General features: G+C 35.6%; 1 protein-coding gene across 1 annotated transcript; it reads left to right on the top strand.

Moving 5' to 3' along the window:
• Positions 1-33743: 33743 nt before the first annotated feature.
• On the top strand, positions 33744-34581 carry LOC131855942 (uncharacterized). Its single transcript, XM_059213756.1, has 2 exons — positions 33744-34111; positions 34206-34581. The coding sequence occupies exons 1-2, from the start codon at positions 33847-33849 to the stop codon at positions 34385-34387; spliced, it is 447 nt and encodes a 148-aa protein (XP_059069739.1). The 5' UTR covers positions 33744-33846; the 3' UTR covers positions 34388-34581.
• Positions 34582-72089: the final 37508 nt, after the last annotated feature.

Below are 72089 nucleotides of genomic sequence, written 5' to 3' on the forward strand. Positions count from 1 at the left end.
TAGGCATCACATTCGAATCCACAATGTGTGCAATACCACGCAAAATATCAATTCCATTCTTATCACTTTGAACCATACGTTTTAGACCCTCAATTAATGAAAGAGCTTGACTATCGGGATACTCTTGAGACATCCACTGCTGAAAATCATCAAATTGGTTATCCAATTTTGAAAGTTGTTCTACAGAAACCTCATGGAGAGCTTCTTCATCATTAGGAGGATTAAAGGAATTACCCATGTCCTCATTAAAAAGGCCATTCAAATTAGGTTCCATCTCCTCGGTAATTAAACCTTGGAGAGACTTAATTCTAATGCTTCGTCTAACGGGAATAGTGTAAGTAGGGCTTATTGTTGTAAAACTCATGCACTAGAGAGGGAGAGAAGATTTTGAATTTAGAGGTAGAAAATTTCAATAAAATCAGCCAATCTCTTAGATTTAAGCTTTTAAATACAATCAGGACAATCTCCCAAAATTTCAGAAAAAATGTCCGAGACTGTGGCGAACGGAGTGCACATGGTCCTCGCAACTTTTCTCGAAATTTTCAGGGATGAAAGTTATGATGATTTTAAAGCTAACCTAAAAAAATTGAGTGATTTTATGATCTGTGGATAGGCCAAATTAAAGTTGTAATCTCAAAATTGAACCCTACCAAGATTGTTGGAAAATGCAAAATTTGAATTTTGAAAAAGAGATGGAAACTGAAACTTTGAATTTTATGATTTTAGAGGGAATACTAAGAGAAATGCAAGCTTTCAAATTTAAAAGTTGACTCAATTTCACGCAAAATTCAATTTTGAAAGTGGAAATCAAGGTTGGTATAATTAAACACTTAATTTCAAAAGTCACAAATTGCATGAATTTGAATAAAGCACTGAAATTTCGAATGAATGCCAACACACTTTTCAGATTTAGGATAGTAAGAACACAATTTCGACACAACATTTCAATTTCAATAATTTTTGAATGATTAGAAGCCTTAATCCAAGCAATCACTAGACCAACTTTGACTTTAATTTTGAAAGTGTTAGAATTGATAAAATCAGCCAAAATTCTAGATTTTAGCAGAAAAATACAGTAAGATCTAACTCCCGAAATTTCAAAAAAAATGTCGGGGACGATGGTGCTCGGGATGCACACGGTCCTCGCAACTTTTTTCCAAATTTTAAGGGATGAGAGATATTATGATTTTGTTGCGGAATCCAAAGTTACAGCCGATTTGGAGGTGTTTTGATCAGTGAAATTGTCAGTCAAAGGTTGAATCAAGAGGGTTTTAAAAATTAGGGTTTTGACACTTCACCACTTAATTTTTAGAATTAAAGCACAAATATGAATTGATAGTTTGCAATAGAAGGGTAGATCTGAAACAAGCATTAACAATTAGACATTTCAAAAGCTTAATTACTAAAAAGAAAATTTAGGATTTTTATGCAATTAACCTCTAAAATTTGCAAAAGATCAAACATGGAAATGTAATCAAGGCATCCAATTTTAAGATCTAACCATGAATAATCAGAAAGAATGTTCACATCGGGTTCACCAAAATGTAAAGCAGAAAATCGAGATCGAACCCTAAGTGTTCCCCCCACCACTCCAAGGAGAGAGAAAGGGGGTCACTAGGGTTGACGGTTTTCACTTAGGGGAGACTTTACATTCAAAAGAGGGGTTGAAACCCACAAGATCCAATCCCACACAATGCAAGATTTGATTCTAAATGAGTTTCAAGGGTTGTGACAACAAAGCTACCCTCTTTTGTAAAGAATGTAGATAGAAGGATTAAGCTAGGAATGCATAGAAAGTGAGAAAGATTCACTTATAAACAGAGATAGGAATATGGGATGAAGCTGCGGACCTGGAATTAGCAGTAAAATGTCAAGACAGAGCTGTCTTGCAAATTTGAGCAAAAGTTGATGGGACGATGGCGCCCGGCGTGCACACGGTCCTCCAAAAAATCCGCGAAACGAAGGGGGATCTGTTCGTCTCTGCACAAGGATTCCAGATCTTCAATTACAGCCACATACCTGCAACCTACACACAGAAAAGAGAGGACAATTGGGGGGTTAGGGATTAGGGGTTTGCCCTTAGGTCAAACCCCAGTTTTGGAATTAACCAAGAAATGAGAATGCTGTAAATGTAAATGATTGTAATGTAATAAAGTACCAATACCTTGTTGTAAGAATGTTTGTATTCTTACATGCGAAGGTGTAAATGTTGTTGTATGTTGTATGTTGTATGTGATCTCCTCTTCAATGGTTGAATCCTTGTCTTGAATGCAACACTTAGCCTTGAATGGAGACTTAGAATGCTCAATTGCTTGAAGGAATGCTTGGATGCTTGAATGCTTGAATGCTTGAGTATCGTTTCTGTCTTTTTTCCATCTACCAAAATGGGAGAGGAAAGTGTAGTTTATATAATTGTCAATAAGGGTTCAAAGACTGATTTTTCTGACCTTGGGCTGACATAGCAAAATTATTTTCCAATTTGCAAACTAAAAGACCCGAAGCCCCATAAGAGATCGGGCCCAAAATAGGGCCAGGGACCAGGGCACTGGGCGCCATGGTCCTGGGGGACTAGGGCGCTGGGCACCATGGTCCCACCTCCAGGGACAGCAGGGTACAAGGAGGATCAGGCCAGGGTGCTGAAAAATGCAGTTTTTGGTGTCATGAACAAGTTTTGGGGTCTCCATTCAGGTTCTGTGTTGCATCGCCATCGTGAAGACCCAAATGCAGTCGAAATTGCAAGTGTCACAATTTTAGGATGCTACAGATTTGATTGCACAAAATTTGAATTTATTGAGGGGGATTACAGAAGTATATCGTAGGATCCCTCGTCTAAACCCAATGTTTGATCCTCTCACATCGATCATAAAGAGTATGGAAACCATGATTGAGGAGCACAATACCACCCTTTTGTGGTGAGATTCTATGAGGGAAAAATATGCATATGGCTTGTCGTATAAGGATATCAAGGATCTCGAGATATCCAAAGTCGTTATCACCTCATTGTTTGTCAATCCCCACATTGGTCAACCCATAGATCTAGAAAAACAAAACTTTCTATTAAATGGTGCACAAATGATGGTATTCTGAAAAATTTTGGGATCTTTGGTGGATGGTTTTTGACAAACCACCCAACAACAATCTTGATATCCCCTTCTATTTCATAAAAAAAATGTATGCTGAGTTTGTTTTATGCAAACATGTGAACTACTTTGACATCCAACCTTTCCAGGGTGTAGGTTTAGGTATGCCCCAAAATAGAACTGGGGTAGTCAAAGTAGTCTAGGGCCCATATGTCCCCCCTCCTCCTATTGGTCCCCCACCTGCAGTGCAACATCCTAGAATCATTTGTGAGGTAGCTTCACAGACCATATCGGCTATTCACTCTTTGAGTAGCCTTTTAGTTTCTCAGGCTGGGTTAGTAGCTCATCCTACTCTTGATGGTAGCGGTGCATCTGGTGGCACTGGCACGTCATCCTTGGCTCCACACATATGCGTGCCCCATAGTTATTTCATATGTGGGAATGTATGCTTGGGTCTAGTTGGACAACCCATTGATCCTCCTGTGGACAGTGAAGATTATGAGGTGCATGAGAAGCATGATGCACCATATATTATTACACAGACTGGAGGATACCCTAGGGAGTCCTCACATGCTAGAGGTGAGGAGGTACCATCATCATACATTAATGATGTAGTGGTAATATTTGTATTTTCATAGTTCATGTTATGTTTTAATAAAATATTTATAATCTAGATAATATTAAGTACTAATTTTTAATTTTATGGTCTATTTAACAGTTGATGATTGAGGAGGAGTTGAGATAGATTCAGGAGGGCACCCTATCAGTCATTTCATTTGGCCTTGATAGCTTAATGGTACATATATTATTGCACCTAGTCATTTGTATTTTATTTTACATACATGCTCATCATTTATATTGGTCTTAATTAGATTATGTAGTAACTTGCATGTATATCTTATTTTACTCTTGTAGGGCACAAGCAACACGAGTATGGGGTAGTGTGATTTGGGATCTGGTAGTGCAGTTGGAGACAAGGGAAAGGTAATTGAATGCAAATATGATTGAATGAATAATTTAAATAACTTATAGTGATTATACATGTCTAGACATAGATTGATAGTTTCATATACTTGTTGTGTATATATATAGATAATTCTTGGCTTCACATCCTTGATGACTACACCCAGTATACATGAAGAAGAAGAAGAGATGCCTCGAGTAGATGTGTGTTTATTTTATTTTTTGATTAGTAGATATAATTTGTTATTATTAGTGACAATTATATGATAACTTGTATCAATGTCATGTTTCTAATAATATGTAGGTTCTATATGAAAATGTTTGTCATTTGTCCTATCTCTATAGAACCTTTTGCCATTTGTCACTAGACCAGTGACCATCGCCACCAGGGTTTCATCAAGCTAATATTCAATGTCATAAGGCCTTGGGATCCCTTTCTTCCACCCATTGACAAAGGAATCTATGAGCAGAGGAGAAGGTCCATGAAGTCTATCCAAGAAGGGGACAATTCCCCCATCAATGATTTCCTGCAACACATCCTTGTTTTTCTTCCATTTCTCACAAGTAGATGGTTCTTTCCTATTCTTATCCCCACCCATTATGCTCCCAGTCCTTGAACAATAGGAAATGGGGTACACTAGAGAAGTCTCCGAACAATCGCAGGAAATGGGCCACACCAGAAAATTTTCCAAACAGTAGTAGAAAATGGGCCACACAGTAAGATAGAAAATTTAGGCACAAGGGAAGTTTCTAGATCTTTGGGTAGGGAAAAAAAAAAGGAGTCATTTCCCCATCAACTCAATCAATTCATGAATAAATATCATTGATTAACACAAGTGGGAATAATTATCACGAGCCAGATTGCATAGGTTTTTTGGAAAAAATCCCTACTACTCCACCATTTAGTCGCCATGTCGCCCACCGCTAGATTGGCCAGTAGATCCATCACTTTGTTTCCTTCCTAGTATACGTGCAAAATTTTGAATTCTTCTAGCTCATTTATTATATCCCAGCAAGCGTTGATCAAATTAGCAATAGTCCAACTAGGATCTGTGTGCCCATTTGGACAATTGATAGTGTTTAGTAAGTCAGACTCGAGCCAGACTTTTCTAAAGCCATCTCTTTTAGCCATATGTAGCCCAATGTGGGCAGCGCTGGCCTCCACAAAGTGATTAGATTGGGTGCCCATAGGGAGCGCCACTGTAGAAACCAACTAACCCGAATAATTCCTATCCACTTCCCCGCACCCAGTCGGCCTAGGATTCCCTTTAGCCACCCCAACCACATTGATTTTGATCCATCCCATGGGGGGTACATAGTTTTAATATTGTTAGAGTGCATGTTAGCTCTATTTTTGTAGTCTTTAGTTTATGGGTTAAAAAAACTTAGGTGAGGTTTCATTTTGCATTTCCCTTGTGGTTGGATGGGGAGTGGAATTTTTTGAAATTATTCTTTGTCATTATTATTTCTTTTGAAATTTTTTTAGTCCATTATAGACTTCACAACCATTATGAATCATTTCATTCATTTTTTATATCATAGACTAGGTAGGTGTGATTCTTTGCCTTCGTCTATTGATCATTTTCCTCACTGGGGAGTTTTTGGGTGTTTTATTATTATTATTTTCTAGTCTTTCACATTGTATCTATTTACAAAACCTAAAATTAGTTATTTATTCAATCTCAGGCAAAAATTATAATACCAAAATTAAGAATAGAAATTATTTTTCTAAATTGTAGCTCATTTTTAGAGTTTTTTGGTATTTGTAGGTATCCAACACATTCTTAGAACACCTATGAATCATATAAATGTCAATCTATCATACAAATTTCATTCTTTGATGCTAGTGCCCTTTGCCATGCTATACTTCTCTAACATTCTATAATCTTCTAATTTTGAATAATACTTATTTTCAAGAATTTCTTAAGGAAATTGATGCAGAGGGATCCCCTACTCTAGACCTCTCAAGGGTTTAGTCACTCAAGGTGACACACAAGAGGATCCTTTTACATGCTAGGTAAAACCAACTTCCCATCCCAACTTCTATTGATCATGATTGATCATCTCAACAATATGACTAAGACTGCACTCTCAATGTTTTGTAACCTACTCACACCTTTAGACCCTACTCTAGGATCAATACTTGACTATTAAGCCTCCTCCATACCCTAACCCCAAGGTATACTCTTCCCACATTGAATTTGGAAGTCTTACAATCCACTAGACTCCAAAATAGGTTCTCAAGACAAAGATACTTAACACTTTGATTAAATAAAACCAAAGTTACCTTCTTGCTGTCCTCTTAGATATACCTATACACAGAGATATATAACTTTTTCTGCGATTCTAAACTTCTCAATCGCTCTAGTGAGATTCTTAAGAACTTGTTTTGGAACAAAATATCCAAAACTTAGACAAATCCAGCAGTTAAAATTAGATATATGGCCCCTGAATTAGGCTACATTTTCCTGTGACTGTCATTTTATCACACTATGACAGTCTGTTGCTATCTTGGGAAACCCACTAGTTTTAAGCTCTTCCTTGGACACTCCACTTCCTACAACACCTTAGGAAGGTTTTAAAAACACCAACCAACACTTCTCTAAGCCTTCCTAGCCATCATACACTTTGTCATATCAAGCAAAGCCTCCATTATTTGACTGTAACAGTCAATCTGCCTTTGGGACTGCAACAGTCATAAAAAACCTCTTGTATGCATGTGCCATCTCCTTCATGGAACCCTGCACACACATTGGAAAGTAGAATACATCCTTGGCCTCATCTCTGCCCAAAATGAGGTTTGGTTAAGCATAAAAACAAAAGTTATCACATTTATGAAGCCACTGGTTACCCTAGTTCAAGGTTTTGGCAGATTTTAGTAAAACTTTGATATCTTTATCAAATGAACACCAAATCAAATGCCACTGCCTCCAAATAAAATTTAGATCATTCCTTTATCATCCCCAAACAAGAATATTTCAAAATACAGACATGAAATGCATCAAAATTAACAAAAGATCTAACTGTCCATGTTGAAAACTCAGAAAATGTACATGAAAATATGGTTTTTATTGCTCTGAATGATTATCTTTGACCAAACACTCACCATATCCCTCCATATCATTTTTTTGCAATAATTTATAGCATTTTTGGCCTTCAAGACCAAACCATAACCACCCAACTTCCTTTAACCACCTATTTTTGTCATTTTTTGCAATTTTGACAATAAAAGTTGCTCAAAAAGTTGTCATTTGACAAACAAAGTTGTCAATATGAAACAACTTGACCTCTAACTCTACCAACACATAAAAATTCTCTTAAGATGACCTTATAAAAATTTCAAACATTTTTTATTCCTCACAAACCTATTCTACCCTTCAAAACCCAATTTTAGCCCTTTCTAGGCCTAATTGCCAATTTTGACAATTTTATACTTTTTGACCTTTCTATTACAATTCATTGCATTTATTGGCTCTAATGGCCATGATTACATTTTTTTAAGACCTTGAAGGCCTTTTAGACTTCATTACTCATTTATTCTTCATGAGGGCCTATCAATGACCCTAGTGCACCTTGCCTCCATAGGTCTTCATAGGTGCTCTTGCACCAGAAATTATATATACAAAGGCTGTTTTTCCAGCACTTGTGATTCTTCCCATGTGGAGTCTTGTTTGATAGGTTTCCTAAAGATATACGTATGTAAATAGTGAATCCTCTAACCTCTCAATAAATATGTCCTTACTAATTGTACATATAGCTTTAATTGTTCATTCATTTTATTTCATTATTATGAGATAAGTAATTATTTGTAATTTTTTAAAATTGATTTTAATATTGTTAGAATGTATGTTAGATTTATTTTTCTAATCAAGTTTATTTGTGCATGGGAACCAACTCAATGTAGTTCCATGTTGGGTTCTCCTTATGGTTGGATGGTGAGTGAAATTTTTCTAATCATTATTTATCATAATTAATGCTCTTAAAATTTTTGGGGAGTCCGTTATAAACCTCCCAAACATTAGGAAGCATCTCATTCATTTGTTCTATATCAAAGATTAAGTGTGGTAGTTATCTTAGTCTCTTGATCATTTTTTATCATTAGGGAGCTTGTGTGTGTTTTATTATTATTTTTTGTGAGTACTACACAAATTATCTCTATGTGAAAACTTAAAAATAGTTGTTTATTCAATGTTAGGAAAGGATTATAATGAGAAAAAGGTCTATGATTTAATATTCAAAATTTAGATCATCTTTTTGGGGTTTTTATGCATTTGGAGTCTTTCAACGCATTCTTGAGACACCTTTGGAGTTATGATGGTGTCCCTCTATCTCATTTGTTGGATTTCCCTCATAGTAATTAATAGTATATTGGATTAATATTCATCTTAGGAAAGGCATCAAAAACTAGTAATAAGTGGGTGTCATGTGGTTGGATGGTGTGGAACCACCATTGGAAACTTAAAAATTCTTAGAGGAGCTTGGACGGATGTGTTGGCAATAGGATGAAAACTGAGAGGGGGGGTGGCAATAGGTTTTCAACATCAAAAATGTTGGTGTTATATATGATATTGATGTGGTGCTATTTTATGTTTTAACTGTTAATTATGAGATCTGGTTTGTGATTTAATTTGCAGAAATTTGTTTTGCAAACTAATTCACCCCCTCGTCTTAGTTTTCTTCCTAATGCCAACACATTCATCCAAGCTCCTCTTGAGACACCCTTGGAGTTATAATAGTGTCCCTCTATCTCATTTGTTGGATTTCCCTCATAGTAATTAATATTATATTGGATTAACATTTATCTGAGGAGAGGCATCAAAAACTAGTAATAAGTGGGTGTCATGTGGTTGGCTGATGTGGAACCACCATTGGAAACAAAATAATTCTTAGAGGAGATTGGACGAATGTGTTGGAAATAGGAAGAAAACTGAGAGAGGGGGTGAATCAGTTTGCAAAAATAAATTTATGCAAATTAAATCACAAACTAGATCTCATAATTAACAGTTAAAATATAAAATAGCACCACATCAATATCACATATAACACCAACATTTTTTATGTGGAAAACCTAGTTAAGGGAAAAACCATGGTGGGAACCTACCCAGAATGAGATAAACCCTATTAGGAGTAAATAAAATATTACAATTTAGGGAATGCACATGCATTCAAGCACACTACCTAGAGCTCACTGGTCAATTACAAGAAACCCAGAAAGGTTAGAACCTTAAGAGAAGGCTCACTGCCTGACAAGAAGTCTCACTAACTTACAGAAGAATTTAGACAACAATCTAGATTACATGAATTGTGAAAAGAGCATCTCCATATGCCTAGATATAGTTCTGGTTAAGCACACAGTTTGCTCTGCAACACTTCTCTTCTTCCCTTCACAATTTCAAAAGTTCAAATCACTTGTTTGCACATACAAATAGATCATACATTTACTCAAAGATCAGAGACATGCATCTTACATGATTATTACTTTCACTTATACAAGACATCAACCTATATTTCAAGATCAGCTAAACCCTCAATACAAATTACAAAATAATCTCACAGGCTACAACAACATATGCAGACCAAAAAAATATTGACTAAGACATAAATTGGACCCAAATCAACACCGCAAACATGCAACACCTCCAACAATTATGCCTCAATCGTCCACAACATGCTACGACCACCAAGATTGTTTCATAATACGAATAACATCATTGAAAAAAGAAAATCTTTAATAATGTGCACAATAATCAATGCGAACCACAAATACACATAGAACACTATCTAGAAACATTCATAGGCAATGTGAATTGCACCACAACAACCGCAATAACTCGAATTACCAAAATCATCACCAAAGCTCAAGAACAATATCACAACTTACTGTCAACATGAAAGATTTGCTTGTCGACATCCAAATTATGAACCAATCAAACTAAGGACACAAATCAATGTCCAAAACACATCCCATACATCTACAACTAAACATATAGCAATTCTGGAGTAATTCAGAGCACAAACCAGAATACTAAATAACATGAACAACTGTATATAAATCTCAATACCAAATATCATAACTATATCAAAACATCACATGGACCTTTGCAAATAGGAATGAATTATCTACAAACAACATACCAAAAACCCTTTAAACTACATTATCTCATCTACAATACATTGTCTAAACCATCTCATTCAACCAAACAATAACATTGGAATACACTAAAGAGTATGTTCACATCAATGACAACACATCATTCCAGCAAACTCTCAAAAACATCCAAAAGTCTCCCCCTTTGGCATTGATGGCAACATATGAATCTGAAAAATAATCAATACAAAGAAATAAATTATCTCTCAACAATCTCCATCAAAATCACAAGGACCAGCTCAAATAACTCAAATTACAAATCTCAAATGCTCTAGGGATTTTCACATGCTTCTCTCCAACTTTGACATCAATGACAAATATTTAGGAATCAAGATTCCCTCACCACAAATCTAAACACCAACACTGTATGCCTAGATATACTCCCCCTAAGCAACAAGCTCACTCATCAATCTGGATCACATGATATCTTTATGTTAATGTACACCAGACAATTGAAAATCCATGCATCTTAGTTCTTATCAGAAGGGGAAATCACCCCTAACTTCTCTCTGAGATAGTCTAAAGTATCTTTAGGAAAAGGCTCTGCAAAGATATCTACAACCTGTTCCTATGTAGATACATACTCTATTTTGACTTCTTTCTCATTCACCTTCACTCTCAAGAAATGGAACTTGATTGATAGATGCTTTGTATTGGAATACAACACTAGATTATTTGAAATATTGATAGAATTTGAATTATCACAATATATAGAAATATGATCATCATAAATAAGGCCTATATCCTTCAACATCTGCTTCATCCAAATTATCTGGGTACAGTTGCTAGCAACAATAATGTATTTAGCTTCTGAGAAAGAGCTCACAATATTTTATAACTATATAGCTAATAAGGCTAGGATTGGAAGATACTTTTAACATTATGAGGCTACTGCACAATTTCTAAAATGTAACAATGTATTGTTAGTTTCAACCAATCTATCTAATGGATTAGCATTGACAATTTGCATACATAGTTCCTAATGTAAGAATAAAAATAACCATAAATTTGAACAAAGAGGAATAATTTAGAGATATATTAGTGGAACTTAAAATATATAACTAAACAAATTAAAATTTAGGAAGTAAAATGCATTTGATGACTACAACATCAAAATCAATTAGAATCGACAGATTCAATACAGGCATTTGACAATACTAGCAATCTAAATTCAATTTGAGTGCTAGGAGGGTATGAAGGAGTTGGTGGATGTCACACTGCTATTTTCATTAGTTTGATATCAGTATTAGTAGTTGGGTTGGAAAAGCTAGTTTTTTGTTGTTATGATGAAGTTTCCTTAGTACCTTTGGGATCCTTATCTTTCTCGCAAATTAAATTGGCATCCAATGAGTAACCAATTCTTAGACATGTGTATGTGATTGAATAATTATATCATTGTATATGACGTATAGTTAGATGTTGTTAATCTTTTTTTGGCATGTGTTGAATCCTTAATTTGTTAGTTTTCATGAGAGTGTTTTCTTGTATAAAATCGACAATTTGCTAGTGGGGTAAACCTATTAGTGTCATGTGGTTGGGTGGTGTGGAACCAAAATTAAAAATTTCCAAATTATTAGAGGAGCTCAGAAGGATGTGTAAGTAGGAGTCTTCTACTCCATGGCTTCAACTTCATAAGCATTAGATCATGTTTTAAAATATATAATCTAGGATATCTATTTGAGTTCCTATTTATGATTGTAAATGTTTTAATGGAACCTCCTTAGTAGATGGATTGTAAATTGCCTACATAATTGATGGTAATATAATGATTTCCTTTATGTTGTTTTATTGTTGGTGTTGAACACGTGGTATTTTACATACTTCTCATTATTATTTCTATCTTGGATAAAATAATTTTTTTTAATATTTAGAAAAAAAATTTTTAGCTATATTGTTAGAGTGTTTGTTAGATTTATTTTCCTAGTCTTTAGTTTGTGTATTAGAAACACCTCAATTAATTGTCATTTTTGGTTCTCCTTATCATTGGATGGTGAGGACAATTTTTTGTAATCATTCTTCATCATAATTATGATGTTGAACCCTTTGGGAGTCCATTATAAAGCTTCCCATCATTGGGAAGCATCTGATTCATTTATTATGTGTCAGAGAGAAGGTGTGGTTGTTTGTATTGGTTTCTTGACATTGTTTTGTCATTGAGGAGTTTTGTGTGTAATTTATTATTATTTTTATGAGTCCTCCACATTGTCTCTATGTATAAAACTTAAAAATAGTTGTTTATTCAATCTTTGGTAAGGATTATAATGCAAAAAATAGGATTCGGAATTACTTTTTGGACTCTAGGTCATTCTTAGGAATCTAATGCATGTTTAGGCCTACAACAAATTCTTGGGACACTAGTGCTAGAGTCCTTTTGATTTTCTATACTTCTTTAATATTCTATAGCCTTGTAATTTTCAGCAACAATTATTTGCAAGCATTTTTGAAGCAAAATTTGTAGACAAAAGTTATATCTCTAGGGCTTGTGATTATTCCCACATGGTTAATGCTTCGTTGAGTTGAGAAACATTTTTATTTTACATTTCCAGGCTTTTACCCCTTCTCTTTACATTTTATATCTCAAATTCATAGAAATATTCACAAGTTGCATTATGACAACCACGTTTAGTTTTTGATGTGTGTTTTTATAATGGTATCATAAGTGAAGACAATATTTTATTGATGTATGTTTTTTGAATAATATCATAAGTGCTCACATTTAGTTTTTTATGTGTGTTTTGACAATGATATAATGATTGAAGACCGAATTATATTGAGTATGTTTTCTTAAGGATACCATATGTGGGGACCATGTTAACTATGCAGTAGTGTTTCAATTTTCTTTGTGAACAGTTTGGGATCATTATTAGATGATGGCCCACCATTTGCTGGGTTTGGTAGTATATTTATAGCTCTTTTGGTAGCTAGTCTGTACCTTCATATTAGTGATATACCACTTCCATGTGCCAACAACGATTGTAATATTGGAGGTTTGTAGATGCAAGGTTGGATTTATATCCAAGATGGTGGTTTGTACACACATCTAAGAATGAAATTAAAAAATAAATAGACCACATAATTGATTGACAAGATAAATGATAAAAAACAAATAACAAATAAGAGATAAAAATCAAAGCCAGCATGCGAAGGTGAAATTGAGATTTGCCATTCATTTCTTCAGGAAAATGTTTATATTAAATAGACATTTTTTAGACCATCAAGTAAGTTAGTCAGGGAATACCATAAAGGAAGAAAGATTATGATGTATGATTTTCTCTAAAGTTTTCTGAAATGCCTCCATACAAATATAAAAGTACTCTAAAACTAAAGCAGGTACATGCCTAATTATTGAAAAGGCTGAAAAGATAGAACCATGTGGAAATTTATATAAAACAAGATCCAAAGATGATGGTAGTTTGAGAACACCTATGGTGGTGTTCTCATCAAAGAGGTGGATTCCATGAATTATGCTCTCAATTGTATCTAATCCTCTAATAAATGTTTGATAAGACGCATGAAGACTTAAAATAATTGATACTTTGTATATTTATAGTCTACATCATTTGTAAATCATCTTTCTTTATTATTTATATAACTACTTTATTCTTTTTACTATATTTACACAACTACTTTATTCCTAAGTAATATAATGAACAAGTATTTTTGAACTACCATAGAGTTAGAGATCCTTACATATAATCTTTCTTTACTCTTTAGCATATGGTTTACTAACCTATACACTAATACATTTGGAATAGATTTTCGACTGAGGTTTCTGACAGAGAAGGTATATTGTGGCCAAATTTGATTTTTTTTTTGAAAAAATGTCTGCATTCGTCGTAATTCCGACGAAAATTTCCCATTTGGTTTCGACGAAGAAGGCATTAGCAATGAGAATTTTCTTTATTCCAAAAAAGTTCTTGAGTTCTTCGTAATTCTGACGACAACGACCATTACTTAAAAAAAAAAGAAGAGGGGAATTCATTTGTATTGCAAATTTCCTGCATAGGCGTCTGTGGCGACTTCAACCCCCAAGAACATCAAACTCGTGTTGAAGGCATTTGTGGCATTGCTTGCAATCTTGTGTAGGAGGTAGATTCAAATTACCCTAGTATTTAATTTCATGTTGCAAAAAATATACCTGTTTTGGTTAATTGTCCTAGTTTAATCTCGTAAAACCATAGAACTCTGATTGAGCAGTGAGCGTTCAATTTTGTAGCAGCAATCCCTTCCTCCCATCTACGCGCATTTTGATTGTTCACATGAGATCACATCTCCTTGCAACATCGTATCAAACAATTCATGAGCCTTGTCCATGTTTCCACATTTTGCATTCATGTCAAGTAGGGCATTTGCAAGTACAACACCTAACAAAATTCCTCTATCCATTATGCTTTGATGGATGTCTATACCCTATTCCAAAGCTCCCATTTTTACACAGTTAGGGAGGATGCTGGCAAAGGTTGTGGAATTTGGCTTTATGCCTTCCAATTTCATTTGCTTGAAAGTGTCTAAAGCCTTTTCAACAAATCCATTTTGTGCATATCCAACAATCATTGCAGTCCATGAGACAACATTTCTTTCAGGCATTCTATCAAATAGTTCATGTGCCTTGTCTATGCTTCCATATTTTGCATACATGTCTACCAAGGTAGTTGTAACTACAACATCTGACAAAATTCCTCTATCCTTTATGCTTTGATGAATGTCCATACCCTATTCCAAATCTCCCATTTTGGCACAGGTAGGGAGGATAGTAGCAATAGTCATGGAATTTGGCTTTACACTTGCCGATTGCATTTGCTTGAAAGTTTCTAAAGCCTTCTCAACAAATCCATTTTGTGCATATCCGACAATCATTGTAGTCCAGGAAACCACATTGCTTTGAGGCAATCCGTCAAACAGTTCTTGTGCCTTGTTTATGCTTCCACATTTTGTATACATGCTAACAGAGTAGTTGCAACTACATCTAACAAAATTCCTCTATCTTTTATGCTTTGATGGATGTCCATACCCTATTCCAAAGCTCCCATTTTGGCATAGGTTGGGAGTACACTACAAAATGTAACTAATGAAATGCAATGATCAGCTCCAAAGACATCAAACCACTACTAACAAAACTAAGAGTCTAAAATATGGTAGGGAATAGTGTGAGCTGTCCTGAAATAAAATATTTTATTTTCAATTTCAACTAAAACATAATTACTCGGCCATTTAATGTTATTAATAAGTGTTTAATTTATTAAAGAGATAAATGGTTGGCCACAAGTACATGAGTTACTAAATGCACACAAATAAGTGATTTTGATATTCAAAACTATCTACAATGAATTCAATTCTTGTTCATTAGTCATTTATGTTTGCAATAAGCATCTTTCTTTGTTTTTCTTAATCTTTATTCATAGTTATGTGCATATTTCACATTCTAAAATTAGGATATCAATTGCTATGGCTGAACACTAGCATGATGTTTGTGTTGTGGTATAGATGCGTGGAAACATAATTATGGGATTGTTATATTATAGAGATCATAAATCTAGATATCACATATTAGTTCTAGCTCTTCTTGGATTGAGTCTAAAGTTGGCATACAGTCATAAAGCCATTATTAGCCAATCTATCCATTTCTAGTAAAGACAATTGAGAAAGTCATTTTGATATTGAGAGTTTCTTATCTGTTTACCTATTGATCATTATTAAGCCATAATATTTAGGTCTATTTATCTCTCTTGCAAAACCTCTGTAAGTGTCCTAGATTGTCCCTACTACTCACTCTTCAATGAAATAGTGGAGTTCTAAAGATTTGTTGCACAAGATGGTCTTGAATGTATCAACAAGGCTAGCATGGAAGGCATGTTTAAGCTTCCATTTGTACAACTTACAACAAATAATTTGTTGATAGAAGAAATTCTTGAAATAGGGATACAATCGAAAGACAAGTAAGTACATACAAACCTCCTCAGTTGAAAGTAAAATCTGTGTATAAAAAGAGTACATTGAATCCCAATCCATAAACATAATAGAGATATCGATGGAGACTTAATTGTATGTAGCATGTCGCACCAAAGTTGTTAGAGCATGCTAAGATAGTACATAATGTTTCCTAAATCCACATTAGTATTTTACCCGGATCATTATCCCTTTAGGTCTAATTCCTTTCCCTTTAGCTCACCATCAGTTATATTCATTTCAGCACTAGGTGGCTCTTCCAACATTCCCTCTTGGGTCTCATTATAGGTGTATGCAATTTCACTGAGACTTCCTAACTGTAGCAATTGTTCGGCCACTGCTTGCTCATCTCCTATGTGAATAGGGGATTGAGATGGAGAGTATTCAGGCTCATCAGTTTCAACTTCCTTCCCTACTCTTTGCCTTTTAGGGGAATCTTGAATATCAATGACATCTTCAATGGCCCTTTTTCCTCTTGAAGTGGAAGGCTCACTTGTCAATGGCATCATCACATTATATCTAGATTTTTCTGCATCATATAATTACCAGTTGGGATAGCCTTAGCAAAGGTAGGCTTAGCTAAGACCAATTTAGCTCTATCAAGATCATTTTGCATTATAGCCTCCCTTTTTTCTTTTAGGGTTTGCCTTAGGTCTTCAAAATAAAGAATTAAGAATTTAACCTTCTCTTCAAAAGGGGTAAAACTAGAAAGAGGGTCATAGCTAGAATCAAATTGATGAATAAAATCAAGTCCTCTTTTGTATGCAATCCACTTCTCCTTTCTTAATTCCTGCTCATCTAAGCTAAATTCATTTCTAATTAAATCTTTGGGAAATTTAAATTGGTGAGGCATACTTTTATATACTGCCCTCTTTCTGAACATGCCATTGAAGAAATCCTTAGGGTCTTCACACCTTGAAACTACAATTGACAACATATATGGCTTAAATAATTCTTCAATGTATTTCCAGCCACCTTTGGTAATTACAAAATGATGGGTCTTGGTAATAGTTGGGAAAATGGTCGCTTTACCCCTTTTGGTCAACTCGGCCTCTTGTACTCCTCCAATCTATCTCAACACTTCTGCAATCCCTACCTTCAATGGGACCTGATAGGGCAATAGATAGGGGGTTCCTCTGAAGCCATATATTCTAAAAATAGTAGAAAAATAGGTACAAATACATGACTCCCTAGTTGTGAACAATCTTGATATCTTTTGCAAACTCTTTAGGCCTAAGGAATTCCAAAAGAGCCTTAGGAATCCTAGAGTTTTCTGCACATAAAATAACTCTAATCTTAGATGCAAAGCATCAATCAAACTTCAAAAAACTAGCATCCTCTCTATCCCAAGATAGAATAGCGCTCCAAAGTTGCACAGGCATCTCCTCTTTATCTTTAACCTTGACCAAATCCATATCTTTTGCAAAATAATCAGCACCTTTGAACAAAAACATGTGCATTAATAGGGAGTACCATCCAAATGGCCTATCCACCTTACCATTTTTAATCCCTACAAGCCCTGCATGAATAACATCAGTGAGGTATGGGGAAAAGTCAAATGTTATTGCCAGGGAAGGGTTTAGAATTTGGGCAAGCATCAACATATAATGGGTTGGCATATGTTTCTCAGCATCTTCTCCAAAGATCTAACATAGTGTCCAATACATACCCTTAGATTTTAAAGTAAACAAATTCAGGGAAAATGGTTCCATTGTACTAGGGACTACAACTATTAACCCTCCTATTTTAACAAATAATTCTCTCAATGGGCCACTCCTAAGATGATCTCTTTGTGCATTGTAGAATTGAGCTAATGCTTCAAAATCAATAGGTTCAAGATAATTTGAAGCTTCACTAAGCTTGAAAACATTTCTAGACTCATCATCTTTGATTGAAACTAGGGTTGATCCCTTTATATTTCTTATACATCTGGCAACAGGGTCATAATTCTATACGAACAGGGTCAACAAATCTTCATCCATGAACACACCAAGGACCACAAGCTTCCCCACATCTAGTTTGTAGATGCTACTCAAAGGGATGGGGGCATGTCTTTGACCAAAACCAACTTTAAAAAGACTTAGACCTGATATCCCTATTTTGGGGTCCCTTAACCAATTTCCTTTGTCATACAGGCCATCCCCAATTTTCAAATGAGGGTTTTTTGGTACTAACTCTTTGGCCCTAGCCTGACATTAGTTGACATGGTTAACTGCTCTAGAAAGTCATCACAGATGTTTCTATCCTGATAGTTCACCTTTCCTATCAATTCCCATTTGGGTGCCATTTTGAAAGTATGCAACTATGCCAATTATCAATCAAAGTAGTTCTTTAATAAAACAAAACCACAATTCAACAATTTTCAAGCAATGGGTAAGTAAAGAATAAGAAAACCTGATTTCGGCTTGAAGAATTCTGCTCTGCACCAACTTTCTCTGCAACAACTTCTTTGAAATGATACCTTCATTCAATTGATGCAATAGTATATACAGTAATTAGGTTTTTTAACTACGTCATTAACACTGCATGCTTCGATCATCCCTTCAGAATTGAATTCATGAAAGAATTAAAAAATTTGGCTCCAACGGGTCAAAATTATCCTGAGTATTTTTCTTTTCGCTCTTTCGCTATTTCGTAGAGCATAAAACCCTTGCATGTTCATCTAGTGAAGTCATGCCAACCGTCCGATCAAATAGAACTTGTACTGCTTTTACCTTTTGACTTTTCCTCATACGGCAACAAGCTAAAATTCCTTTCCCTATTTTGTGAATGGTAACAATCGTGCACTTTAAACTAGTGAAACCGCACTAGTCGTCTGATCAGATAGAACTTGATCGGTCTTTATCATGTCTTGACCTGATAGTTTACCTCACTAACCATGCACCAAGCAGTTAAGGCTAACAGTCTTCGCTATTTTGTGAATGGTAACTATCCTGTTCCTTCGGGCTGTGAAATAGCCCCCACTGTTGGATCCTCCTCGAGATACCAGCTCTTTAACAACTTTAATCTAGTAGATGTGGGCCCTCTAATTTAGCGCTATCCACCCTGGCATTCAATCTCCTAAGAAACCAATGTGGCAACTTCTTACTTGCCGAAAAACTTCCGTGGGATCCACTTCTAAACTGCCACCTATGCTTGACAGGTCACCTCTTCATTGGTGGTATGATTCAATTTGTCTGTTGGGCCCACCACCTAGTCGCCAAGTTTTTTCTTTTATTTACTTAACCTCGAGGCCATGTGTGACTTTCTGATTTGCCACCTAAACCACATGGACTACTAACTGGACTATAATGTCATTTTGCTACTTCACGAAGGCTGAATCTTGAGCACCTTTTGGCCACGAATCAATGCGGGTTGTTGATCATTCTCTGAACCAACCACTCTTTACTCTTTGGAAAACCTTCCTACTTTTGGGACCCACCACTTTTTTCTATTTTGCGGAGGGTAAAACTCAACCATCTTCATCCCACGAAACCACACGATTCGTCCAATCAAAAGAGAAATGATCGGTCTTTAACTTTAGCTTTACTATTGCATGGACCCACTTTCCTTTTTTCCATTTTGTGATAGGTAGCTCATGATCATCTTCATCCCATGAAATAACGTGGGGCGTTCGATCTCAGGGACTTGCACTACTTTTATTCCTTCTATTGACCACCTCGCCTGGGCCTACCATCTTTTCATTGCTTCGCAATAGGTAAACCAGGAGCATCTCCTGGCTACAAATCAACATAGGTTGTTGGATCAACAAATAGTTGCATGACACTTACAGGGCCCGATAAACATTAGAAAAAAGGCAAAGTAATAGGTGTATTAAATTTAAAATATTTAAGGGACCGCGTAGGTAAATAACAATGGGGGGACACTTCTCATGACAAATGGACCTATCACTTAAATGGTAAAAAGTAACACAGAATTAGAACCAGGTTTTTACTCAGACAGCTTGAAGGTTAAAACATAAAAACCTTTAACCTTCCCATTGGCTTACAACAAAATATAGGTAACAAGGCCAATACCAGACTCAAAATTTCAATAAAATTAGCCAATTATGGATCGAGAACATCCATTTTTTAAAAGAGTGATAATAGGACCATCTCTTTCGGTGAGTCTTTTTGCACCGATAGTGTTATATCCTTGAAGATCTTTTCTTGTCAATGAGAACCAACTCCACTTTCCTCGAAATCTTTTATCGATGGAGTTACTATCTTCGATGAGTCCTTTCTGAAGTTGATCGGCATTGGCTTTCTTCGATGCCCCTTTTATTTTGATGAGACATCACTGGGTCTCATTGATACTATTTGAATCTTAGATACTTCGATAGAATGCTTTTAGACTTGTTTGATAACTTATGGGTTATTACGGTATCAACGAAAATGATGATTTCTTCCAAAGAGAGATGGATTCTATGATTTAATTTCTCAAATCAAGATATTTTACTTAATTCAGATTTGATGCTCAATAGAATGACTCCACTATCACCAATCTATCTTGAAGATTTGACTACTATTTAGATTATGATTATGACTATCATTATATTTCATGAGACTGCTCTATCCCCATATGAAACCCTTTGTTCCCACAAATCAATGCTTTGAACTTGACTGGAACTTTATAGTGATCACTATCTTTGTACAATAAGCTTGCTACTTCCTCAACTTTTGATATATTTGAGGCTCCTAGGATGGTTTCTATCTTATAGTCACAATACCTTGCTATAATTTGGAGCTATTGTATGTGTATTTGTTTTCTATGTTTATTTGTTTTCCACTCTTAACTCATAGTTCAACTGAATATGGTTCATCTTGGAATCGATGCACATCAGTTATAATCAGATTCTAACCAATCTCCATGGTTGCAAGACCTGAAGAAGGATTCTTTTCATTAATTAGATGCATACTTTTGGGAATATAGAAAGATAAAAAAATATATTAGAATCGTATTTTTTGTTGAGTCATAATATGATGTGTTAATTTAGCTAAATAAGGGAACCAATGTTGTATTAGGTTTAATTCCATGATGACAGTTAAAGCTTGTTAGAGATAGGGGATTTGTAGCAGTTGGCTTGTTAGGTTATGTCACAATTATATGAAGGTCCTTGTAAACCGTTAATGTCAGTAGACATGAGAGTGTTATGTAATGAATTGGATCAGCTAAACCTAGAAGTTCTATAACCAATGAATCAATTGACTCAAGTGTATGTTAATTATCTTATGATGGTCATTTATGACCATTATTCTTAGTATACATGAAGCAGTTCGCTAGATAGTTGGTTACTAAACTAGTGAGTTAGTTGGCTCAAGTGTATGCTATTTATCATATGATGGTCGTTAATAACCATTATTGTTAGTACACATTAAGTAGATGGATTGTTTAGATGGTTGGTAACTAGTGAGTTTGTTGAGCTCAAGAATTGGATGTACAAGTCAAGCAAGGGAGGTGAACACTAAAAACGCATTGGTTCTTGCAATGTTAAAACCTTGGCCAAGATGGTGATTCTTTATTTAACTGATTGTTAGATCACATTAACTAGATACACCTACTAGTTAGATGCTCATAGTAGTTAGGGGTTACCTATAGTGTGTCACTGACTAGTTGCATGTAGGTTTTGAACACCAACACCAGATGTCTAGATGTAAAAGAGACCCAATCCTTAGAATGCACCCTCATGAAGGGTTGGGTCTCTTCCAATTGGAAGGGGCATGGGAGACTGGAAAGTCTACTATTGAATGGAGAATCCCTTGAGGATGCTCTCCCTATTCCAAACTATGTCGAGGCTTGATACAAAAAGTTTCAGTTGGAAAGTTAAATGAATTGTAACCTCTGAACCTTTATCTCTTCCCTCAAAAATGAAACTTGCCATTTGAATTTCTTTCTCATATTGATTAGCTTAATAATATTTGTTGAATGTTTTTTATCCTTAAAAGATTACCTTCCTTTTAGATAAATTAGTTAGATTCTTATTATGTCGAAGAACATTTAGTTAGTTTTATCCTTCAACTGAAGTAGTTATGTTTTATTTTGAAATTTTCAATTTTTTATCTTAATATAGATCACAATTTATTTTCGTTAAGTATAGAATTAATGGAATATTACATATGGTATCAGAGCAACCAAGTTCGACATTGAACCTCAGGCTTTCCACCTATAAACAAAACTATAAACATATGTAGTCGCACCATGGTTGAGATAATATGCAGTTGCACTATATACAAAACTATATTCACAAGTAAATCTTTTACTCAAATCCATAATATGAAACATAGAGTTTTACCCGAAGAACACAAGTAACCTTATCTCCTTTAGATAATATCACAAGAAACTGCCTACAAAAAGATGCAGTAATCCACAACATATACACAAAGGAAGGACAACTGATTATATTATGTATGTTCACAAAATAGTACAATAGTAAGCCTAAGGCTATATTCTACTTCTTCTCTAATGATCCTTATTGTTACAAAATTTCCCTCATTTATATGAGGGTATACATAGTCACCAAGCATCATGGCTTTTCAGCACATAACTATTATTAGAACTTTTGTTAACAAACTGCAAGATAAACAAGTTCAGCATTCCTATGTGTTGAATGTACTTATCATCTTAATACATTAGAGTGTCATTGTTTAGTGTCCTCATGTTTCTTTCTATTTCAAAATGATTGGATAGAATATGGTTAAAACAAAGTGACAATTCTTTGTCCTGATCCAGCTCTGCTACTTCTCGATTCTTCTCAACACTGAACTCTTGTTTCCACTGTTCCAACATTACTAATTCACTATTAGTGTAAAAAGAGGGCACCCTAGGAGTATTCCCATCATCCAGCCTCTGAAGGTCTTTCCTTAATTGATTTGCCAATTCATCATGGTACTTCAAGTAAGCCTCGGCTTCAATTTTCTCACCTGGATTCATCAAACTATTGTCATTAATCACGCCTTCCAATCGAGACCTGATCCTTTCATGCTCTTTCAAAGCTTTGACTATTCTAGTGTATGTCTTCCAATAGATTTCTACAATCTGCACCATACTTTTGAATCTATGCTCAACAACCTCGAGAAATAACATATACATCTTTTTTTGTTCCCTTTTTACTTGCTGAGATGTCATATAGGCTTTTGTATGTAGAATTTTCTCAGACCAGATACTCTATCTGATCTTGGTTCAGTTTAGCGACACCCAAATTTAGTTTGGCAGTTGTTCTAGGGTCAGTCTTTCCAACCTGCTGCACCATCAAATGTCCAAAAGATTCTTATGTATCAACCAATATAAGTCTTTTATCTTTAGAATCGATAGCCCACTATAGAAGAGCCTTCTGATCTGGATCATATCCTGATCCTCTAAAGAGTTTATCAATCTCTTTTGGCATCATCTACTTACTTGGGTCTTGTTTCTTGAGGAATCCATCAAACAACAAGGAAGAGTTCATGTCCCATCCAGAGTATAGTAACACACCAGCTTCCTTAAGCAACTGTCTTCCCTTCTCAGGTGTCATTTCTCTCATCACAAGATCCATCTCCCCTTGTAACTTTTGAAGCTACTGCTCTTCTTCACTATTTCTCATGTTATTCCTAATTTGAGATCCTTTATGTTGATAGAGGAATGTAATGAACTCCTTGGAAGTAGTGAAGTTAGTATTAGCAATAAAATCCTCATGCTCCAAGAATCTGATATCGGCCACTTCTCTGACATTTAGTTGTCTTGTTGCCAAGTCTATCAGTGTATCCTCTGCATAACCAGAGGGGTAATCCTCTCAAGGAGTGAATGGAACAATGCTAGATGTGGAAGTAGGAGACATATGAGCCAAAGGCTCTGTATTCCTAATAGTATCAATGTAATCCCTAAAAACATGAGGCGGGATTCCCTCAAGTATTTCCAATTCATCTCCATAAGTTTGTTGGCCAACTCCAAGGGGTCTTGAATCTTTTGTAGCATGTTCTCATCCATTTTCCTTCTAAAAAGCTTCCTTTTATAAGCCTACATTACTTTCTAAAACTTTATTCCCTTCACTCTTGCCTCTTCTCTATCAATGTTCTTAATGAGGTCATCTGGTAGGTTTGATTTATGTTGTCTAGCCTTCAACTTTTGTGATGACTGGGCTATCCTTATGTATCCTTCAGGATCAAAATTGGGCCTTGGAGCCCCCATAGCCATGCCATAATAATCCAATTTTGTCTATAGTAGGCCATAACTCTTTGAACTTTTCATAATAAAATCTGAAAATACTAACAACCTAGGTACAATTGATTGTTTCGCATGGGTTGTTAGATGTTCTGTACTCACTATTGACAGTTGCCTCACAATTTCCAGACAAGCCGCTCTGTTAGGGACTGTAAGTGATAGTAAGTATGGTCTCCCTTCGAACCCGTATACCCTGACTTGTGCGTAGTCTAAAAAACAATACCAATCTCCCCAATTGTGTTCAACTAAGGGATCTTCAGCAAAATCTTTTGGTCTTAGGAATCTTTGAACCTCTGGTGTAAGGGCATGATCACACAGGCATCCCAAAAGTCTATATAATGGCTTGACAAAGAACTCCTCAAAATGCCAATATTGATTATTCACATACCTCTGGTCCCATGAAGAAACCCATAGTTGTACTGGTTTTCTCATCCCAGCATTGTCATATGTCCTGACACATAACTCTTCTAGCCATAACCCTTCATCTTGGCCCACATACAATATCATATGCATAAGTAAGGAATAATTCTTTAAATGAACATTGATGACATCCCCCTTTAACTTTTCTAACCCATGATTCAAAACCTCAACCAAATAAGCAGAAAAATCAAAGAAGCGAGGGTCCTTAGATTGCAAATCAGCACAAATGACCATGGTTGCAATATCCATCAAAGGATGGGCTTATATCCCTAGCACTTGGGCAACACAATAATAGGTATACCTGAAATATGGATGGAAAGAGTTGACATCATAGGGAGCTTTGTCAGCCTGACCTAGTGGCACTAAGGACCCTACATTCCTAGGTCTATGTATAGGGAGTCTCCACATTTTGTAAATGTGCTCTAGGTTAAAATATTCACTTGTTAGCTTCTTGAGGTCAATCAATTCTTCAAATCCCCAATCCAACTTGAACATGGTGTCAATAACCTTCTTTGTGATTGCAAGAATTGGCTCACCCATGTAGTTATATATGGTCCTGGTTTTAGGGTCATAATTGTTTGCCAATGCCTTCATGAGCTCCACATTCATGAATACATTAGCCACAACTAACCTTCCTAAGTTCAATTGCCATAAATTGTTGATAGGTTGAGGGGAAACTCTTCTATTGTACCCATTTATGAATAATTCATACCCTCTCAATTTTGTCCATATGTCTCTAAGATCCTCAAACCGGTCCTCCAGGCCTTCCTCATCAGCTCTAATCTTCTTGGACCTCAAACTGGATGATGGCCACTGGTCAATCAGGTCCTGGGACAAAGAACCCCCTTCCCTTTTCTTTCTTTTAGGTTTTTCTTTTGTAGCAATAGGTTGTTTTCCCTTTCTGGTCTTATTAGTTTTAGATGATGATTCCATTTGAATTTTAAAAAAGAGGTCTGTGTGCAAACAACTTACTTAAAATTACTGAGCTTTATCTGTGAATTCACCCAATTCCTACTTTCAGTTTGTCGCCTATGAATTCCTTAATGTTGTGTCCTTTGATGTTGATTGACTACTTATCTTGTATTTAATCAGTTAGTAATGGCAGTTTGGACAATGGTCACTCGGACACACGTTTGAATTTAATGGCGACGTGACCTTCCCTAGGATTTGTTTCTGATTTTCCACACAACAATCAATAATCATTTCGATGAGGATATGTCTTTTGATCATTTGTTTCTTTAGTCCATTGATCTCTTTGTTTCTATCGACAATACTTTTGTTTCGAATATTACTTCGATCAAGTATTTTTTCCCTTCATCAAAATACTGTATTCGGTCAGTATGGCTGTCTCCTCATCAAAACATATCTGATATCCATCGGGTATTATGTCAAAGAAACCTTGTGCTTCGGTTTCCTCCTTTATTTTTCCATCGAAATACTTCTTTCATCGATATCACTATGCCCTATCAATGAATGAGTCTATTATCTCACCGAAGCTTTTCTTTATTTTCCCTTATCATTCTTCACTGATAAAGTTAAATCGACAAAACAACGCATATCACGAACATTCCTTTTAACCTCCTCAAAACCTATATCCTCATCGATATCTTTTATTGATGTAGCTTCCTTTTGTCTGATCGATATTGTTCTTTCGATGAAAACGCTCCTTTCGGTGGGTCCTTTTTATGTTGCACCAGTACTATTATTTCCTCAAGAACTTCTCCCGTCCATGAAGACCTTCTCTATTTTCTTCAATATCTTTTGTCGATAAAGTTTAACCTCCTTGAAACCTATATTGTCATTGACATCTTTTATCAATGTAGATTCCTTTTGTCTGATTGATATTATTCTTTTGATGAAAATGCTCCTTTCAGTGGGTCCTTTTTATGTTGCACCGATAGTATTATTTCCTCGAGAACTTTTCTCGTCAATGAAGACCCTCTCTGCTTTTTATAAAATCTTTTGTCAATGAAGTTATTATCTTTGGTGAGTCCTTTTTGGAATTCATCGGCATTTCCTTCCTTCGATGGCTCTTTTATATCGATGATAATAATTATCTTCAGTAATAATAATTATTTTTTTTGATAAAAATTATCATCGTCGGAATTACAATGAATACCAAGCTTTTGGTTGACGACTTCGTTGACCGTCGGTAGAGTCCATTGGATTGTCTAATTTTCGATGGGCATGGCATCATCGACCAAACTGACACCGACTTTTCAATGATGGATTTTGTCGGCACTTCGATGAAAATTCGTCGCAAATCCGACAAACGGTCGTCGGAAATCAGCTCCGAATGTACTAGTGACATATTGATTAAAAATAATGGAATAAATAATTTTTATTTTTTTAATCCTACAATTAGACTTTCAACCTCCATAAGTTCCCTAATATAGATATTAATTAGGGTTGGATAATGTTAATTGTTTCTAATTCTAAGTGCATATAGAATTAGGGAATGATGACAACTCTTACAAAATGGAAATTTAACAACTCAAACCTACAAACATATCATTAATTTTCCTATGATCATGGAGAGAAAATGTGGGAAGTGAAGAATCTAAGAGTTTCAACAATGGGTTTATGGAATTTAAAAGTACTATATACAATGATAAAAATATAAGATTTTGAGATGATAGAGAATATAATAATATCATTATGAGAATCTAATTAAAATGAGAAATGAGAGAGAAAGGAGATAGAAGGGAGAGGAGAGATTCAAAATGAATACAATATTAATATCACTAGCTCAAGGAATTTGAGAAAATATGTCCTCCCTAAATAATGAAGAGAACTTTTCTCAAGGTGCAACATGTCATAGACTTTATCCATGATTTCTTTAACATGAGTAAAGTGAAGGACATGGATATAGACTACACTACATTTTATGTCTACATTTTCTTAAAGGCATGTAAAGGCGTTGTACAAAAATGACAAAAAAATCTATAAGCTAGCACCTATACTATTACAAAGTGCATTGGTTATAGTGATACTTTCTAATTTAAAGTGATGTGTTATTATAAAATGAATAATGTTTACTAATGTAAGAAAACATTTCTTTATTCCAAGCATCATTAGATCACATAGACATATAAACCTTGAGGAGTTGAAAAGTTGTCCTATGTTGTTTAGATTCTTTGGGAACAACTTGATTATACTCTATGCAAGTAACCATCATAGAGCTCAACTTAGATATAGTCACCTTAATAAGTGGTACATGCTAGGAAGGTGATATTTTTCTTTAAGGAATTTAACATTCAAATTCCTAATATTGACACACAACCTTATTTCTTCATTCTTCTTACCAATGAGAACAAGGTTTAACATATATTTTGAGTGTCTAATTGGTTTAATAATATTCCCTTTATTTTTGTTGGGTATATACACCAAAATGAAGGACCAAAAATTGGTCAACTTTACCATTAACACAAGTGTTTTATATCGTGCTTGAATTTTGTCATTCATAAAAGAATTTTTTTTTTTTTTAATAAATGTGCGCCCATTATAATGTACTCACATTTTAACTTTCTATTAAATCTACCAACCTTTCTGACTTTATTTACCTTAGACTCCAAAGTTATGTTTTCTTAAAAAAATATATAAAACATTTCTAGTTAGAAATAAAGATTATCTATGAGATCATGGGTATTTTCATAAACTAAAACCAATAAAGTGATTAGGTTATGTGTTTATGTAGTGCAATTTATAGGATACCTTATACCAATATTAAACAATACATAGCACCCACTTCTCTTTGTGCACTTTAATAATTTCATCTTGCATCATAATCCTAAAGTAGTATAGGTCCATTTGTATATTTCCATCGATTGAAGCAATCCATTTTCTAGATAAAAACATGCTCAAATTAGTTAGTTAATAAAAATAAATATATTCATTAAGAAACAGTTCTTAGGATGTGTGGCTAGTTGAACTTCTACATTATTAACAATTTAAACAATGTGTTAAGTTTGCGAGTATTAATGGTGATGAATTTATCATAAAACTTAGTACCTTCAAACCTTAATGGTTCATTGTTGTGAGAGGCATTATGTGACTTGAAGTACTAGAGTTTAGCATGCAGTTACAAGAAAGCCACTTAGTGTCCACAACTCCAAATAATTGAAAAGGATTGTGTTTCTACTTGACAACATGAGTATTCCCCTTTGAATTGTCCTTCAAATTTGCAAGTGATGCGTCCATTTTATTTTAATGATAATCATCCTCTATTTAATGGTTTCTATAATGGATCTTTTCCCTTTCTAATTGTTCCCTATTTAGGAGTGTCATTCTTGATATTATTCCTTGTAATGTCTTTATTTCTTTGAAATCGGTTACTTTACCCTTGGTGCTACAACATTGGCTCTATCTTCTGGAGAGTTAGGTGGTGGTTAAAAATTATGGATAATCTATATTTTAGACATTTTATTGGTCCTTAAGTTAAAAAAATAAAATTAAAATGATTTAGTAAGGTCCTCCTTGTTTGTGATTTTCTCTTTTGATCAAATTCACCATGGGTAACTATTTGATCAACAACCCCAATTGAGAGATAGTATAATATAGGGGTAAATGAATCTCTTTATTTGAATTCATCTCAATCTAGGAATATTTATTTTGTCAAACTCACTATGACCAAGGGTATCTTATCCAATGGATTCAAGGGCTATCACTCTTCTTAACTCTATCGTATGCCATATTCATGAAGTTGGTTGTTGCATTCTTCTATTAATTCTACCACTATATCATTTGTCCTACCAATATTGTGTACCAAAGTTTTGAAAGGTGTTATGTTTCATTTGGGATCAATAGTGTTATTGTTTTATTATGATTTTATGTATATTTTTTCACAACTTGTGATAGATGACTTAGCCACATCTTCTGTGTGAGTGTTATTGATGGAATTTTAGATGCTTTATTTGGTTTACATTTGAACTTACCCATGTATTGGGAGTTCCAAGATGTAAATATATAATTTTTTGGATGTTATCATTATACTATAGTATTGAAGGTCTTTAATTTTTTTGTCACATGTTTGTGTATTTTTTATATATGGGAGGACTTGTATGTGCATTATAGTGTATATGAATGGACTTGTTATTGTGGAGAAAATATTTTGTGATGATTAGTCTATCATTGCCTTTAAATAGAATCATATCTTTCATGCATAGCTATGATGAAGGTAATTGAGAGGGCTCTTGATTAGGATAGTAGTCACCTTGGTTATTGTTGCATATATCTTGGTGGAGGATATGGATATTTAGATGGTGAATATTGGCTACAAGGGTTGTCCTTATGGTGATTCAATACTCATACTTTTGAGAGTTTAAACAATTTATGCTTCAACTAAGAAAATGTTTGGAATGCTATGTTTCACATCATACATAATAATGTTAAGAAAATGTTGGGAATGCTATGTTTTACATCATACATAATAACATTAAGAAAATGCTAGGAATGCTATGTTTTACATTATACGTAATAATGTTAAACTTATTTGTTTTGTGCAGTATTTATTTTGCATAAAAGTATCACTTGTGAAACTTATGTCCACATTGTCATGCAATTGTGACACATTGTCTTATGTATTTGTGTGGTAGTAGTTCTTATTCTTCCACAATAGTTAAAAAAAATATTCCATGTTTTCTTGGCTTTGTCCTAAGGGGTTCCTTTGTGGTGCATTGCAATATTTATTTCTATAATTTTGACTTCATAGATAGTTATAGTAAATCAATTGAGAGGAAACTTAATAGAAAACCTCTTCCACCACATATTCCATAGGAAAATAGAGAAAATAAGTAATTTAATAATATTTCAAGTAAAGAGCTCACAATATTTTTGAACTATACAGCTAATAAGGCTAGGATTGGAAGATAATTTTAACATTATGGGGCTACTGCACAATTTCTAAAATGTAAAAATGTATTGTTAGTTTCAACTAATCTATCTAATGGATATAGCATTGACAATTTACAATACATAGTTCCTAATGTAAGAATTAAAACAACCATAAATTTGAACAAAGAGGAATCACTTAGAGATATATTAGTGGAACTTGAAATATATAACTAAACAAATTAAAATATAGGAACTAAAATTCATTGCATGACTGCAACATCAAAATCAATTAGAATCGAGAGATTCAATACTAGCATTTCACAATACTAACAATCTAAATTGAATTTGAGTGCTAGGAGGGTACGAAGGAGTTGGTGGATATCACACTTCTATTTTCATCACCTTGATATGAGTATATGAGTATTTTCATCACCTTATTTCTTCATTCTTCTTCCCAATTAGAACAAGGTTTAAAATCTATTTTGAGTGTCTAATTGGCTTCATAATTTTCCCTTTATTTTTGTTGGGTATATACACCAAAATAAGGGACCAAAAATTGGTCAACTTTACCATTAACACAAGTGTTTTATATCATGCTTGCATTTTGTCATTCATAAAAGAATTTTTTTTTTTTTTTCTAAATGTGAGCCCATTATAATGTACTCAGATTTTAACTTTCTATTAAAGCTACCAACCTTTCTGACTTTATTTTACCTTAGACATCCAAAGTTATGTTTTCTTAAAAAAAAATATAAAAATTTTCTATTTAGAAATAAAGATTTTCTATGAGATCAAGGGCCTTTTCATAAACTAAAACCAATAAAGTGATTAGGTTATGTTTTTATGTAGTGCAATTTATAGGATACCTTATACCAATATTAAACAATACATAGCACCCTCTTCTCCTTGTGCACTTTAATAATTTCATCTTGCAACATAATCCTAAAGTAGTATAGGTCCATTTGTATACTTCCATCGATTAAAAAAATCCATTTTCTAGATAAAGGCATGTTCAAATTAGTTAGTTAATAAAAAATAAATATATTCATTAAGAAACAGTTCTTGGGATGTGTGGCTAGTTGAACTTCCACAATATTAACAATTTAAAGAATGTGTTAAGTTTGTGAGTATTAATGGTGATGTATTTATCATAGAACTTAGTACCTTCAACACTAAATGGTTCATAGTTGTGAGAGGCATTATGTGACTTGAAGTACTAGAGTTTAGGATACAGTTACAAGAAAGCCACTTATTGTCCACAACTCTAAATAATTGAAAAGGATTGTGTTTCTACTTGACAACATGATTATTCCCCTTTGAATTGTCCTTCAAATTTGCAAGTGATGCATGCATTTTATTTTAATGATAACCATCCTCTATTTAATGGTTTGTATAATGGATCTTTTCCCTTTCTAATTGTTCCCTATTTAGGAGTGTCATTCTTGATATTATTCCCTATAATGTCTTTCTTTCTTTGAACTCAGTTACTTTACCCTTGGAGCTACAACATTGGCTCTATCTTTTGGAGAGTTAGGTGGAGGTTAAAAATTATGAATAATCAATATTTTAGACACTTTATTGGTCCTTAAGTAAAAAAAAAAAATTAAAAATGATTTATTAAGGACCTCCTTCTTTGTGATTTTCTCTTTAGATCAAATTCGCCATGGGTACCTATTTGATCAACAACCCCAATTGAGAGATATGTACAATCTAGTGGTAAATGAATCTCTTTATTTGAGTTAATCTCAATCTAGGAGTATTTATTTTGTCAAACTCACTACGACCAAGGGTATCTTATCCAATGGATTCAAGGGCTTTCACTCTTCTTAACTCTATCATATGCCATATTCAAGAAGTTGGTTGTTGCATTGTTTTGTTAATTATAACACTATATCGTTTGTCCTACCAATTTCCAACCACGTCTTATATGCAAGAGTGTTGATGCTTGAACCACTTGAGCCCATCCAAATATATGGGTTTTTGGAATTAATTAGCTTAGAGGTCTAAAGCAAAAAGTGATTACAATTTTGTGTTTTTAGTGGGTGATTCCTTCTTTCCTCCCTAAAAATTTGTTGCTCTATAGGTGGAAATATTTTATACCAAAGCTTTGAAAGGTGTTATGTTTCATTTGGGATCAATAGTGTTATTATTTTATTATGATTTTATGTATATTCTTTCACAACATGTGATAGATTATTTAGCCACATCTTCTATGTGAGTTTTATTGGTGGAATTTTAGATGCTTTATTTGGTTTTACATTTGAACTTACCCATGTATTGCGAGTTCCAAGATGTAAATATATCATTTGTTGGATGTTATCATTATACTATAGTATTGAAGGTCTTTAATTTTTTTGTCACATGTCTGTGTATTTTTTATATATGGGAGGACTTGTATGTGCAATATAGTGTATATGTATGGACTTGTTATTGTGATTTGTTTGGATATATTGTTGACAAGTGAACTACTTGTGATAATGAGTATGTGTTATTTTTGAGGTGTGGTTAGTTAGATGTGTTAGCTCAAATAATTGCGGTTGTTATTCTAGTTGTTGGTAAGTTCTTGCTAGCTACTCAAGCCTATTCATTACTAAATTAGATTTGGTATTTATGTTTGGATATTAAGTGGAGGAAAGATTTTGTGATGATTAATCTATCATCGCCTTTAAATAGGATCGTATCTTTCATGCATAGCTATGATGAAGGTAATTGAGAGGGCTTTTGATTAGGATAGTAGTCACCTTGGTTATTGTTGCATATGTCTTGGTGGAGGATATGGATATTTAGATGGTGAATATTGGCTACAAGGGTTGTCCCTTTGGTGATTGAGTACTCATACTTTTGAAAATTTATACAATTTATGCTTCAACTAAAGAAAATGTTTGGAATGCCATGTTTTACATCATACATAATAATGTTAAGAAAATGTTGGGAATGCTATGTTTTACATCATACATCATACGCCAGTCATGCTTCAAGTTTGCCAGCACACCTGCCTTGCATGAGTTACAACTATAGCATAATTTATCCTCATCATTACACGACCTGCTACAATCCACATGCGTAAGTTGCATGCTGTGGTAGTCCAACAAGTGGCGTTCACATACACAAAGCCACACGACGTATCACACCCCAACTAATCGTGACGACGAAGGCAAAGACGGTGAACCTGTAAACCTTAGTGTGTACTCTTTAAGCTTTCATGCGATACGGTTCATCTCTATAAATTCCCTCATTTACAATAGGAAAGGCAAAGGCAGGCTCACAGTTTGATTGCAGTATATGCTCAAAAGTGACTCCATGGAATTCCAGAAGCCGTCGAGGGATGTGAACTTGATATCAGGTGAGTGGCGATTGGCTTCTGTTGATGAAGTCAAAAGCAATTTAGAAGAGATTAAAAGCAAAGGAATCCCTGGGAAGTGGAGTATCGTCCGCGTTTTGGACGGATGGGCGATGGGGTCCGGGTATGATTATGAACTTCACCAAGGCTACAAGAGCGGAATGAGCGAGATGCTGCTTGTTAAAACCAACAAATCAAGACCGTCAAGTAAGTTAGTCAGGGAATATCTTCTCTTCTCTTCTCTTCTCTTCTCTTCTCTACTTGATTCACTATCAACTGAAAACTGACTTTATATATGCAGATGGTTTGTTCGATCCAGAAATGTACTCCGGAGTGGAGTTGAGTGCAGAAGGAAGAGAAGCTGCTGTTTTATTGTCTGTTGATGATAAAATCACTGAAGTCGTTCACTTCGTCCTTCACCGTTTCGCCAAGCTAGAGAAGTTGATCCTCAAGATTAAGGAAGACCTGGGCTGCGACAGCTAAGAATGATGGCTTGCCCTTTTTAATAGTATGCTTGAGTGTTGTTCTTCCTCTTACCTCATGTTTGAATGTTCTTCTTCTCCCTCTACCTTCATTCTCATGTCTACCAACTACTATGTCATGCGTACCAATCTTTTCTTATGATTTCTCTATAGTTTATAGATATCAATATGTATAGCATATTATTTCTCGATCAAGTGGTTACTACTTATTTTGATGGCTTCACGAAGTTGGGCATACGAGTTATTATCATTCACCCATTTAAGTGTGCCCATCAAATAAATGAACACAATAAAATGTATCTCAAAATATTCTAGTCCTTATAGTAAAGTATCTGTTAATATTCTAGTCCTTATAGTAAAGTATCTGTTAATATGTAAATATCAGTTATAAAAGTTCTTCCAAACATGCAATCTCATTGAAAGGAAAATATCAATCAAATAATTACTACTGCTTATTTGACGATCTCATTGAATTGGGCGTAAGAGTTATTATCTTTGACCCATTTGAATGTGCCCATTGAACATATTAAACTAATCTCAAAAGATTTTACTCATCTTCTAAAGCACATACTCACTTACATGATCTTTAAAATCTTCTAAAGCACATACTCACTTACATGATCTTATAGAATAAGATGTTTTTCCTAACGGTTTAGGAAATGCTGGAAATGCTTGATTGTTGATGGATTGCATCTCAATACATAAGTATATTATGATTATATATTATGATTATATATATAAGGAAACATTTACTAATATTTAAATATAAAAGTTAAAAATTATTCATCTTACTTAAAACATCGAAAAACTTGTAAAGAAAAATGTCAATCAAATCTATATTATTGCTTCAAAATTATTGCTTCTTTTGATGGTTTCACTATTTTGAGCCTAAGAGTGTCTATTGTTGACCTATTGTTGACCCATTTGATTGTTGACCCATTTGAGTGTGCCCATAAAATAAATGAACATATTAAAATTTGTCTAAAATCTCCTTATTCTATAAAGCACTTACTCCTTTAATTGATCTTTTCTTGTAAGATGTTTTATCTAAAGGTTTACAAAATTCTTGATTGCCAATAAAGTGTATCTCAATTATATAATTGTATCTTCTATGAAATTACATAGCCAAACATAGCCAAACGTGAAAATACTTTAGGCAAATTTTAGTCCTTATTCTATAAAGCACTTACTCCTTTAATTGATCTGAGATATAATTGTATCCTCTATGAAATTAAATAGCCAAACATAGCCAAACGTGAAAATAGTTTAGGCAAATTTTAGTCCTTATTCTATAAAGCACTTACTTCTTTAATTGATCTTTTCTTGTACAAGATGTTTTATCTAAAGGTTTACAAAATTCTTGATTGCCAATAAAGTGTATGTCAATTATACAAGTGTATCTCCTATGAAATTACATCTGCAAATGTGAAAATAATTTAACATAATTTATTTTGAAGTAATATATTTATAGATATGGCATAATATGTATGATTAAACCAAAAAAATGATTATGTATAGGGTTTTGAAAGAAAATAGTAATACATATGGTTATAATTCATTCAACTCTAAAATTCAAGAGACAAAATGCATGAGAATGAATACTAGTCTATATAAAGTGGTGTAAAAAATAGAAAGTTAGGTGTTATAATTCATTCAATTCTAAAATTCAAGACAAAATGCATGAGAGTGAATATTAGTCTATAAAGTGGTGTAAAAAATAGAAAGTTAGGTGGGCTTTGTCAGACTAGCTCTACATACTTTATTAGAACCATCAATCCCATACATCAAAAATTGATCAAATCTTGAAATTTAAAACACAAATGTTTCCTTTCCCATCCTTGATATTCAGTCATAAAAAGGTTTTGAAGCTAGCAAGATTATATTAATATTAATGCTTAAAAATATGTTTATTAAAATTTTAAAAAATGGAATAAAATAGCAAAAATGAAACTAAAGGAATATAGGATCTTCCTCCTCTAAAGGTTTTGGATATTAATAAATGTACAAAATAAATATACTAAATGTTGGAAATAGTGATTATGTGTTGTCATTGATGTCAACATTGTGCTCCAGTTGGATATGGTTCCTTCCCGGTTGGTTGCTACTATCCCAAGATCTTCCTCCTCTAAAGGTTTTGGATATTAATAAATGTACAAAATAAATATACTAAATGTTGGACATAGTCATTATGTGTTGTCATTGATGTCAACAACGTGCTCCAGTTGGATATGGTTCCTTCCCGGTTGGTTGCTACTATCCCAATTGGTTCATGTTCCAGATGAACTTGGTTTCAACCTGATTTTGATCTGGTATGAGCCGATCATTGGATTCATTTTTGGATGGTTATTCAAGATGATTATTTTCTTTTCATATTCTGTTGGTTCATTATTTGCTGCTTTGGAAGCTATCACTTATGTTCTGGATTACGAGTTGATATTCTTGGTACCGGTTGGCTTTACCGATTGGTGGAATTCGATGAAATGGTTAAGTAATTTTGGTCTAGCTTACTAAAATGGTTCCAAACATGTTGAATGTGTTCTTGATCATTTCCTAATTGTTTGGTGGCTTAACATTCGCTAGCATGATGATTTGGTGATCCTATTTGGATCCGGTTGGTTATTCTATTTTATTACACTGAGGGTTTCTACCGGTTGGAGAAACATGTTGATATTGGTCTTAGCAAAAATTTTGGTAGATATAATTGATTGGGAGTTTGTATTAGGTCCATGCTATGTAATCTAAATCATGTAATATTGATCTTGTGGTATTGTGTGATGTAATTTTTGTAATTATGGTTTATGGGTTTAGGGGTTAGCCGACCTTGTTATCAAGGTTGATGATCTGTATATATAGGCATCTTATTCATGTAATATGGTATGGTATGGTTATGTTTGCATTATCAAAGAGAGGTAATTATGCGAATAGATAGATATCATTCAAAGAGGGGTGTGAAGGATTTAGAGTTGCAGGGTGGACATATGTGCTTAACCAGAACTGTATCAAGCATTAGGAGATGCTATCTTCACAGTTCATTTTATCTGGATTGTAGTTTGATGTTTATGTAAGTCAGTGAGATTGATTTTTTTGATGAGCAGTGAACTCTATGTAGTTGGTCTGATTGCAAGTCTAATTCCCATTGTAATTATTTCACATACTGCTATAGAAGTATTATCTAACTATGGGTAGGGTTTCCCACTATGGTTTTTTCTTGAACTGGGTTTTCCACGTCAAAAATATTGGTGTTGTGTGTTCTATTATTTAATGTTTTATCTTTCACTATGTTGTTTATATTCTGTTGCTTTAAATTGTTTATAATGTGCATTAACTATTTAACTTGTGGAAAACTGATTCACCCATCCCCCTTGCCTCTCAGTTTTCCTCCAGTTCATTATTTGTATCAAAGATTTTAATAATTGGTATCAGAGCGAGGTCCTCTCTGTAGAAGTTAACTACTTGAGGAGATCCGATGGCATCAACTTCTACATTTAATCCCTACCGGGAGGAGAGTCCCAGATTTGATGGTACAAATTACAATATATGGAAGGAGTGCATGAAGATTTATCTGATATGTCTTGGAGCTAAAAATGGGGACATAACAGAGAAAGAGTATACACCTCATAATCCTAATTCTGAAACTTTAGCACCTCCTGATGAGTAGAAGAAATCTAATAATGATGTCGGAGCAAAAGAAGAATTGTTAAGTGCCCTATCAAATGAGAAGCTGTTGAATATCATAGAACTAGAAAATGCAAAGCATATCTTGTTGAATCTTGAAATTCTTTATGAAGGTGACCAAGTAGTAAAGATTGCAAAACTTGAAAGTTACTGGGTGAGATATGAAACTTTGAAGATGGAAGAAGATGAGAAGATAAGTTCTTTCATGGATAGAGTGTATAAGATTTTCATGGGAATCAAATGCTACAGTGGAAATGTTAATGAGGATGATTTTGTGTCAAAGATTCTAAGAGTTCTACCTTCGTCTTACAAAATGAAGGCTACTACAATAAATAAACTCCGGACAATGTCAAATACCCCTATTACCATAGATACATTAGTTGGGAAGTTGAAATAACAAGGAATAGAAGAGCTACAAGTAAAATAATGGAATAAAAAGAAAATAAAACAAAACATGAACCCCATATAAATTGAATTAATTTCTTCCCCAACAAAATATATATTTGATGAAATCATAAAAACTTTTCTACAAATGAACTTAAAAAAGACAGACTCCCCACCTTGTGGAAATGAGCATGTTCAAGAAAGACATGTATGACAACCAGTCAAGGTTTTCCACCCACAATTCAACAAAATGTAGAGATGATCAGGTTATTGGTACAGTGTGTGATACCGACAGGGTTAGCAAAATGACAAAGAAGAGGAACTTGTAGAAGTGTTTTGGTTGGTGATCCTATCAGGACCAAAATGAAGAAGCCAAGCTAGCAATTGGTCAACTTGGATACCACATGGAGTCAACGTGGTGAACCTGTATTTGGATAAAGATGGAATATACACTGACAAGGTAGTTACAAGTTTGTTCAACTTTAATGAAAGGTCTCACAAATCATGGGACATGTTATAGAGCTATTGTAGGGGTTTGAGGCTCGAGAAATGGAGGACAACTACGAGCCAACTAAGAATGATTGAGGGGATCGAGGAAAATAAAGGAAATAGTAGAACCAAATCTTAGTGTTTGACCAAGAGACCAGCCAATAGGGTAAAAACAAGATCGCCAGAGATGGAAGGCATGATCTAGGAGGCACATAAATGGAGGAGTTGTGCAGACTTGCAATCTGATAAATCAGATTGGACATGATCTAATTGGATTTGACTTGCCTCGAGGATTGTGAAGAAACCCTAACTGTCTAGAATTTGAATTATCTTTTGGTGAGAAACTAGTCTATAAAGAAGAAGGACAAAGACACTGTTAAGTGTTGTTGAATAGAAGAATGGTGTGCCATTGTGAAGTGTATTACTTCTATAAGTAAGAGAAAATCAGCCAAGTTCTCAAAGAGTACCTGAGAGAAGAGGGATAGTAAATAGTAAAACCAGTAGTGGTTATACCAATATAGAAAAGGTGAAGAGATATTTAGAGAATATTGATAGTGGTCCGGTAGAGTTGAACACTGGTAAAGTGTAGAGCTATGAGAAGGTGATCCAAAAATGAAAGAGAAGTGGAAGAGGTGTAACAGTAGTATTTACTGATAGAGAAGCATTAGGTGAAAAGAAGTAGGAGAAGTGAGTTGGTGTTGCACAGAAGGTATCTCACCGGCAAGGAATTTTGTATTGAGTTGTTACAAGATTCACTTGTAACTAGATTACTACTTTTGTATTTAAAAGATTACTTTGTGGACACTGAGTTGTAGCTCGGTGTAGGAGTTGTAGTTCCTCTGGGTTGTAGCTCATAAATTGGGTAGGGGTTGTAGCGCCTTCGGTTGGTGACCTAAATCAAGGATTGTAGCTCCTTTGGGTTGTACCCTATAAATCAAGCAAGAGTTGTACCTCCTTGGTTTGGTTCCCTAAACATTGTAAGAGAGGTTTTACTGTGAGACTGGATTGGAACAATAGACTCCAGCAGCATTGCTCACCGAGGTTTTTCCCATCTTGGGTTTTCCTCGTATATGCTAGTGTTATGGGATGTCCACTTGTATATGTTTGCATATGAGTTTAGTCTCCTCACTAACCGGTAATTCTATTCATAATTAGATCTAATAACCGGTATGCTTTGATTGGATAGCTAATGGAAAAAGTTTGAGAACCATTGATTCACCCCCTCCCCCTCTCAGTGGTGCATTGTGTCTAAAAAATATTTAATCTTCATTCGAATAATTGACAATGGTTAATAATGGTTATTTAATGAACAATACAATTCATTTCATTTCATTGTAAGTGTTGTTTGTATAATGAAGAATACAATACAATTCATTCAATGAACAATACTTAATACAATTCATTATTACCCTATGTATGCTCCTATTTCCCCCTCCCACTTGGTCAAACACTCATTGTCATACCCTACCGACGTCATCCCTTGAGCACCCTCAGTGCTAAAAATTGTCAAACTTTGACAGGCCCTAACTCAAAATCCGTGGCACCTCTAAATGATTCATTTCAACCTACGAGGCCATGAGAGGGGTCCCTACAAAAGCCTATCTTCGTTTTTCAAGTTTCCCTACGCTTTTATTAGGGCAGCATTTTTATGGTTGGTGTAAAAATCATCAGTCACATTCAATCGAATGTTGTCGCATGGCCAATTTCTCATTTTCCTCGTCGTGATAATGAACCGTCGGCTTTGATATGTCTAGTTAGGCATTATTACCCTATGCATACTACTATTTTATCCCCCCCCACTCGGTCAAATGCTTGGGGGCATACCCTACCGGCGTAGTCCCTTGAGCATCCTAAGTGCTAAAAATTGCCAAACTTGGACGGGCCCTAACTTGAAATCCATGGTACCTGCAAATGATCCATTTGAACCTACAGGGCTACAAGAGGGGTCCCTAAAAAATATTATCTCATTTTTTCAATTTTCCCTATGGTTTTATAAGGGTAGCATTTTTACGGTTGGCAAAAAAATCATCAGTCTCATTTAATCGAATGTTGCCGCATGGCCAATTTATCACTCTGCTCATATTGATAATGAACAGTTGGCTTTAACATGTCTAGTTAGGTATTATTACCCTATGCATGCTCTTATTTTTTTCGCCCACTCGGTTGAACACTCGGGGTCATACCCTACCGGTGTTGTCCCCTGAGCACCCTAAGTGCTAAAAATTGTCAAACTTTGACGAGCCCTAACTCCAAATTTGTGGCACCTACAAACAATTTGTTTGAACCTACGCGTCCGCAAGAGGGGTCCCTACAAAATCCTATCTCGGTTTTTCAATTTTCTCTACGGTTTTATTAGGGCAACATTTTTTAGGTTGGCTAAAAAATCGTCAATCTCATTCAATTATATGTTGTCGTGTGGCCAATTTCTCGTTTTGATCATCGTGATAACGAACCATCAGCTCAAACATGTCTAGTTAGGAATTTATACCCTATGCATAGTTCTATTCCCCCCCCCCACTCAGTTGAACTTTCAGGGTCATACCCTACCAGCGCCATAGCTTGTGTACCCTAAGTGCTAAAAATTGTCAAACTTTGACGGGCCCTAACTCGGAATTCATAGCACCTGCGAATGATCTGTTTGAACCTATGGGTTCACGAGAGGGGTCCTAGAAAAGCCTATCTCAATTTTTCAATTTTCCCTATAGTTTTATTAGGGCAGCATTTTTCTAGATGGTGAAAAAAATGTCAATGTCATTCAATCGAATGTTGTCATGTGTCCCCTTTTAATTATATGGAGTGTACCCACTATGTGCATGCGCAAACTGTGTTGCCAATAAAAAAAGTTCATCAATAGACCTGCATTTGGAACACATCCTTAATATACATGTAACAAACTTGAACATTAAGGTTTAATGATCATTGTTTGAAATGAAATGCATGATAAAAAAAAAGAAGGCACCATTAAAGACCTACTACTCAAGTATGCCTAAAGGGTCATCTCTTTTCTTAAGAGTATCCAGTATTGCTTCAGGATCAACAGTGGTCACTGTCCATAGCTTTTTGGTTTTCAGTTTTTCTTGATGCTTAAACAACTTGACATTTGTAGCTATAATAAGGTGTGAATATATTAGAATGGTTTTGTGTCTCTCATAGTATTCAAATGGAGGTATTCCATTCTTTCTAATCATGTATTTTCGCAACGAAGTTCCCACAACAACAACTGAACCTGTAGGATATGTGAACCCGTCATCATCTGTCACTAGTTGTGTTAGCTTTTTTTTTTTTTTGTGCACATTGTGCCAACCAATATTTTGATCTCTCTTCATTCCCTTGCAGTGCAACAACTACAAAAACATGTCCTAGTTGTACAAGATCTGATAGATTGTCATACTCAAGTGAACTTTCCATGTCATCGTTTGACAAGGATATTGTTTGAGATAAAGGATTTAGATATTGGGAAACCCACGTATCAACTCACTCACTTGACTCGCACTAATCCCAATCACACCGAACATAACTAACAAAAAAAAGCCAATGTTCATGTCCAAATGGTCTATGTACTTGCATTTGAGCTGAGAAATGAATGCATCTTTGAATAATCTTTAATTTTTTGACCATCCAATTTGTATCCCATTGTGCTCTCCTCAACCAACCAAAAGAATCTAGTCACTGCTGAATCAAGAGTACCTCCATGTTACAATGCTGAACTACACCAATCAACAATAGAATGTGCATCAAAGAAATTTGCACCTGAAATCTTCAATTGCTCCTTAATTATACCTCTTTTCAAACATGCACCTGCTCCCCCTTCCCATGCCCTGCCTCAAAAAAACACCAAATATGAGGTATACGCCTCTCTACATGCATTCTACTCGACCAATAAAATATATGGGCATTCTTGAATTGACCCATACAGTTATCTAACCATATGATATGTCAATCAATTGCAATATCTTTCTCATGCAAGAACTCAAAAAAATTCTTGAATGAATGTTGCACATACTCGGAGTGTGATCTATCATCCCTCATATAAAAATGATACTCCCTGATTATCTTCTTGTCCTCTTCTGTACTATCAGGAGTATGTCTATATGTAATGTGAACAAAAATAGCAATCTAGATTGAATCGTAGTACTTAGAATTTACCTCATTCTGTGGTCGCAATGTATAGTTCTCTACAAAATCAACCATCAATACTATAGTGCCAATCGGGAAAGAGTTCTTACACATCCTGAACTGTTGGTCCAACCACTGAGACCTATGGGTGTGCCTTGCATACTTGTAGAAAATATTTTCCTTAAAATCCAAAATAAAATTAGCAACACTTACTTCTCTTAAGACTAATTCGCATCTAGAACCTTCACCTCCACTCTTCAAAGTATATTTAATTGTCTCATATCTTTTTTTATCAACATAATTCTTCCCAAACTCACATTCTCTTCCCTCATGAAAACATGAAACAAACTTTGACAACCCACCATATTCCGAGCACTTCTCATTCAAACAATCATTTTTATAAAAATAGCAGCCATCATCTTTAGGGCATAAAAATAGATCTTGCAAGTCTCTTGATGATCTCGGAAATAGCATTGCACCACACTCCTACAACATCTCATTAGTATGCATTGTAGAATGAATATGGCATAAAATTTCATAGTACATTGAAAACTCCACATGGTACTTGTAACAACAAGTATTACAAATCTTAATAGGAACACAATAAAATGGCTTCAAAGATTCAAAGGCCCTTTGTGATATTTACAAAGTTGGATGTACTTTACAAAATGTTTTGTATAAAATTGTTTGGCTTGATTCCAAGAAATGTTTGGGATGCGGTGTGCGGTCTCAGTTGCTGATTCTTAATTTCAAAATATCCTTTACATTGGGTGACACTCTAGAATTAGAGTGCCAAAATTGTTTAATCTCCTCCTTCACATTGTCAGTCAACTTTCTATCAACATGTGGAAGCCTCCCACCAAAAGCCCATGTATAATGTTGAAGTGGATCAAGTCTTTGTCTTTGTGCAAGTGATCTATCCAAAGTTTAATGGTTTATGTTCAAATTACCACAAGCTTGTCTCATTTGACAAGCCTTCCTCAATTGATGGCTTACTAAGGAGGTTGTAATAACACTTCGAGTAGCTCTCTTATATCTTTCTTTGGTATTATTTCCAATAGAATTGAGAGCATCAAATAGATTTTTGGCAATAATAGAATTTCTCTCGATCTTCTTGTTCATATGAATCTTCAATTTGTTTAGAAATGGTCTCATCTTTATCATCTTTAGCAGTTGAACAAAGAGTTGGCATTGCTCGGTCAATGTCTTATTGCTAAAATTTTGGTCAAAAATTTATGTAGCCCACAACCAAATGGTTCTTGTTGACCTCTTGTCTTCAAGATTCGCAATAATGTTCTCATCAATTTCAAGTAATAATTTTTGGGTTCTTAAAGGTCTTGGATTTTGAATTTGTCTTTCATCCATGAGAGGGTCTTCATTAATAAAGTAATTAGGTGTTACATAATGTTCACTTGGTTGATAAATTCCACCTTCAATGTCAAAGTTTTCCACATTTTCACCTCTAATGTCAAAATTTTCCACATTTTCACCTCCAATGTCAAAATTTTCTATGTTTTCACATCCAATGTCAAAAAAAATCATATTTACATCAAAATTATGGACACCTTCATTGTCAACTCCCAAATTTTCACTTTCCATTCTCATGTAATGTTGAGCATTTTCATTATCACTTTCAAGATTTTCAACATATTCAAAAATTTCACTTTCAAAATCTACATTTTCATTTTCAATAACTTGTTCAACATTTTCAAATTCAATTTCCTCTTCACTTGAAGTAACATTAGCAATATTTAACATACCTTGTTTTCTCCTCCTATGACCTTTTGTATCTCTTTCTCTATACACTTCAATTTGGTCATTTGAAAGTTTTCTTTTGCGTTTAGACTTCCGACGATTACTACTCACCATTTACCTCCACAAAGATGCTCCTAAATGATTAACAATGTAAGATTTGACTTTAAGAATCTCTCAAAAGTACAAATTTGTCTCAAGCTATCTGAAAACCCATGATCATCGACACAAAATAGAATGTGAAGACTATGGGCCGTTGGAATCCACAAAATGGTCCGCAAGGCTCTTTTTTATTTACAAAAAATCGATATCCGATAAAATAGGATCTCGGATTATATCGGATATCCGATTTTAATGTATAAATTTGTGGTCCTAAATTTTTTTCCTATTGCCACCTATTTTTTAATTGTTGCCACATTAATGGCAATAATAGAAATCATATATCTGATAAAATTTGATATCCAATTTTATTACTCATATTTTAGAGACAATGAGATTATGGGAGAGGGAGAGAGAGAGGGGGGGGGGAGTGGGGGAGAGGGGGGAGGGGGGGAGAGAGAGAGAGATAGACAAATAGACATCAAGGGAGGGGGAGAGAGAGAGATTAACATAGAGGGGGAGAGAGAGATTAGCAGAGAGAGTGGGGAGAGAGAGAGAGACCATAAGGAGTCGTATGTTGTCCTTAGGGGTCATATGGTGTCCCATGACCCCTTAGGACACCATATGACCCATAACTACACAATTTGGTGTCTTAAGGGGTCATATATTGTCCTTAGGGGTCATATGGTGTCCTATGACCCCTGAGGACATGATATGACCCATAACAACATAATTTGGTGTCTTAAGGGGTCGTATGGTGTCCTAAGTGGTCATAGGAAACAATATGACCCCTTAGGACACCATAGGACCCATAACAACCCAATATGGTGTCTTAAGGGGTCGTATGGTGTCCTAAGGGGTCGTAAGATACAATATGACCCCTATGGACACTATATGACTCATAACAACCCAATATGGTGTCATAAGAGGTCGTATGTTGTCCTTAGGGGTCATATGGTGTCTCATGACCCCTTCAGACACAATATGACCCACAACGACACAATTTTGTGTTTTAAGGGGTCATATGGTGTCCTAAGGGGTCCTAGGACACAATATCACCCCTTAGGACACCATATGACCCATAAGGACCTAATATGGTGTCATAAGCGGTCATATGTTGTCCTTAGGGGTCATATGGTGTCCCGTGACCCCTTAGGACATAATATCTAGTTACTTCTAGCTATTGTTTTTCATCATTCTTTTCAAACACTATTACTTCTAGCTATTGTTTTTCTCTTTCTATATTTCGCATATTATCTTCAGTTGTTCTCAATGCATCAAGATTTTTAGTCATCTGTGTGCTGAAATACTCATGTTCTCTTCTTATTGTTTTTAGATGTCCATTTAGTGCTTTGTTCTTTTCTTTCAGTTCTCCAATCATTTCTTCAGTCTCTTCTGATATACTATTCTTAGATGATGTCTCGATTTGTTCTACCAACTCTTGTGAGTCCTATAAATCATCAAACAACCTTCTTCTGACTTTCAGTGATCTTTGCATTTGTCTCTGCATATCTGCAATCACTTGATTAGAATGATCCAATTCTTCTTGAAGATTCACAATTCTGCAAGATTGTTTGTAGCCTTCCATTGATAGGAACTTTCTCGTTAGGCTGTTAAACACTTTACCAAGAGTGGAGCTCTCATACCAATTGTTAGGTCCAACTGGGAAAGCTAATGCACTGAGAGGGGAGGGGTGAATCAGTACTTCAAAACTTTTCTTCAACAATAATTTTAGTGTTAAACATAAACTGAATACTGCTGATCTCATACTATATAATGCTAAAACATAATCACAAAAATAACATTCATACAAATTTCACTCCATAACACAAAGATTTTGGTTATGCAGAAACTCTTGGTTAGAGAGAAAAACTACGGTGGGGATGGAACCCACAACTTCACTACTACAATAATCAAGATTGCTCGGTTAGAGCTACATGTTTAGCTATTTCTAATAGCTTACCTTGTTACGAGTAATATATAATGTAATAATATATTATATAATATAATAATATATTATATAATATATTATTATATTATATTATATTATAATATAATAATTTATTATATAATACGTATTATATTATATATATTATATAATATATAATATAATATATTATATTATATAATATGTATTATATATTATAATATATATAATATATAATTATATTTTCTGAGACAAATATATTTTGATAGTGACAGCTTGTGAGTAATTTTTAACTCACGGGCTACGCGATTTTATTAAAATCCGATATCCAGTGCACCCGATATCAAGTGTTTTGGCAAAAAATTGCTAAAAAATAGATTGAAAGGTAAGAATTTTATTGTCTTCAATCATTTTCATTCATTTTTTGTATTTTTTGTTAATGCTTATTTGATTTTTTATTGAAAATATGGTTTTTTTCATGAAAACTAGGTTTTTTTAAATCAAATACCTAATTGTTTACATTCAGTTAGGTTAAAAATGGGGGATAACAATGAAAGCACTTACCAACCACAACTGCAACAACCAAACCCTTATTTGCCAAACCCCCCTCAATTGAGGATTTGATTGCACAAAATTTGAATTTATTGAGGGGGATTATAGAAGTATATCGTAGGATCCCTCGTCTAAACCCAATGTTTGATCCTCTCACATCGATCATAAAGAGTATGGAAACCATGATTGAGGAGCACAATACCACCCTTTTGTGGTGAGATTCTATGAGGGAAAATTATGCAGATGGCTTGTCGTATAAGGATATCAAGGATCTTGAGATATCCAAAGTTGTTATCACCTCATTGTTTGTCAATCCCCACACTGGTCAACCCGTAGATCCAGTAAAACAAAACTTTCTATTAAATGGTGCACAAATGATGGTATTGTGAAAAATTTTGGGATCGTTGGTGGATGGTTTTTAACAAACCACCCAACAACAATCTTGATATCCCCTTCTATTTCATAAAAAAAATGTATGTTGAGTTTGTTTTATGCAAACATGTGAACTACTTTGACATCCAACCTTTCCAGGGTGTAGGTTTAGGTATTCCCCAAAATAGAACTGGGGTAGTCAAAGTAGTCTAGGGCGCATATGTCCCCCCTCCTCCTATTGATCCCTTACCTACAGTGCAACATCCTAATATCATTTGTGAGGCAGCTTCACAGACCATATCAGCTATTCACTCTTTGAGTAGCCTTTTAGTTTCTCAGGCTGGGTCAGTAGCTCATCCTACTCTTGATGGTAGTGGTGCATCTGGTGGCACTAGCATGTCATCCTCAGCTCCACACATATGTGTGTGTTGGATTTTGCCAAGATCAAGGGCACAATGAAAAGCATAAAAGAGACAATAGAATGACAAGAACAAACTGTATTCTCATCAATATAAAAATGATCAACTGGATTAACCAATACAATGAATAGAGGCCTGCTTATATAGGCAAGGCCATATGGATGTATGAGCACACAAATATGACAAGTGGCTCAATGAGAAACAAGGGTAGGTAGGAAATAGGTGTGGGTAGGTAGGAGAAATAATATAATATTCCACATGAGGTGGATCACCCACCGAAGGTGGAATTATCACTCCACAATAAGTGGATATGATAGTGTAATAACAAGATCAACACCATAAGAGGTGGAATTTCTCCTACACACACTATCCCAATGAGGCACAAACACCCAAGTGTCTCATATCCAAACTACTATGTAATGCATTATCCTAAGTAAACTTAAGTAAGTGTAATAATATCCATGATGAATAATTATTTACACCAACACCCCCCCTTAAGTGCAACTGAGGGGAATGCACTTAAGTCTACAATGCAACTAAGCAAGATGGGTCCCGGCTACGAGGCCATGATAGGTACCCATGTACAACATGCAAATGCAAGCAAAACAATGCAATGGAATCTCTCACAAACGGAGAAAGGGAGAAAACCCAGTGGGAAAAAACTCCCCCCCAAAAGAGAGATGAATGTACAAAAGAATCTCAAGGAGGAAGGACAAAACCTCAAAGAGGAAAAAGTCCCCCCTAGAAGATAGGAAGGAGAAGTCAGCTGACCCCCCCTAATGACACATCCCACACCCCCAAGAGAGCTCACAACTGCTGGAACTTACTCTCGGTGAAAGGTTTGGTGAATATGTCAGCAACCTGCTCTGCTGTAGAACAATACTGCAAATCAATGACCTGCTCCTGGATGAGCTCTCGGATATAGTGCATATGAATCTTGATGTGTTTGGTCCGTTGGTGCTGGACCGGGTTCTTCGAGATGGCAATGGCACTCTGATTGTCGCAATATAGGACTGTCGGCTGTGGAGTAGTGAATCCAAACTCTGTGAGAATCTGCTGGAGCCAAATGGTCTCAGTCGCTGCGTTAACAGCTCCTCGATACTCAGCCTCAGTCGAAGAGAGAGAAATAGCATGTTGCTTCTTGCTCTGCCAACAAATGGGGCCCGAACCAAAGTGAAAACTGTAACCAGAAGTAGACTTACAATCAACTAGATCGCCAGCCCAATCGGAGTCTGTGTAACCAACCAAGCGAAGTCCTGTGCCTGCTGCATAGTGAATCCCATAGTGATGTGTACCCTGGATGTAATGTAGAATGCGTTTGGCGGCTTTCCAATGAAGCTCATGTGGTTCCTGCATGAAGCGGGAGACCATGCCAACTGCAAATGAAATATCAGGGCGTGTATGAGTCAAGTAGATGAGACTACCCACAAGCTGACGATACAAAGTGGCATCAACTAGTGGAGAAGAACACTGAGCCTCAAGCTTGACTCCTGAAAGAAAGGGAGTCAGGGCAGGCTTACAATCAGCCATATGAAAGCGTGCAAGTAGATCAAGAGCATACTTGGGCTGCGATAGAGTAATCCCGGAAGATGACTGTGAAATCTCAATCCCGAGAAAGTAGTGCAAAAGACCCAAGTCAGTCATAGAAAATCTGTCATGCAAAGCAGATTTGACCCTGCTAATGATGGATGCAGTACTCCCTGTAATGATCAAGTCATCAACATAGAGCACTAGTATCAAGTGAGAGTCATCCTGTTGCAAAATGTAGACATTCGGATCGGAATGACACCTGGTGAAGCCTGCAGAGAGTAGAAAGGAATCCATCTTGGCATACCAAGCCCTGGGGGCCTGCTTAAGGCCATAGATAGATTTCCTCAATCTGCAAACCAAAGAAGTATCCTGGATGAAACCCTGTGGCTGCTCCATATAAATCTCCTCATCAAGATCACCATGAAGAAAGGCACTCTTCACATCCATCTGATGTACAGCCCAACCATGAGCTGCAGCAATAGCAAGTGTCAAACGAATGGAGTTCATCTTAGCTACGGGTGCAAAGGTCTCAGTATAGTCAACACCTGCAACCTGCGAGAAACCTTTGGCAACAAGCCGAGCCTTATACTTATCCACACTACCATCTGCTGCAAACTTGGTCCGATAGATCCACTTACATCGAACCATCTTTCTCCCCTTAGGGAGATGTACTAGATCCCATGTGTTGTTCCTCATCAAGGAACTATACTCTTCCTCCATAGCTTGGTCCCACTCAGGAACCCCTGATGCTTCCCTAAATGTCTGTGGATCGGAAGCGGTAGCAATAAATGCATGTGGATGATCCTGATGTTGTGATCGAGTTCTCCGTGTATCCAAAGGATCCCCAGCAAGAGAACCCGCAGACTCAAGTGTCTGTCGAGCCCAACGAGGTCTAGGTGGAGGTGGAGAATGAGGCACCTCAACTACAAATGGACCCTGCGGAGGTGTAACCCTGCGAGTCGGAGATGAGGGAGTCTCATCATCTGAATCACTAACATCACTATCCACAATGAAGGAAGGTGGAGGAGGTAGAGAGGCTAAGCTAGGAGAGCTTTCCTCAAAGTGAACACTCCTCTCAATGAATACCTCATGTGTCTCTGGATCCATCAATCTGTATGCCTTAACACCCTCAGGATATCCAACAAATATGCAAGGCCGACTCTGTGGTTCCAATGCCTTGCGTTTCTGTGGAGGTATGCGAGCCCATGCTAGACACCCAAAGACTCTGAAATGTCTCACAATCAGTTTCCTACCAGCCCAAGCTTCAAAAGGAGTAACACCTTGTAAAGCTTTGTGAGGAACCCGATTCTGGATGTGTGTGGCACAACTGATAGCCTTTGCCCAAAAAGCGGGATCAAGAGAACGTGCATGGATCATACAGCTAGCCATTTCTTTGAGAGTTCGATTCTTGCGTTCTGCAACCCCATTCTGCTGTGGAGTGTAGGCAACAGAATGCTGAAGATCAATCCCCTCAAATGTACAAAAGTCCTCAAGTCTCTTGTTCACATATTCCCTGCCATTATCTGTCTGAAGAATCTTGATCACTTTCCCTGATTGCTTTTCCACACGAGCCTTGAAGTCCTGAAATCTGTCAAATACTTCACTCTTATGAATGAGAAAGTAGACCCAAGTGAAGCGGGAGTAGTCATCAATGAAGGTAAGAACATAGCGGGCCTTACTAAATGAAGGTGCTGGAAATGGACCTGCTACATCACTATGAACAAGTTGAAGAACTTCCAAAGCTCTCCAAGTTTTCTCTTTATCAAATTTCTCTTCGGGATGCTTGCCCATGGAACAACCTGAACATACACCCTCTGAAAAGCTGATTCGAGGAAGACCTGTGACCATGTCTTTAGTGCTGAGCTGCTGTAGATAGCGGTAGTTGAGGTGACCAAACCGCTCATGCCATAGCTTACTTTCTGAATTTGAATGAGTAAGCAAGGCCCTAGAAGGTGAACTTGGCACAAAGTGAGAAAATGAATAAAGCCTTGAGTTGTCATTGACTTGTCCCACTGCTACCAAGGCATCATCATCAAGTTCCTTTACCACAACTGAATCTGGTGTAAACTCAACCTTTTTCCCATTCCCATAGTGAGTGATTTGGTAGATGGAGAGAAGGTTGGTAGACAAGTTAGGAACATAGAGAACATTCTCAAATGTTCCATCATCCATGTCAACTGAACCTTTCCCTTCAACCTCTACTTGTGTATCATCACCTATGTAAATGTGAGGTACCTTAGATGGCTCTAATGAAGAAAACTGCTCCTTTGTAGAACCCATGTGATAGGAGGCACCCGAGTCAAGTATCCATTGCTGTGAAGAACCTGTTTTAGCCACAAATGCTTGCCCTTTTCCTTTTGACTGTGAGGAGGAAGAAGATGAATCCTTCTTTGTGTAGGCGGATGGCAAGTTGATGTTGTTTTTCTTGAGAAGATTGGTTAACTCATCAACTTGCTTTGCGTGGCATCGATGCTCATCATGACCATACTTTTTGCAATATGCACAAGTTGGTTTATCCTTCTTAGGTGTTGTCCCCTTCTTGGAAGAGGATTGTTGATTGCCTTGTGATGGAGAGGATGATTGTCCCTTTTCTTGTTGTGGTTGAGACTTAGATTGCTTCTTCTTCTTGTTGGAATTTTTGCCTTGACTTCCTTGATTTCCTTGATTTGCTACCAAAGCCTTGGACTTTGAAGACTTGAGAAGCCCCATGTTCAACAACTTGGATTGTTCCAATATCAACATTTCTGTGAAAGCTTCAAAAGAAGGCATAACATAAGAACTCCCCACTGTTAAACGATGAGTTTGGAAGCTTGATACAAATGCTGCATACTCTGGTCAAGCTTGTCCAACAAGTTGAATATCAATTGAGCATCCTTTTTGTCTATTCCACAATCCTTTAGCTTTGCTCTTAGCTCATTTGCTTTGGTTACATAATCTTGGATTGTATCAAAATTCTTGGGATCTAAGTTGGTGAGCTCATTATCAATTTGATAGCCTCTGATTTCATCAACTTGTCCATACAATTTCTGAAACATATCCCAAGCCTCTTTAATTGTTTTACACTTCTCAATGTGGAAAATGAGGTCATCTGATACATACTTGCGTAAGGTTCCAAGAGCCATGCAATTCTTAGTGAGCCATTCTAAGTGAGCATTTGGATCAGCCTTAGGATCAGGTGGTGCTGTTATTGTTCCATCTATGTAGTGTGTGAGACCCTTTTCCATTAGTTTACTCCATACTTTAATTTTCCATGATGCATAATTATGTGGAGTTAATGGTGGAAACTTATTAGGACTCATTGCAACAAGAATGGAAAGAGCACAAAAGAGGCACAATCACACAAGACACCCCCCCAAATTCACTCAATCAAAGAACCCCCCCAAATGTGATGATTTTGGCACTTTATAAGTAGTGCGTATACAATGGGCCACTTGTAAAAAATGGCAAAGTGGACTTCTGATTTACAATTTTACAACTGTCTCATGAAGGCCAAAAGAGACTCAATTGATGATGCAAGAGATCTAACTAAGATCCAAGCAATTTACAAGTACCTTATAGGCCAAATAAGACCAATATCTGAAAGTACAATTTTCACTCAAAATCTCTAAAATCTGATCATAGATTCTGAAAGTAGATGAAAAAATAAGCACTTTCAAAAAAAACGGCACCTGAAAAGGAGGTCGTATGAGCTCAAACGAGGCCTTTGAAGTTGCAGAATTGAGGATTGGATAGGTACAGCTGAGAGAATCCGCAAATTCCGAAAAACCTGTGCATCAAAATCAGAAAATAACCACACCACTGCGAAGATCACGAAATTTTAGCCCATTTCAAAAAAAATTGCACCAAAAAAGGAGCAAAAATGAGCAAGATATGGCCTTCCAAAGTTGGACTGCAAAACTGAAAAGCCCAATGGAGAGGGGTTTAAAAATTTTCAAAAAATGCTGATGTGGCGCTGATGTCAGCAAAACACTATGTTAAATTTGACGGCCGTATGACCGTCATGAAAACTTCGCTGCCTGGCTGACTGGGCGTCCGTACCGTACGGACGAATGACTCGGACTGCTGACTGTGCAGTCCGTACTGTACGGAATGCTGACTGTGCAGGGTGATGTGGCTGTCCGTACTGCTGACTGGGCGTACGGTGAGCTGCGTGTCGTATGGATTTGTTTATCCACGGGCCAGTGGCCGCCTGCCACGTGGCGGGCGTGGTCCTCCAGTCTTCGGGACTGGTGTCCGCGTGGCTGCGCAGAGCAGGGGAGCGGCGAGAGGAATTAAGCCGAGGCCGGAGCGGACGCGGGCTCGGAGCGGCGCCGAAGGAAGACCTAGGAGGTGGGCGGGGGGCGCCGCTGGTGACGCCGGAGCGGAGGGTGGCGGAGCAGCTGGACGAGCCGGGAGCTGCACGGGAGGCGAGGTCGCGGGAGGATAGCCGGAGCCAGGGAAACAGTGGACTTCGGCGGCGTTTGGAGCAGGCACGGCAGCCGATGCACGGGGAACACTGCGGCACGGACTGCGTACAGGCAGAGGACGATAGGTGCACGGAGTCCGGGTCTGCGGCAGACGATGTACGGGCTCTGCGGCGACTGTGACCTGCGAACCTGCAGGTACGGCGAGCACGGGGGGGGTCTTCGAACCCCCCAAAAAAAATTCCCCTTTTTTTTTTTTGAAAAAATATTTTGGGTTCGGATTTTTTGATATATTTTCAATTTTTTTTGATTTTTTTTTTTGATTTTCAAAACAATATTCAGAAAAACAAAAAATATTTTTTTTTGAAAAAATATATAAAAAATCGAAAATCCGTACGATATAGCCAAATTGGGGAAAAAAATTTTCCTCACCAAAATAGGTCGACTTTATAGTCAAAATTTATGGAAATGGCCTCCCGGATTCAACGGTGATGTCCAAATCACTGTAAGATGCCTCCAAAAAATGAAGATCCCCAAATCCGAAAATAGAAGCCTTCCACGATGTCTCCAAAAACTGATCAACGAAGCCCCAATAGCTCTGATACCATGTTGGATTTTGCCAAGATCAAGGGCACAATGAAAAGCATAAAAGAGACAATAGAATGACAAGAACAAACTGTATTCTCATCAATATAAAAATGATCAACTGGATTAACCAATACAATGAATAGAGGCCTGCTTATATAGGCAAGGCCATATGGATGTATGAGCACACAAATATGACAAGTGGCTCAATGAGAAACAAGGGTAGGTAGGAAATAGGTGTGGGTAGGTAGGAGAAATAATATAATATTCCACATGAGGTGGATCACCCACCGAAGGTGGAATTATCACTCCACAATAAGTGGATATGATAGTGTAATAACAAGATCAACACCATAAGAGGTGGAATTTCTCCTACACACACTATCCCAATGAGGCACAAACACCCAAGTGTCTCATATCCAAACTACTATGTAATGCATTATCCTAAGTAAACTTAAGTAAGTGTAATAATATCCATGATGAATAATTATTTACACCAACAGTGTGCCCCATAGTTATTTCATATGTGGGAATTTATGCTTGCGTCCAGTTGGACAACCCATTGATCCTCTTGTGGATAGTGCAGATTATGAGTTGCATGAGAAGCATGATGCACCATATATTATTACACAGACTGGAGGATACCCTAGGGAGTCCTCACATGCTAGAGGCGAGGAGGTACCGTCATCATACATTAATGATGTAGTGGTAATATTTGTATTTTCATAGTTCATGTTATGTTTTATAAAATATTTATAATCTAGATAATATTAAGTACTAATTTTTATTTTTATGGTCTATTTAACAGTTGATGATTGAGGAGGAGTTGAGATAGATTCAGGAGGGCACCCTATCAGTCATTTCATTTGGCCTTGATAGCTTAACAGTACATATATTATTGCACCTAGTCGTTTGTATTTTATTTTACATACATGCTCATCATTTATATTGGTCTTAATTAGATTATGTAGTAACTTGCATGTATATCTTATTTTACTCTTGTAGAGCACAAGCAACATGAGTACGAGGTAGTGTGATTTGGGATCTGGTAGTGCAGTTGGAGACAAGGGAAAGGTAATTGAATGCAAATATGATTGAATGAATAATTTAAATAACTTATAGTGATTATACATGTCTAGACATAGATTGATAGTTTCATATACTTGTTGTGTATATATACAGATAATTCTTGGCTTCACATCCTTGATGACTACACCCAGTATACATGAAGAAGAAGAAGAGATGCCTCGAGTAGATGTGTGTTTATTTTATTTTCTGATTAGTAGATATAATTTGTTATTATCAGTGACAATTATATGATAACTTGTATCAATGTCATGTTTCTCAAAATATGTAGGTTCTGTATGAAAATATTCAAAACATACCTCCTCTATCGAAGACATACATCAAGAGTCCCGCAAAGCTGAAGAGAAAACATGGAGATGAGGTAAGCATGAATAGTTCAATTATAGTTTATTTTTATGTTAAATTTTTTAATGTGAATTATATAATATAACTAATATTAATCATGGTTTGTTTTTCTTGTGCAGGATCCTTCACAGCCGAGCAGTGCGTTGAAGAGGATCGATTTTGATGATCCATCAGCCACTTAGGATGTTATAGATAGTTTTGGGATGATTACATGTCTAGTTGGCATGTATATTTTGTATATGGACATACATTCGTGTATTTAGACATACATTTTGTTTCAGTTGGTGTTTATGCCATATTTGTGTATTGACATACATTTGTAATCATTTGACATTTTTATATATACAGAAGTTGATATTCGATCATATAAATTGTTGCTCATCTGTGTGTGGTGTTATCGCAGAAATTTTTAATCTTCATTCCAATAATTAACAATGGTTAATAATGATTATTTAATGAATAATACAATTCATTTCATTTCATCATAAGTGTTGTTTGTATAATGAACAATATAATTCATTTAATGAACAATACAATACAATTCATTTAATGAACAATACTTGATACAATTTATTATTATCCTATGCAAGGTCCTATTTTTCCCCCCACCTCGGTCAAATGCTCAGAGTTTTATTAGAGCAGCAATTTTTCGGTTGGCGAAAAAATCGTCAGTCTCACTCAATTGAATGTTGTCGCTTGGCCAATTTCTCATTCAGCTCATCACGATGATAAATCATCAGCTCTAACATGTCTATTTAGGCATTATTACCCTATGCATGCTCCTATTTTTCTCCCCCAGTCGGTCGAACGCTCGGGGTCATACCCTACCGGCGTCGTCCCTTGAGCGCCCTAGGTGCTCAAAATTGTCAAACTTTGACAGGCCCTAACTCGGAATCCATGGCACCTATGAATGATTCATTTGAACCTACAGGACAATGAGAGGGGTCCCTAAAAAATCTTATCTTGGCTTTTCAAGTTTCCCTATAGTTTGATTAGGGCAGCAATTTTTCGGTTGGCAAAAAAATCATCAGTCTCACTCAATCGAATGTTGTCGCATGGCTAATTTCTCGTTCAACTTGTTGCAATGATGAACTATCAGCTCTGACATGTCGAGTTAGGCATTATTACTCTATGCATGCTCCTATTTTTCCCCCCCACTCGGTCGAATGCTCGGGGTCATACCCTACCAGCGTCATCCCTTGAATGCCCTAAGTGTTCAAAATCGTCAAACTTTGACAGCTCCTAACTTGAAATCTGTGGCACCTACAAAAAATTCATTTCAACCTACAGGGCCATGAGAGGGGTCCCTACAAAAGCCTATCTTGGTTTTTCAAGTTTCCCTATGGTTTTATTAGGGCAGCAATTTTTTGGTTGGCAAAAAAATCGTCAGTCTCACTCAATCGAATGTTGTTGCATGGTCGATTTCTCATTTAGCTCATTGCGATGATGAATCATCGGCTTTGACATGTCTAGTTAGGCATTATTACCCTATCCATGCTCCTATTTTTTCCCCCCACTTGGTCAAACGCTTGGGGTCATACCCTACTGGCGTCGTCCCTTGAGCGCCCTAAGTACTCAAAATTGTCAAACTTTGACTGGCCCTAGCTCAGAATTTGTGGCACCTGCGAATGATTCGTTTGAAGCTATGACACCATGAGAGGGGTCCCTACAAAACCCTATCTTGGTTTTTCAATTTTCCCTATGGTTTTATTAGGGCAGAAATTTATAGGTTGGCAAAAAAATTGTTAGTCTCACTCAATCGAATGTTGGTGCGTGGCCAATTTCTCATTCAGCTCATCGTGATGACGAACCGTTAGCTTAGACATGTCGTAAGGGCTCATATGGTGTCACACCTTAAGACACCAAATTGTGTCATTATGGGTCATATGTTGTCCTAAGGGGTCGTAGGACACAATATGACCCCTTAGGACACAATATGACCCAAAGTGACCCAATATGGTGTCATAATGGGTCGTATGGTGTCCGAAGACACCATATGACCCCTATAGACACCATATGACCCCTTAAGACACCAAATTGTGTTGTTAGGGGTCATATGGAGTCCTAAGGGGTAATATGGTGTCCCATGAACCCTCATGACCCCTTAGGACACCATATAACCCCTAATGACCCAGTTAAGACATAATATGACCCAAAGCGACCCAATATGGTGTTATTAGGGGTCATATGGTTTCGTTAGGGGTCATATGGTGTCATTAGGACACCATATGACCCCTAATGAAACCATATTGGATCACTTTGGGTCATATTGTGTCCTAAGGGGTCATATTGTGTCTTACAACCCCTTAGGACATAATATGACCTAAAGTGACCCAATATAGCATCATTAGGGGTCATTTGGTGACCCCTATGTACAACATATGACCCCTAACGACACCATAGGACCCCTTAAGACACCAAATCATGTTGTTAGGGGTCATATGGTGTCCTAAGGGGTCCCAAGACACAATATGACCCAAAGAGACCCAATATGGTGTCATTAGGGGTCATATGGTGTCCTAAAAGGTCATAAGGGTTCATGGGACACCATATGACCCTTTAGGACATTATATGACCCCTAACGACACAATTTGGTGTCTTAAGGGGTCCTATGGTGTCCATAGGGGTCATATGGTGTCTTGGGACACCATACGACCCGTTATGACACCATATTGGGTTGCTTTGGGTCATATTTTGTCCTAAGGGGTCATATTGTATCCTACAACTCCTTAGGACACCATATGACCCCTTACAACACCATATGACCCCTTACGACACCATATGGTGTCATAAGAGGTCCTATGGTTTCCATAGGGGTCATATGGTGTCCTACAACCCCTTAGGACACCATATGATCCCTTAAGACACCATATTTAGTCGTTATGGGTCATATTGTGTCCTAGTGGGTCATATTGTCTCATATGACTCCTTTAAGACATCATATGAATGCTTAAGACACCATATGACCCGCAATGACACCATATTGTGTTCCTTTGGGTCATATTATGTCCTAAGAGGTCATATTGTGTCTTACGACCCCTTAGGACAACATATGACCCATAACGACACAATTTGGTGTCTTAAGGGGTCATATGGTGTCATAACGGGTCTTATGGTGTCCTAAGGGGTTATAAGGGTTCATGGGACACCATATGACCTCTAAGGACAATATACAACCCCTTATGACACCATATGGTGTCATTAGGGGTCATATGGTATCCTAGGACACCATATGACACCTATGGACACCATATGACCCCTAATAACACCATATCGTGTCATAAGGGGTTGTATATTGTCCTTAGGGGTCATATGGTGTCCCATGAACCCTTATAACCCCTTAGGACACCATAAGACCCGTTATGACACCATATTGGGTCACTTTGGGTCCTATGGTGTCTTAATCTCTCTCTCTCCCCCTCTCCCCTAATCTCTCTCTCTCCCCTAATCTCTCTCTCCCTCTCCTTCGTTCTCTCTCTCTCTCCCCTAATATCTCTCTATCCCTCTCCCCTAATCTCTCCATTTATCTCTATCTCCCCTAATCTCTCTCTCTATCTCTCTCTCTCTCCCTTCCTCCTTCCCATCTCTTTCTCTCTCTCTCTCTCTCTCTGCTAATCTCTTTATCTCTCTCTCCCTTCCCTCCCCTCCCTCCCTCTCTCTCCATCTATCTCTCTCCCTTCCCCCTCCCCATCTCTCTCTCTCTCTCTCTCTCTCTCTCTCTCTCTCCTCTCCCTCTCCCTCTCCCTCTCCCTCTCCCTAATATTATATACTAATTTATTTATAAATTAACATATTAATATATTAATAAATATTAGATTAATTATGGGCAAATCTAGTTAGAGAATTTACTAATTAAAATCGAATATCCGATATAATCAGATATCCTATTTTTGTAGTCAAATTTTCAAATTTCAAATTTAGGCTTGGGAATGCTTTGGTACTTGGCTTGGAAGTGACAAGCCTACAAAGTCAACTGAAAAAACATGTTTTTTCAGCATTCCTTGATTTTCTAGACTTTACACTGGTGGCTGACGACTTTTTTTGTAGCCAAAATTGATAGAACGAAAAGGGTTTTTTAGGACATTCGTAGCTTTCCAACAATATAAGGGTTTTTTTAACTTTAATAAATAATAATTATTTATTTTCTAACAGAATTGTGACAATAGTCCTGATTGATATACTAATTGAAAAACACTCATAACTTTCAAATGGTATAACATTTTTTGAATTCGAAACATGCATCACATCCTATGCTTCATCTACTATATGGAAAAATTAAAAAAAATTAAATTTCATAAGTTTTTGACCAAGTTAAGGTGGTCAGACATAGGAGTTTCTGAATTTCGAAAAAGTTGTAGTAAAAAATTCATAAATAATTATTTACTTTATAAAAAATTAAAAAAAAATATGTGCCAAATCTGGACATGAGTCTAATACTTATATGATAAATATTATAAAATAATATTATGATTTGATTGTGATTAGGGTGTTCAGACATACATCTACTTCTTATTTTTTTCCTAAAATTTTAGTACCACTCCATTGAAATTTGAAATTTTCATCACATAGGATTTTTTTTTTCCAAAAAACAACTAGTAGCTTAGAAACTACATTCAATTTTCTATATATTCTCTTCTTACATATTTTAAAAATAATGATCACAACTTATTCAAATTTTCATGTCAAGTTGCATAACTCTGATTTTCTGAAATTTCATTGCCACTTAAGGGCTTGTTTTGGCACACCACGATCCTGCACATACCAAGAAGTTCAGTTTTTGAAATTATGCGTATTAAGTAGAGTTACGAGATAGTCTGAGTATTTCACTCGTTTATAAAATTGCAAATCTTCATGTGTATCATGAACCAGAATTCAGTGAGGATAGTATTGTAGATTTGGAGAAACAGTTACCCCAGAAGGAACTAGATCATATTGAAGACATTTTGGATAGTAGGACTGGGCATAGTACCCAGAGCAGCCAGTATAAGGAGTATCTTGTGAAGTGGAAGGACATACCAATTGAAGATTCGTCTTGGATTGCCTAGGAAGAGGTAGATCACCTTAGTTTTCCTCTAACCCCAACAAAGTGAGAGGCTCACATTTTTAATAACCCTGGATGTTTGATGCAGGAGCATCCTCGGATCATAGCAATCTTGCATCAACCAAAAATATTTTCTTTATGCTTGCAGTTTCAACATTTCTTTTTGTGTGTAGCCATTTTAGCTCACCAAATCTAGTGGATTTGGATTCTACTTGAAGACTTGATCATCTTTCTTGTTTCCTGATCGCATCACATTTGGATCATTTTTTGGCAAGTAATCACTATCGGTTTCCATGACAGTTTCTTCTTACCGATTGGTTGGACCTATTTTGGTGATCTACAGGAACCCCTTCCAAATCTTGCAGAGCCTTGGGCATTTATTCTGATATTCCTTGGTGTGTCTTTGACCTTTTCTCGCGATCTACACTTCATCCTTTGGATTTTTTAGAGGAATCTCTTGGCAGAGGCTGACCTTGTTGGTTTTACACATTAGGTCTTTTTCTTTGGGTTTTGATCCCTTTTTGGGCTGACTGGATCCCCCTGGATCGTATATATAATTTTAATTGTGCATTAAAATGTATCAATCAAAGAATCAGGTAGTTGGACTGAGCGTAGAAGATAAATCTTAAGATTGAGGTCCCGGTTGTGACATATTCTATACTTTGAGCATGTTTTAGTAGGCCTATGAGATGATTATGTTGTAACTTGGTTGTTACTGGTTGGTTGTAATCAATTTTCATGAAATAAATCAATATGTTTTGCATTGCCTCCATCATATCTTTATGTTTCTATTTTGTTTACTCTTGCTGACTATTCCGGATTGATCTCTTTGAGGTCCCCCCTAATCGGTGACTGCTTCATCTTTTATCTTGACCTTGATGTCAAACTTGTTGGTCCAAATATGATACGGTTGTGATACAATCTTGTGTTGTGAAAACTGACAATTATTGACAAGTGAGCTATTATTTTTTCATACAAGTATATAAAGATTTATTTTTTTTGTACCATTCATTAAGAATGTCAAAAATTGGATTTTTTGAGTATGATTGGTGCCTCAGTTGAAGTTTGTTACGGAAGATAATCAGGTGTATGATGTGTTGCAAATTTGATGTTGATGGTTGCAATTAATGGTTGTCATTGATGTCAATAGATTATTTTTAGAGTTGGTAATTCAAAAGATGTGTTCCTAAAATGTTTGGTGCTCTAGAAGATGTGTTATAGTTGATATTCAATACTGTTTGTGATGATGGTGATCTAGGTTTCTCCTCTTAATGGGTATGGTATTGATTGATTGTATTAATTAGTTTATTAAATATGAGTTTGTCTTTTAAGCCTTTCAGGAAGGTCCAGAAGATGAAAGATTGGATGAAATAGAAGAAAACTTTGTAAGATGATTTGAGAAAGGTACTGACAAATATAAATATATGTTACCTCTTAAATATTTTAGACGTGGAAAGATTGGTCATATAGCTACTAGATGTCTTGAAAAAGGATCGAGATAAAAATTTAGGGAAATTAAAGGGAATTATAACAAGAAAGCTTATTATGTTAAAGATGATGTTGGTATAAATAACATGATGACTTGGACTATTATGTTAAAGATGATGTTGGTATTTCATGTGTTAAAAGAGATAAAAATGAATGGATAATTAATAATGGATGCTTAAATCACATGACTGGTGATAAGAGTAAGTTTATAAAACTTGAAAAGTATGATGGAGGTTCTGTTAGGTTCAAAAATGATCAGACAACTCAAATTGTATGAATTACCTCTATTAATTCTCATGGAAAACATAATATTGATAATGTTTACTATGTGAAGGGTTTACATAATAATCTCTTGAGTGTTGGACCAATGTGCAAAAATGGTTATAATGTTATTTTTCTAGATGATGGTTGTTAGATCCAAAAGGGATCCGAAATTGTTATTGCAATAGGAAAAATTACTAGTGGAAACATGTATCAACTACAAGGAACTAGAAGGAACTACAAGATACTATTTGTTATCACAGTTCAATGAAAATTGGCTTTGGCACTAGAGGATGTGTCATATCAACTTTGATAATTTGGTAAAGATTATTTCATCACGTACAGTGAGAGACTTACTGAGCCTAACCAAACTGGATAAATTTTTTTGCAAAGAATGTCAAGAGGTAAAGCAAATACGAGGAACATTCAAGGGAAAGGAATAGTCATCTACCATATTATTGGATTTTGTGCACACAAACTTATGTGTTCCTACCAAAATAAGGAGTATACAAGGTGAGAGGTATTTGATTTTGCTAATTGATGATTATTATATAATGTCATGGGTTTTTAATTTTTGAGAGAGAAATCAGAATCATTAGAAAAATTTAAGATATTCAAAGCTAGAGTTGAGAATGAATTGGATAGAAAGATTATGTGTTTGAGGTTTGAGAGAGGAGGAGAATTTATCTCTCATGAGTTTAATAATTTAATGCGAAACATGGTATTAGAAGAGAATTATCTGACTCCAGGATACCACAATAGAATTGTATAATAGAAAAGATGAATATTACAATACAAGAGGAAACCAGAACAATGATAAAAGGATAAAAACTACCAAAAGTTTACTGGAGAGAAACAATTCACACATCAGTCTACACTCTTAACAAAATGTTATACCAAAAAAAATATGAATATACATTATATGAACTATGGCATGGTGAAACTTCAATAGTGAAATATTTCAAGGTATTTGGAAGCAAGTGTTATATCTAGAGAAATGAAGATAATCTTGGAAAATTTGATAGCAGAATAGATGAAGGCATATTCCTAGTATATTCTACAAGGAGCAAGGCATACTAGTGTTATAACAAAAGACTAAAAAGTATTGTTGAAAGTGCAAATGTGAAGGTTGATGAAGACATTTGTAAAGACATAGACAAATTGGAAAGTTATGAATCCGATGAGCTTGCTGAAAGAAAAAGGGAAGAGGAAAGCAGAGAAGAAGAGAAAGAAAAGGATACTTAGGATGCTATGACATATTCATCTAAAAAACCAAGGTATGTATAGAAGAATCATTCAATAGATCAGATTATTAGAGATAATAACTGAGGAATTATCACAAGAAGCAAAGCAGCTCAAGAATAGGTTTTAGTGTGTTAACTATTCGAGATTGAATTGGAAACAGTAGAAAAAGAATTCAATGATCAAAATTGGATTAAGGAAATGAGAGAATAATTGGATTAAATTGAGAAGAATCGGACATGGGAATTAGTTTACAGAGTGACAAACAAGAACATAATTGGAACAAAATGGTTATTCCGAAACAAGTTGGATGAGGATGGAAAGGTTGTGAGAAATAACGAAAGTTTTGTAAATAAAGGTTATACACAAGTTGAAGGAATTGACTTTGAAGAGACATATGCACCTATTACATGAATGGGAGCTATTGAGATTTTTTTAGCTTGTGTAGCATTTAAGGATTTCAAGGTTTGTCATATCGATGTAAAGTCAACATTTTTGAATAGAGAGCTAAAATAAGTTCACATTGAGCAACTAGAAGGATTCAAGTAGATACATGACCCAAACATTGTTTGTAGATTGAACAAGGCCCTGTATGGATTGAAACAAGCTTGTAGAGCTTGGTATGGAAGGATATATAAGTATTTGATTGATCAAAGTTTTTAGAAGGGATATGTTGATATTAATCTTTACTTCAAAACTGACTCGGGTAAAATCATGATTGTTGTAGTATATGTTGATGACATAAAATTTGAAGGAAATGAAGGCATGTGCAGAAAGTTTGATAATGAGATGCAAAAGGAATTTGAGATGTACATGATCAATGAGTTGAATTATTTTCTTGGGTTGCAATCAAATCAAAATGAAAAAGGAAATTTCAGTCTAAATACATTGAGGAATTGTTGAAGAAGCATGGGTTAGAGAACTTCAAACCGGTGTGTACACCTATGACCATCAGATGTAAGTTAACTCAAGATGATAAATCCCCTAAAGATGATGAAAGTTAGTACAGATCAATGATTGGAGGAATATTATATTTAACTGCTACCAGACTGGATATCATGTATGCATTTTGTTTGGTATCTATATTTTAGCAAGAACCAAAAGAACCACATTTTGTGGAAGTAAAAAGAATTTTCAGATATTTAAAAGGGACATAATTGTTTTTCATGTGCTATCCCAAAAAATTAGATTTCACTTTGACAGCTTATAGAAATGCAGATTCGGTTGGAAGTGTTCATTACATGAAAAGTACAAATGGTGGAGCATTCTTTCTCACCTCTTGGTTGGTTGCTTGGTCAGGTAAGAAGCAAGATTTTGTGTCTTTATCTACAACTGAAGTAGAATATATTGTAACATCTTCATATTTCACCTAGATATTATGGATTAAGTAGACATTGAAGGATATTGGTGTACTTTTTAATGAACCCATCTCAATTATGTGTGATAAGACTAGTACAATAAATATTTTTAAGAATCTGGTACAACATTCTAGAACAAAGCATATATCCATTCAATATCACTTCTTAAGGTAAAAGGTGTTAGATAATGAAGTAAAACTTGAGTATGTACCTACAAAGGAGAAGATTGCATGTTCATTCACTAAAGAGTTGTGTAAGGACACTTTTGAGTATCTACGACAGAAGTTATGGGTATTACCCCTTCCTAATTTTAATTGTAGATTTGTATATGCATTGGTTTAGTGAACTATTTGCATATTCTTATCTAGATTGATGCTTGGGGGATTCCTCTTAGTGGGAGAAAAGTGAGTTTCATAGGGGGAGTTATGTCGAGCTTTGTCATTGATGTCAAAGGGGGCGAGTTTCAAAGAGATGCAGAGATGCAGAGATGTGATGTCTAGAGATACTGAGTAAGTTTGTAGATTTATGTGTTTTTTTTTTGGATGTTGTGATCAATGACAAAGGGGGAGATTGTTTCAAATGTGATGTTGATGGTTTTCATTGATGTCAACATATTTTTTTTAGATAGTTATTCAAAAGATGTGTTCCCAGAATGTTTGGTGCTTCAGAACATTTGCTACAATTGATATTTAGAGTTGATTGTTTGTGATGATATTGATTTGAATTTCTCCTCTTACCAGATATGGTATTGATTGATTGTATTCATGAGTATCTTTATTTTATTCTCATTTTTCTAAGCTGGGTAGCGCTATTTTAGGTTTGCTTCAATCTAGAATTGGAGATTTTATAATTGCATTTGTGTAGCATGAGTCATGATTTGGGTCTGATAATTATGATGGATGTCATGTGTTAATTTGGTCATTTAATTGTATTGTGGCATGGTCTACTTCTCATTCCTTCCCACCAGCAGAATGTTTAGTGTTGACCTATTTTTGGATCTCTATTTGGCCGACTAAGAAGATTATGTTTCTTGAAGATATTATAAATATGAGAATGATTTGAATAGACTGGGCATTGAAGATGTGAGAGACTGAAAAGGAAAAATCTGACTAATGTTGATTTGTGAGGTGTGTTGGTGTTGAGGCACTGAAAATAGTTTTGGTATTGCAAACTATGTTATAGTTGTGCAATCTTGTTTTCTTTCTTCTTCCTTTGGCAGTGAGCCTTTTTATGGGTAGTGAGCCCACCTATAGTGAGCATTTTGATAGTGAGTCACTCTTTGCAAAAATCACCTTAACCTGTGTTATATTTTGAAAACTAACATTCTCCATGGTTTTTCCCTTCTTGGGTTTTCCATGTCATATCTAGTATTCATTATGTGACAAGTTTTGTGTATCAACTTTCATGTCATATCTTGTTTAATGGTTATTCCATATGTGGAAAAGAATTAAATAAATAGTTTTAGTTGAAAACTGATTTAACCCCCTCTCAGTTGCCTAGATATTTAACATGATGTAGCTATTAAGTTTTATTGGTGCATCAATTAAAGTTTATTGTTGAAGTTGAAACAGAGATGTATGATATTAATAAGTGTTGCTTGGATTTTCTATTGATTTTGATTTTTATCTCAATTAATATTGTGCTATCATTGATGTTACAATAAGTTGGTGACTAATGTTCAACAGTATATTTGGCTTGTTATTTGTCATTATTTGGTGAAGATTTTTTTATTACATGAGGAATTTTCTGAAAGAATGGTGTAGTAGAAGTTTCAATTTTGAAGGAGTATTTAATGCCTTGGTGAGATAATGTTTTGATCTATATTACGAAGGGTATGGTGTGTGGAATTGGATATAATGTTAATATTTTGTGAATGGTGTACTATCAAGTTTTCAAGTGCTTTGGTTGCTCAGATGATGAGTCTAGTTGCTGGTATTCTTTGACAATGATTGTGTCTATTAGAATGGTTTAAAATTTTCTTGGTGGCTTTCAAATAAGTTAATTCAAGTGTTACATTTTAGAGGACATGCTTATTTGGTTCGTGTAGTGTTTGAGTTCTAATCTCTAGTGTTTCTTTTGTTCTACATGTTAGTTATGTTGGTTTGTGCTTGGTTCAGTTATCTATGCTGGGTCTTAGTGTACCCAAATGATTAATCTTGTTTGCATAATGCATTTTTGTCTAGATATGCATTGGAGGATAATTTGGAATATTATTTTGGGTCCCATTGTGGTATGTGAAGATTACCTTTAGGTAATTTTTATTGAAGATGTTTTTGGCCCGATTAATTCTCAAGTTTTATTATTTATCTACATGTTTCTTTTGGAATTGTATTTGGAAGATGTGTTAGGGTATGCGACTTATCTTAAAAAAAGTAGAAGAATATGTGGTGTTTTGTTTTGGTCCCCTCTTTCTCCTTGAGTAGAGAACCTTGGATATTAGTGGTCTAAATGGCTTAGGTTATGTAGTTTTAAGTACTTTTCTTTGGGATGACTTAGTTGAGATTATTATTGAATATATTTGTATATAAAAATGAGAAATTGTATGTTCAAAGTATAGATAGATGGGAGATATGTGTTTTTATTTGAAGTAGTTTTCAATCATATGCAAATAGATTTGATTGAAAAGGTGTGTGATAGTCTATTGAGAAGAGGCTTAATAGTGTTTGGTAATAGAGTTTGAGGTTGGATATATTTTCTATGATATTGGAGATGTGACATAAAGGTTCATGGTCTATTTCATGATTAGGAGATTTTATTCCTTTTCAGTTCACTATTCCTACCACAAAACAGTGTCTCTCTTGGCAACTCCTTGTTTCTTTCCCTAAAGCGATGGATTTTAGTTGTGCAAGTCCCTTGTATCTTTCCCTCAGGTTGTGTGTACTAGTTATCAAGTATAGAGAAGTGAGCTCCCTAGCCTATGACCTATTTATTGTAATCATTCATATATATATTGTGAGTATGATTCTCACCATGGTTTTTCCCTTCTTGGGTTTTCCACATAGATCTAGTGTTCACAAGTTTGTTATGTTTTGTGCTTTCATGATTTAATTAAAATAATGTGTTAACTGTAGCTTGAAGTTTAATAGATCAAAAATAAATTTGTGTTAAGAGATTTAGATTTATTCACCCCCACCTCTCAGTCTGGCTATTTGCTCAACAATTAGTATTAGAACCTATTCCCTTTTTTAGAACCTTAACTACTTAATGGAGATCCAGAATGTCACAATATTTGTATTTTAAAGAACCAAGGTTTGAAATTACACATTACTCTTGCTGGAAAGGGAGAATGGAATTACACTTAGAATCTCTATCGAAGGGAATATGGGAAATTATTAAGACTGGTACAATACTACTCCACAAAATGGTCCTCTAGAGACTTTAGATGAGATAAAAGATTTTGAGAATAATACAAAGGCTAAGGTTGCGATTTTCAGTTTCTTAAGTGATGAAGTATTTGGTATATTTGTACGATTGAAGACTACTAAAGAAATTTGGGATAATTTGAGAAGTGTACATGAAGGTAATATGAAGTCAAAGCAAACTAAATTGAAAAATCTAAAGCACAAATTTGTGAACCTAAATATGTCTGATGGTGAGCTCATTGAAGGATATTTACATAGGGTAAATAAGGTTGTAAATACCATCAAAGGTGTTGGTAGAAAAATAGAAGAAAGAATTATAGTGAGAAAAGTGTTGTTGACATTTTCTAATTACTACAAGCCTAAGAGGTTTTCTATTGAGGAGAGTAACGATATGTACAAGGACACTCTAGAACAACTTCTTGGTTCACTATATAATTTTAATATCATTAAAATTAATGGTATGAAAAGGGAGAGGAGAGAAGAAAAATTCAATGTTTCAAAGAAGAATAAAGATGAACCAATGGATGAGCTTGAATTAAACTTTATAAGAATATTAAAAAGAGGAACCAGAAAGTACAAAGATATGTTACCTCTGAAATTCTTTAATTGTGGTAGAACTGGTCATTATGCTTCTATATGTATGTATAAGGAAGACTATTAAACATTTGATGATGATGAAAGAGAGGATATTAATAAAATTAGTGACAAAAATAAGAAGACATATTGCAAAGATAAAAGAAAATGAGGGTTTTATTGAATAGAGACACATAAATCTGAATATAAAGATGATGATGATTCAAATAAAGAATTATTGTTATGGGTCTCCGCTTCTAGGATGGACTCCTCTTTTCCCTTGTTATCAACTAAAATGGAGGGGGAAGCATGAGTGGTTGAGAGGGAAACTTTAAAAGATTGAGCTTTTTTTGTTCAATCTCCAAAGACCCTCTATGCTATTCATCATAGTTGTTCTATTCATTGCAATAACAACTCTTAGCTTCTCATTTGCCATATCCAAAGCCACCTCCAAGTTCATAAGTTTTTTTCACATTCATTCTTCATGACCTTAACATCCGTCACTAGTTTTTTACTAAGATAAAATAGGTTGTTCATGTTGTCCGAGGAGGGGTAGTTCAAAGTGCTCTGTTCACTAGTAAGGTTATTGATCTTGCTTTTCAACCTAGAGATCTATGTGACCACCCAATTGGAGAAACTAGTTTGTCCTTCCATAGCTACCTTCACCATTATTATACCAGTCTTAAAATCCACCACAGAATAGCCTGCATCTCTACCCATAGGAGTAACCTTATCCAATTCAACTAGAATTTCAATATGGAAATCTAGATTATGTTGATCCACATCAATCCCATGGGTATTTCTAACCACTATTTTCTTGGCCATTTTATTTCCCTGAGAATACTCTAGGGCATGGGTTTTTTTTTCTAAACCAGAGGCAGAGCCCAACTATAAGTCCATATTGTTTCCTCGGAGTATAAGGGCTCATATTATTGTTGCCTTCAGATTTTAAGAGCTTCCTATGAAGCTTTCCTATCTCTGTAAAATTTAGTTCCTTCCTTAATAATCCCTATAATGTTATCTACAAGGATCTCATCCACCGTGAATTCATCCTTGAACCTCTGTAGGGTACTATTATTCCAACATTTGATGAAGATCCAAGTATCCCTAGGGTCATGGCCATGAAGTTTCTCAACATAGGTTGTAATTCCTCCCACAAGCACCATCCCAAACCTCAACCTTATTTCTCCATTTTTCATATGAAGTGGCTTCCAAACTGTTTCTATTGTCATCCATTATGGGCCTACAATTTCATATGTAACTATCCTACTACAAGCCACTGGACCCAAGGAAACAACACAAAATGAACATGAAGACTCTAGACTTAGATAGAAAACAAGCCCTACCTTTTCCTAGATTATAATGATAAAGACATCCCAACTCAACTTTCCACAAGATGTACGTCATTATAACTAAAAGGATATCTCCCAAATCAATGTGATCTATAATCATCATAAATAAGATTTCTAATTTGAATGGGGATGATATCCTAGAGCTCCCACCACTTAATACTGTCTTAACTCCAATATTAGTTAGGCCATCAGCCACTTTGTTTCCTTCCTGAAACACATGAGTGATGGTGAAGTTATACATATATCTTAGCATTCCTAAACTATCATCAATTAATGTCTTTATAGTCAAACTAGGGGTTTGTAGATGCCACAGATAATTGACAATATTGAGGGAATCACTTTCTAGCCATATTTTTCTATTGTTTTCCTTTAAAGCTAGATTTAGTTCAATGTAGGCTTCCAAATCCTCAACATACTGGTTTGTTTGGGTTCCCAAAGGGAGTGTCACCATTGAGACAAACCTACCATTTTGATCATGAGTTGCTCCTCCACAACTAGTGGGCTCAAGGTTCCTCTTAGCCACCCCATCAATATTCATTTTAATCCATCTAGGGGAAGGGGGGGACCACACCACCCCATCCCTACTCTCTTTAAACCCCTAAAGTGGGATAGAGATATCCCTATGAAGACCCCAATTGTTAGCAACCTACAATAGAATTCCTAGAAAGCCTACCACACCACCTCCTCCTTACTCTTCATTGTTTTTGACCGATATAGAATTCTTAGAAAATCGATTCTTCCAATGTGAGTCTTAGATGGCATAGAATTTACTATCATTATCTACTATAGAATCATAATACTTTGTGGTAGTTGCTTGTGATACTCATATCATGAGATGAAGTATTATGTAGGAGACTCGTATTATCTTTTGTCTCCTAGATCAGTGTGATGGTTGATCTTAAGGGGAGCAATGTAGTATATGTTTCCTCAGTATCAAGAAAGTGGTTACAATGAGAGTTGAATAGAATAACTCGATGCATATTGTATTTGGAATTAAAATTATTGCATTGAATTGGTAACACCCAAGGAAGGGTCATGAAAGATAAAAAAATGAATGTCTCTTCCAAATATTAAATGAGAAGGAATCATTATCATGGTGAACATGAACAAAGAAATACCAGATTATATTCTCTATTAATTTTATTGTGTAACTTTTAATTATAAAAAAATTGTGAGGGTTTGGATGTTGAAAACAAGGGCATTGAAAAGCATTGTATCCAACATTGTCTTGGACATGGAAGAGATCAGTAGTTGGAGTGCAAGCTGAAGGTTGAAATGAAAGCTATGGCTGA

The sequence above is a fragment of the Cryptomeria japonica genome, chromosome 11 (assembly GCF_030272615.1).
Source record: "Cryptomeria japonica chromosome 11, Sugi_1.0, whole genome shotgun sequence".
In the NCBI taxonomy this organism is placed as follows: Eukaryota; Viridiplantae; Streptophyta; class Pinopsida; order Cupressales; family Cupressaceae; genus Cryptomeria; species Cryptomeria japonica.

Coding starts and splice junctions, on each gene's coding strand:
- LOC131855942 (XM_059213756.1), top strand. CDS start 33,847: ATGCTCAAAAGTGACTCCATGGAATTCCAGAAGCCGTCGAGGGATGTG. Junction 34,112..34,205: donor CAACAAATCAAGACCGTCAA/GTAAGTTAGTCA, acceptor TTATATATGCAG/ATGGTTTGTTCGATCCAGAA.